The sequence below is a fragment of the Salmo salar genome, chromosome ssa07 (genome assembly GCF_905237065.1).
Source record: "Salmo salar chromosome ssa07, Ssal_v3.1, whole genome shotgun sequence".
NCBI lineage: Eukaryota > Metazoa > Chordata > Actinopteri > Salmoniformes > Salmonidae > Salmo > Salmo salar.
Genome location: NC_059448.1, coordinates 51202534 through 51264587, shown reverse-complemented (window position 1 = coordinate 51264587; position 62054 = coordinate 51202534). Strand labels below are relative to the sequence as shown.

Genomic DNA, 62054 nt, shown 5'->3' with positions numbered 1-62054 from the left:
CACTGCCAGAGCCCTGCAAAATGACCTCCAGCAGGCCACAAATGTGCATGTGTCTGCTCAAACGGTCAGAAACAGACTCCATGAGGGTGGTATGAGGGCCCGACGTCCACAGGTGGGGGTTGTGCTTACAGCCCAACACCGTGCAGGATGTTTGGCATTTGCCAGAGAACACCAAGGTTGGCAAATTCGCCACTGGCGCCCTGTGCTCTTCACAGATGAAAGCAGGTTCACACTGAGCACATGTGACAGACGTGACAGAGTCTGGAGACGCCGTGGAGAACGTTCTGCTGCCTGCAACATCCTCCAGCATGACCGGTTTGGCGGTGGGTCAGTCATGGTGTGGGGTTGCATTTCTTTGGGGGGGGCCGCACAGCCCTCCATGTGCTCGCCAGAGGTAGCCTGACTGCCATTAGGTACCGAGATGAGATCCTCAGACCCCTTGTGAGACCATATGCTGGTGCGGTTGGCCCTGGGTTCCTCCTAATGCAAGACAATGCTAGACCTCATGTGGCTGGAGTGTGTCAGCAGTTCCTGCAAGAGGAAGGCATTGATCCTATGGACTGGCCCGCCCGTTCCCCAGACCTGAATCCAATTGAGCATATCTGGGACATCATGTCTCGCTCCGTCCACCAACGCCACGTTGCACCACAGACTGTCCAGGAGTTGGCGGATGCTTTAGTCCAGGTCTGGGAGGAGATCCCTCAGGAGACCATCCGCCACCTCATCAGGAGCATGTCCAGGCGTTGTAGGGAGGTCATACAAGCACGTGGAGGCCACACACACTACGGAGCCTAATTTTGACTTGTTTTAAGGACATTACATCAAAGTTGGATCAGCCTGTAGTGTGGTTTTCCACTTTAATTTTGAGTGTGACTCCAAATCCAGACCATGGGTTAATAAATTGGATTTCCGTTGATTATTTTTGCGTGATTTTGTTGTCAGCACATTCAACTATGTAAAGAAAAAAGTATTTAATAAGATTATTTCATTCATTCAGATCTAGGATGTGTTATTTTAGTGTTCCCTTTATTTTTTTGGAGCAGTGTGTATATATATATATATATAGTATTTTGAGATTTGGCCAGTGATCCCCGGACCCCACTTTGAGAAATCTTGCCCTATAACACCTTCCTGGTTGCATCAGCTGGGACTCAATGTTCAGTGCACGTTTGGAGTCCGATATGATCTTTCTTGCCTGTCTCCTCAAAAATGTTATTGAGCGCTGAGGGACCTACTGAATGTAAATGTTACTAAGTCTCTCCTCTCTCTCTAGCCAAGTCAACTCATCAGAAACAACAGGTCTACATGAACTTGTAAAAATAAATCACAAGAGGAATTGGTACGAGTGGCTACAGTGTTCTCTTGTAGGCCAACTGCGTCATCTCGCGGTGTTGGGACAAGGGAGAAGCGCATAAATCGTTGCTGATGACATTACATCTATTAGGCAGGTTGTTTAGTTCTATGTAGTAATACTTTGCAGACTACTGTAGATGTGTTGCTATGGTGGGAGATACTTTTCTCACACTTGTAATACATTAATGACTTGTTATGCTACAGGGAATTTAGCCTATAGCTACTATAGCATTAACATTGAGTCATAGGCTGCTATAGGCTTAGCTTAATATTAGTATTTGCAAAGGCGTTATAGTGGCTTTTGTGAAGGATGTTTTGTAGCCTATATATGTATGGTCGTCACATGGATGCGGCATAGGGGCGAACAACCGTTCATATACCCACTGGCAGCAGATTTGAGGTAAATGACTCGTCAAACATGTGTCTCTCCGCCCCCAGCCATTCAAGTGCGACACTTGTCATTTGTCGCCTGAAGCGATAGGCAGTGCTGGTCTGTCATACGTGACCCGAACTCTGGGATTTGGGACTTTACTGTTATTTAGCCCACCACATCAAAATGACTTGGAGACTTTTGGTCCTCGGTGGGGCATGCTTGCTTCTTCTGGGTGTGGGGGGTCAGTGCAAAGAGCAACGAAACCGGAGAACAGTGTCTTTCCATCAGACTCAGCAAGGTGGGGACCAACGCCAAGTCCTCTCACGGCCAGAAAGGGATACCACAGATTCTCCAAGACCCACTTTCACCGCTTGTAAACTCCCTCTCACACCATTAGAACACCGGGTGTTGGATCAAAACACACACGAGGTGAGAGCTATGTCAGTGCTGTTTTTGACGTACTTTATCAATTACTATAGCATCAACACCGCAGTTTTACTTTTGCAATTGCATAAATAAATGCAAATGTATCATAATATGTCATCATGATGATTAATGCTTGCTTTATTCATGATTTTGTGTGTGATAGTTTTGAGGGTAGGGATACTTGGGTTGTCATAAGGTTCATCAGCTCTGAAGGTGTGATGTTATGGGTGTATGTGAGGAAAAATATAAAGTTGAGTTTCACTCGCTCTCTTTCTCAGTTCAAATCAATTTGCTTTATTGGCATGACGTGACAATGTGCCAAAGCTTTCTTTGGAGATTTACAATATTTACATAATAATAATCAATATTGTCAACTGGACAACAATAACAAAAATAACCAAGGGTAAAAATAATCATGCATTGAATAATAACAATAAGCATAGAGGACATGTGCAGGTTGGTTGGTCTGTCAGACACTGTCCCTCATCTTATGTCTATCTATCTATCTATCTATCTATCTATCTATCTATCTATCTATCTATCTATCTATCTATCTATCTATCTATCTATCTATCTATCTATCTATCTATCTATCTATCTATCTATCTATCTATCTATCTCTTTCTTTCTCTTTCTCTCTCCCTTCAGACAGGGTTTCATGGTGACGATGGCTCCAGTTTTACTGTCACATGGGTTGGAGACGGGACAGGAGTACGTATGGTTGTCATTTAATGGATGATGGATGTAGCATCATTGTTATCGTCACTCATTGGGTGCATCTGAAAGGGCTGCAGCTCATTACGCTGGAGTAGCTTCCTCCCCTCTTTTCCCCTCTTTCACCTGCGATAACCAGACAGTGAGGCAACGTGATAGATGCCTACAGGGAATTTGCTTTCGCCTATCCAGTTCTCTCACATCGATGCAGATGAAGGAAAGGAAAGGGGATGAGGAGAGAGGAAACCTTTTAAACCTTTGACAACAGTTTTTTAATTTGGTTGATTGATTGGTTAATTTATTGATTTGTTGATTGAGTGATTGATTGATTGAGTGATTGAGTGAAATGACGGGTGGATAAATGGGAATTGCTAACTGTGCATAAACTGGTAATAGTACAGTTATGGTGAAGTTTAGCCAAGTGTTAATTTGTGTCCCACCAGGTAATCTTGGTGTTGTCTACAATCAGTGCTCCTCTAGATTCCTTCTTCGAGGGCGGTTCTTCACGATTGTACCGCAGGTTAGTGGATGGTGGCAATATATCTGTCTGTCTGTTTGTGTCTCTAGATGAACTGAGCCAGTGTTCTGACATTTTGGCCTGTTATACTCCCCTCTCAGTGCAGACTATGGCAAGTCTTTCCATGATATTTCTCATCTCATCAACAACACCTTCATAAGGAAGGAATTTGGACTTCTAGCTGGACCAGGGAACTCTCAACAGGTAAGCTGCCTGATCACAAGTGTACATGCAGGAAAGCATTCTGGCTGATGACAGTATGTGTGTGTGTCTGCATGTCTGTGTGTATGTGTGTGTGTTTGTGACTGTCTGGCGTGCATGTGCAGACACATCAGTCGTCTTGGTTCTTGCTGTCCAATCAGCTTGAGCCACCACAGCTCAGTTTCAACACTCTCCTCCACATGCCACTGTGGTCACGCTGCTCAGAACACTGGTGTGAAGACTAGGCAGTGAGAACAACAAAACCACCAAACCCATTTCTCCTAAACAACCACATCAGGGTGGTATCCATTAGGGCACAACGTAGCAAAACAATTTGCAACGAAAAATGTTCAGCAACAAAAGCAAGCGTTTCTTATTGGACAAATTCAGGTCTGTTGCAGTTTGTTTTTGTCTGTTTGGCATCTAATGAATACACCCCAGGATGAGGCCTCATAGTTTTATGTTGGGGGAGGTGATTTATATGAAGACAATAGAGAAGACAAGGGGAGGAAGCCAGTTTAGACTATTGAGATGCACGTTAAGGCAACCTCCCATCACCGATGGTGCTTGTTCTGATTGACAGGTGATTCTGACTGCAGACACACCGGTTTTGGACAACCCCGGTGGCGTCATCTTTACCTCAACTGACGCCGGAGTGTCGTTTAAGTCTGTCCAGCTGCCTTTTCACCCGGCCCAGCCAATCACCTTCCACTTCTTGAATCCAGAGTACTTAGTGGTCATCAGCATAGATGTGAGTAAATAAACAAACATGCTCTTTATCTCTTTGTGATCACACTCACCTCACATATACGCACACATGGGCACACACACACACACACACACACACACACACACACACACACACACACACACACACACACACACACACATACATACATACATAAAGGTGCCATATGTAAAAATCACTCTGCCATTTCCTGGTAGAAAAAATTATAATAGTTTGCCTAATTTCAGTTTATGTGACAAAACAAGCAAGTCTAGTGTAGGTAATCAGTGTACCATCTAAACCGCTGTGAAATATATTTTCCATAACCAAAAATATTGTATTTTCAGCTGTTTGAAGCTGGTGTACAAAACCAAAAGTAAAAGACGCAAAAACGGAACTTAATAACAGGAAGCATAGAAATAGCACAGATAAAACAGATCTACTGCTTCTTAGACTTGCTTTCAATGAGAATTACAGATCTATAACTCACATTTCTATGGGAATTTGGTCGGGTCGCCCAAAAAGTTACATATTCCAGCATTAAATACACATTCTCCTATGCTTTTCTCACTTGCAGGGCGGCCTGTGGCTTTCTCTGGACTTTGGGGCTGTGTGGACAAAGGTTCACGAAGGAACACAATCTTTCACGTGGTGAGGACAAACGGGGCACACACACACACACATACACACACACCACAAAGCTCAGTTTGATCAGCCGTGCCCAGACAAAGAGAGGAGGTGTGTTGTGTTCAATTTAAATACTGACTTCAATTCATCAATGTAGTAAACACACAGAGCTCATAAAGCACACACGTCTACAGTCTGTTGTCTGTTGTTTGACTGAATTGGAATGTTTAGCCCAGGTCTGGTGGCAACTATAGTGTGTTTGGTAGGAGTGAGAAGCTCCTATTTGTTAAGTCACTAAAGGCAAATTTTCACTTAGTCATGCATTGATATCAATCAATGGGAGACTAAGGGAAAATTACTTGAGTGTAAGTTATAGGATTTGCCCCATGTAATAAAAAGTAACAAAATGTAATAAATATGATTATTTACTGGGTCTCTCTCTCTCTATGTCCTTATTTTGCCAGGGGCTCCGGCATCGCTCTCTTCTTCAGCTTCAGTCCCAAAGGAACAGGTGAGAGCAGATTCATTAGTACACACCGTAGCAAAACATTTTGAAACCAAAAAATGAGCGACAACTTTGTTTTCTTCTGTTTGTGCGCTGGTCTAGTAATGTGTTGTGTCATTAGTGGAGGCAGACAGAAGAGGAGAGCTGTTCCTAAAGAGGACAGAAGACCTGGGGAAGACGTTCACCACCGTGGCACACAGCATCTTCTCCTTCGGCTATGTAGGAGGCTTCCTCTTCACCTCAGTCATAGAGACACTGGTGAGACACACACACTGATGCAACCAAACACACACACACACACACACACACACACACACACGCAAGCAAGCGTACACATACATGCACACACACACACAAACACACACGAGTATCAACATATAAGCTGACATATACAATCATTTACACTCTGTGTTATTTCCACTTACGCTGCCTTTCATTGGTCCAGTCAGTCAACAGTCCTACACCACATTGTGGTTCTTGCTTGGTTAGATCTGTTCTGTGACTAAGTGATTCTCTCCCAGGGAGCCTTGGTTAGATCTGTGTTGTGACTAAGTGATTATCTCCCAGGAAGCCTTGGTTAGATCTGTTCTGCGCCTAAGTGATTCTCTCCCAGGGAGCCTTGGTTAGATCTGTTCTGTGACTAAGTGATTCTCTCCCAGGGAGCCTTGGTTAGATCTGTTCTGTGACTAAGTGATTCTCTCCCAGGAAGCCTTGGTTAGATCTGTTCTGTGACTAAGTGATTCTCTCCCAGGAAGCCTTGGTTAGATCTGTTCTGTGACTAAGTGATTCTCTCCTAGGGAGCCTTGGTTAGATCTGTGTTGTGACTAAGTGATTCTCTCCCAGGAAGCCTTGGTTAGATCTGTTCTGTGACTAAGTGATTCTCTCCCAGGAAGCCTTGGTTAGATCTGTTCTGTGACTAAGTGATTCTCTCCTAGGGAGCCTTGGTTAGATCTGTGTTGTGACTAAGTGATTCTCTCCCAGGGAGCCTTGGTTAGATCTGTGTGGTGACAGGGAGCCTTGGTTAGATCTGTTCTGTGACTAAGTGATTCTCTCCCAGGGAGCCTTGGTTAGATCTGTGTTGTGACTAATTGATTCTCTCCTAGGGAGCCTTGGTTAGATCTGTGTTGTGGCTAATTGATTCTCTCCTAGGGAGCCTTGGTTAGATCTGTGTTGTGGCTAATTGATTCTCTCCCAGGGAGCCTTGGTTAGATCTGTTCTGTGACTAAGTGATTCTCTCCCAGGGAGCCTTGGTTAGATCTGTGTTGTGGCTAATTGATTCTCTCCTAGGGAGCCTTGGTTAGATCTGTGTTGTGGCTAAGTGATTCTCTCCCAGGAAGCCTTGGTTAGATCTGTTCTGTGACTAAGTGATTCTCTCCCAGGGAGCCTTGGTTAGATCTGTGTTGTGGCTAAGTGATTCTCTCCCAGGAAGCCTTGGTTAGATCTGTTCTGTGACTAAGTGATTCTCTCCCAGGGAGCCTTGGTTAGATCTGTGTTGTGGCTAAGTGATTCTCTCCCAGGAAGCCTTGGTTAGATCTGTTCTATGACTAATTGATTCTCTCCTAGGGAGCCTTGGTTAGATCTGTGTTGTGGCTAAGTGATTCTCTCCCAGGGAGCCTTGGTTAGATCTGTTCTATGACTAATTGATTCTCTCCTAGGGAGCCTTGGTTAGATCTGTGTTGTGGCTAAGTGATTCTCTCCCAGGGAGCCTTGGTTAGATCTGTGTTGTGGCTAAGTGATTCTCTCCCAGGAAGCCTTGGTTAGATCTGTTCTGTGACTAATTGATTCTCTCCTAGGGAGCCCCACGTGTCATCTATGTCTCCTCAGACCAAGGGGACCACTTCAACAAGGCCCAGCTCCCCTCCGCCTCCACTGAGCAGGTAGGACAGGCTCTTGTCTGTGTCTGTCTGTCTGTCTGTCTGTCTGTCTGTCTGTCTGTCTGTCTGTCTGTCTGTCTGTCTGTCTGTCTGTCTGTCTGTCTGTCTGTCTGTCTGTCTGTCTGTCTGTCTGTCTGTCTGTCTGTCTGTCTGTCTGTCTGTCCATTATGTCCCTCTGTATCCCACTATGTCCCCTCAGCCCTCACTTCATTCTATTGTCCCCTGTCTATGGCTATTATAGTAACCGTATTACCTCCACACCGGTAATGAGTCATGAAGGCAGTCAAATTCCACGTGACTGTTTAGTCACGGTAATAAGGATCTCCAAGCTCTGATGCTGCTGATGGTCATTAGTAGCCTACCAAACTTGCTAACTGCCTGGTACTCAGCACTCTATTGTCCCTCTAATCACTCTGACATCAATGCAAATGTTAGCGAAAATCGGATCAAACTCTTCATGAGAGCCCATGAGCTCATGTTGCGCAACATTTCTATAGGCTATGCAATTGTGTGAGAAAACAGAGTTTTGATGGCCTATTAAAAAGAGGAGGGTCCCATCAGCTTTCTATAGGCTAGACCTACTATATTTATTAACTTTCCTAATATTAAGCACATTGCTTCTCTTTACAACAGGAGTATAGCCTACCTGGCTGGCATGAAAATGAACCATGGGAAAAGCATCCTCTATTTAAGTATTTCCCCATGCCTCGGTTCTGAGACAGGTGCATGATAATGGCCCATTCTAAATCAAACCTCATTTCAGACATATATTATTTAGTATGTAAAGACAACGTTAAATTAAGAATAGTCTGATGGATGACAATATTAGCCTACCACTTGTGAATTATATATTATCAGTTGTGAATGATGCCCAGTGTAAGAAACAATGCCTTTTTTTGGCGACTTTTTCAAATCATAGTCACACACCTCATGTAGCCTAGCCCATAGGCCTATATGTTTTGATAATGTTTGTATCACAACTAAAGTAGCCAAATAACTTCCTAAAATTAGGCATATTAATCCGCTCTATAACCGGTATAGAGCCAAACTGGTATATATACGCAGCTCGTGAGTTTCAAGTTTGGGAAAGATCATTTTCACCATAAAAATGCACCTTTATAATACAGCATTGTATGCATAATCACATGTACCGTCACTTTCAAGGACAGTTTTCCCGCTAATTGATTGCATTTTGGAACGTTTGCACTTATAGCCTACTGCCATGTGCGCATTCCTGTGCTTATAATGTGAAGAAATAGCTGAATAGTTTATCAACATTTGAAGCTAAACGTTCTGATCTGTTGCCTCCATTGCTTTTAAACATTTTTTTTTTTATGCGAGTGGCACGGGGACAAAGCCCAAAACAAACACGTATACAAAAACACAGGAATGTAACCCAAACGAAAGAGCGAGGTAAAACCTCTAATAAATACACAGGACGAGACCCGCAGTACACTACACAGGGCGAGATCCATAATAACCAATGCACAACAATACACGGGACGAGACCCGTAATAACAAGTGCACAATACACGCAGCACGAAAGCCAAAATAACAAAGAACAGGTACTCAGAGACCAATGGACATGGGAACAATAATCGACAAGACAATATTGAACAGAGGACACATATACAGTTGAAGTCGGAAGTTTACATACACCTTAGCCAAATACATTTAAACTCAGTTTTTCACAATTCCTGACATTTAATCATAGTAACAATTCCCTGTCTTAGGTCAGTTAGGATCATCACTTTATTTTAAGAATGTGAAATGTCAGAATAATTGTAGAGAGAATGATTTATTTCAGATTCAAATTCTTTCATCACATTCCCAGTGGGTCAGAAGTTTACATACACTCAATTAGTATTTGGTAGCATTGCCTTTAAATTGTTTAACTTTGGTCAAACATTTCGGGTAGCCTTCCACGAGCTTCCCACAATAAGTTGGGTGAATTTTGGCCCATTCCTCATGACAGAGCTGGTGTAACTGAGTCAGGTTTGTAGGCCTCCTTGCTCACACATGCTTTTTCAGTTCTGCCCACAAATTTTCTATAGGATTGAGGTCAGGGCTTTGTGATGGCCACTCCACTACCTTGACTTTGTTGTCCTTAAGCCATTTTGACACAACTTTAGAAGTCTGCTTAGGGTCATTGTTCATTTGGATGACCCATTTGCGACCACGCTTTAACTTCCTGACTGTTGTCTTGAGATGTTGCTTCAATATATCCACATAATTTCCCCCCCTCATGATTCCATCTTTTTTGTGAAGTTCACCAGTCCCTTCTGCAGCAAAGCACCCCCACAACATGATGCTGCCACCCCCGTGCTTCACGGTTGGGATGGTGTTCTTCGGCTTGCAAGCCTCCACCTTTTTCCTCCAAACATAACGATGGTCATTATGGCCAAGCAGTTCTATTTTTGTTTCATCAGACCAGAGGACATTTCTCCAAAAAGTACGATCTTTCTCCCCATGTGCAGTTGCAAACCGTAGTCTGGCTTTCTTGTGGCGGTTTTGGAGCAGTGGCGTCTTCCTTGCTGAGCGGCCTTTCAGGTTATGTCGATATAGGACTTGTTTTACTGTGGATATAGATACTTTTGTACCTGTTTCCTCCAGCATCTTCACAAGGTCCTTGGCTGTTGTTCTGGGATTGATTTGGACTTTTCGCACCAAAGTACATTCATCTCTAGGAGACAGAATGTGTCTCCTTCCTGAGCAGTATGACGGCTGTCACATCCTGACCATAGAGAGCTTGTATTTTTCTATGGTAGAGTAGGTCAGGGACGTGACTGGGGGGTTTGGTCTAGTTTACTTATTTCTATTTTGGTTCTAGTTTCTTTTATCTGTGTTGGGTTTTTTGTCTAGTTTAAATTTTCTATGTTGTGTTCTAGGTTCATTTTTCTATGTTGGGTTTTTTGTCTAGTTTACATTTTCTATGTTGTGTTCTAGGTTATTTTTTCTAGGTTGGGGTTTGCGTATGATTCCCAATTAGAGGCAGCGGGTCATCGTTGTCTCTAATTGGGGATCATATTTAAATTGTTGTTTTTCCAACTAGTGTTTGTGGGAGATTATTTTGAGTTAGTGTATGTTGCACCTCTTCGTCGTGGTTTGTTGTTTTTGTTTATTAGTTTATTGTATGTCTTGCCTAGTTTCACAGTTAAAGATGTGGAACGATACACACGCTGCGCTTTGGTCTCATTCATACGACGACTGTGACAGGCTGCGTGGTCCCATGGTGTTTATACTTGCGTACTATTGTTTGTACAGATGAACATGGTACCATCAGGCAATTGGAAATTACTCCCAAGGATGAACCAGACTTGTGGAGGTCTACAATTTTTTTTTTCTGAGGTCTTGGCTGATTTCTTTTGACTTTCCCATGATGTCAAGCAAAGAGTTTGAAGGGAGTCCTTGAAATACATCCACAGGTACACCTCCAATTGACTTAAATGATGTCAATTAGCCTATCAAAAGCTTCTAAAGCCATGACATCATTTTCTGGAATTTTACAAGCTGTTTAAAGGCACAGTCAACTTAGTGTATGTAAACTTCTGACCCACTGGAATTGTGATACAGTGAATTATATGTGAAATAATTTCTCTGTAAACAATTGTTGGAAAAATGACTTGTGTCATGCACAAGGTAGATGTCCTAACCGACTTGCCAAAACTATAGTTTGTTAACAAGAAATTTGTGGAGTGGTTGAAAAACGAGTTTTAATGACTCCAACCTAAGTGTATGTAAACTTCCGACTTCAACTGTATACAATTACTAATCAGGAGAATTGGAATCAGGTGTGCGTAATGAGACAGGCCGGTGACGTAGTCCTCCGGACCTGGTGCACGGAAGGGCAGCAGTACCGGGGGAATCCGTGACATATGGGGGATAGTAGATTGACATAGGCTATTGTTCTGCTGTTCGTTAGGCCCACTCATCTTATTGGCTGATGAAAAGTAGTGGACAGTTCTAACATCTTCAATATGGGCCTGGGAATTCGGAGTTGCGTCCCCCGATGTGTCTGTCTTCATTCACTTGTATCCTACTTCTTAGCTGAAATGCCTGTGAGAAGGACCCGATCACGTGACGGGCATTGGATATTAAAAATGTAGATATCTGAAAGAGCCATGTGAGTGAGAGGTGCTTCGGAGCACGGCAGCTGGGAGAAGGGAATTATAATTATTATATTCAGTCAAAGTGCACAACGGCCACTTTGGCTGCAAAGGCATGGATTTTTTTAGGGGGCATTACGGCCACACAAGGGGGATGCCGCTGGGAAATTTGAGGCCTGGTGAGAACTATCAAGTGCTTGTCAAATTGTGATTGAGAGACTGATGGAGTGTGTGTAGCTTGAACAAGAAACAAATAAGAGCTCATGCCTTTCATGCAACTATTTTTCAAATCAATATTAGAGTCACATCATACAGCCTTAGAATGTATAAAAATCTGAACATATAGCCCAACGTTTGTGTCACAACTAAAGTTGCATAAATAACTCTAAATTAACCATATAGGAGGACCAGTTTCTTTGTTAACCGCTCAACACAGAATAGTCTCAAGTGCGCGCTTCCTTTGAAATCGTTTGGAGAAAAGATCCCTTCTATTTTATGAATCTATGTTTGATTGTATTCTTCATACTATAAAATAATACAAATAATAACGTTCATTAACCGTGAGACTGGCAGTTATTTGCTTGACAATCACTGGCTGACAAAATTTAATGAACGCCACAATCCTACCCTTGTCCATCTCTCCTGTTCCTCTGTACTGTTGTCTTCCTGTCCCTGTCTTCCCCTGTCTCTCTTTTCCCCCTGTCCCTCTGTCTCTGTCCCTCTGTCTCTATCCCTCTATCTGTACCTCTGTCATAAATTAATTTTAAAATATCTCAGAATTCCAGATCAGGGTGACAGCATTTTGACAAGTACACGGTAAAGAATCTGTCACAACAATTGACAAGACATAGTACAGATTAAAAACCACATTGTGACAAAGTAACTACAAGATATAGTAACTGTCACCAAGGTTCTGGTCTAGAAGCTCTTGAAAGAGGAAGTAGGGGTTTGAAAGACGTTTGCTCATATCAGGAGGAGACCGTTTGGCAACTTTCCATTACAACACATAACGTAATGACAGATGCCCACACCTGATCTTGCCACTGACAAAGACACACACACATGCCATCCCCTGCTCTCCTCTCTCTCCCTCAACTCCCTCCCAAACTGTATCTTGCTGACGAGACAGAAACAAAGATTCTCTCACGATGATTAAAGGCTTAGAAATGGGAGAACACACACACACACACACTAATTGGGGGAGGCATTACAATAACGCAAACAGTTGCACACAGGTCTTGATGATTCATTTTCTCACCTGTATACGTGTGTGTGTGTGTTTCCAGTTCTACTCGGTTCTGGATGGGGATGAGGATATGATCTTCATGCATGTGGACAATCCAGGAGGTACTGTAGGGGAAAGGAGTGAACGTCATCGCAACTCACTCAAACACACATATCTTACAGACACTCTGTCACACACACACACACTCTAGTCTCTGTTTCTATCTCACTTTCTCTCCCTCTCTCTATTTCACACATTCTAACTCACACACTCACACATGCTTTTCAAGTACAGACAAAGGACATATGAGCCACATGGATCCGTCTTTAGATTAAACATTAAAGTTTACTCATGTATTTTACTCAGTACCGATCATGTCTGAAATTGTACATCTATCTCATCTAGATCTATGGCTGTCTAAGCCTGCTAAGCCTTATGTCTGTCTCAGTCCTACTAATCCTGGTATGTCTGTCTCAGTCCTACTAACCCTGGTATGTCTGTCTCAGTCTACTAACCCTGATATGTCTGTCTCAGTTCTACTAATCCTGATATGTCTGTCTCAGTCCTACTAACCCTGATATGTCTGTCTCAGTCCTACTAATCCTGGTATGTCTGTCTCAGTTCTACTAACTCTAACCCTGGTATGTCTGTCTCAGTTCTACTAACCCTGAGATGTCTGTCTCAGTCCTACTAACCCTGGTATGTCTGTCTCAGTCCTACTAACCCTGATATGTCTGTCTCAGTCCTACTAACCCTGATATGTCTGTCTCAGTTCTACTAACCCTGGTATGTCTGTCTCAGTCCTACTAACCCTGGTATGTCTGTCTCAGTTCTACTAACCCTGATATGTCTGTCTCAGTTCTACTATCCCTGATATGTCTGTCTCAGTCCTACTAACCCTGATATGTCTGTCTCAGTCCTACTAACCCTGATATGTCTGTCTCAGTTCTACTATCCCTGATATGTCTGTCTCAGTCCTACTAACCCTGATATGTCTGTCTCAGTCCTACTAACCCTGGTATGTCTGTCTCAGTCCTACTAACCCTGATATGTCTGTCTCAGTCCTACTAATCCTGATATGTCTGTCTCAGTCCTACTAACTCTAACCCTGATATGTCTGTCTCAGTTCTACTAACCCTGATATGTCTGTCTCAGTCCTACTAACCCTGATATGTCTGTCTCAGTCCTACTAACCCTGATATGTCTGTCTCAGTCCTACTAACCCTGATATGTCTGTCTCAGTCCTACTAACCCTGGTATGTCTGTCTCAGTCCTACTAACCCTGGTATGTCTGTCTCAGTCCTACTAACCCTGGTATGTCTGTCTCAGTTCTACTAACCCTGATATGTCTGTCTCAGTCCTACTAACCCTGATATGTCTGTCTCAGTCCTACTAACCCTGATATGTCTGTCTCAGTCCTACTAACCCTGGTATGTCTGTCTCAGTTCTACTAACCCTGGTATGTCTGTCTCAGTCCTACTAACTCTAACCCTGATATGTCTGTCTCAGTCCTACTAACCCTGATATGTCTGTCTCAGTTCTACTAACTCTAACCCTGATATGTCTGTCTCAGTCCTACTAATCCTGATATGTCTGTCTCAGTGCTACTAATCCTGGTATGTCTGTCTCAGTTCTACTAACCCTGATATGTCTGTCTCAGTTCTACTAATCCTGATATGTCTGTCTCTGTCCTACTAACCCTGATATGTCTGTCTCAGTCCTACTAACCCTGATATGTCTGTCTCAGTGCTACTAACCCTGATATGTCTGTCTCAGTGCTACTAACCCTGATATGTCTGTCTCAGTTCTACTATGCCTGATATGTCTGTCTCAGTGCTACTAACCCTGATATGTCTGTCTCAGTTCTACTATGCCTGATATGTCTGTCTCAGTTCTACTAACCCTGGTATGTCTGTCTCAGTTCTACTATCCCTGATATGTCTGTCTCAGTCCTACTAACCCTGATATGTCTGTCTCAGTTCTACTAACCCTGGTATGTCTGTCTCAGTCCTACTAACCCTGGTATGTCTGTCTCAGTCCTACTAACCCTGGTATGTCTGTCTCAGTCCTACTAACCCTGGTATGTCTGTCTCAGTCCTACTAACCCTGGTATGTCTGTCTCAGTCCTACTAACTCTAACCCTGATATGTCTGTCTCAGTCCTACTAACCCTGATATGTCTGTCTCAGTTCTACTAACTCTAACCCTGATATGTCTGTCTCAGTCCTACTAACCCTGATATGTCTGTCTCAGTCCTACTAACCCTGATATGTCTGTCTCAGTCCTACTAACTTTAACCCTGATATGTCTGTCTCAGTTCTACTAACCCTGATATGTCTGTCTCAGTCCTACTAACCCTTATATGTCTGTCTCAGTTCTACTAACCCTGATATGTCTGTCTCAGTCGTACTAACCCTGATATGTCTGTCTCAGTCCTACTAACCCTGATATGTCTGTCTCAGTCCTACTAACCCTGATATGTCTGTCTCAGTTCTACTAACCCTGATATGTCTGTCTCAGTCCTACTAACCCTGGTATGTCTGTCTCAGTCCTACTAACCCTGGTATGTCTGTCTCAGTTCTACTAACCCTGATATGTCTGTCTCAGTCGTACTAACCCTGATATGTCTGTCTCAGTCGTACTAACCCTGATATGTCTGTCTCAGTCCTACTAACCCTGATATGTCTGTCTCAGTCCTACTAACCCTGATATGTCTGTCTCAGTTCTACTAACCCTGATATGTCTGTCTCAGTCCTACTAACCCTGAGATGTCTGTCTCAGTTCTACTAATCCTGATATGTCTGTCTCAGTCCTACTAACTCTAACCCTGATATGTCTGTCTCAGTCCTACTAACTCTAACCCTGATATGTCTGTCTCAGTCCTACTAACCCTGATATGTCTGTCTCAGTCCTACTAACCCTGATATGTCTGTCTCAGTTCTACTAATCCTGATATGTCTGTCTCAGTTCTACTAACTCTAACCCTGATATGTCTGTCTCAGTGCTACTAACCCTGATATATCTGTCTCAGTCCTACTAACCCTGATATGTCTGTCTCAGTCGTACTAACCCTGATATGTCTGTCTCAGTCCTACTAACCCTGATATGTCTGTCTCAGTCCTACTAACCCTGATATGTCTGTCTCAGTTCTACTAACCCTGATATGTCTGTCTCAGTCCTACTAACCCTGGTATGTCTGTCTCAGTCCTACTAACCCTGGTATGTCTGTCACAGTTCTACTAACCCTGATATGTCTGTCTCAGTCGTACTAACCCTGATATGTCTGTCTCAGTCCTACTAACCCTGATATGTCTGTCTCAGTCCTACTAACCCTGATATGTCTGTCTCAGTTCTACTAACCCTGATATGTCTGTCTCAGTTCTACTAATCCTGATATGTCTGTCTCAGTCCTACTAACTCTAACCCTGATATGTCTGTCTCAGTCCTACTAACTCTAACCCTGATATGTCTGTCTCAGTCCTACTAACTCTAACCCTGGTATGTCTGTCTCAGTCCTACTAACCCTGATATGTCTGTCTCAGTTCTACTAATCCTGATATGTCTGTCTCAGTTCTACTAACTCTAACCCTGATATGTCTGTCTCAGTGCTACTAACCCTGGTATGTCTGTCTCAGTCCTACTAACCCTGATATATCTGTCTCAGTCCTACTAACCCTGATATTTCTGTCTCAGTTCTACTAACCCTGATATGTCTGTCTCAGTTCTACTATCCCTGATATGTCTGTCTCTCTCCTACTAACCCTGGTATGTCTGTCTCAGTTCTACTATCCCTGATATGTCTGTCTCAGTTCTACTAACCCTGATATGTCTGTCTGAGACCTACTAACCCTGGTATGTCTGTCTCAGTTCTGCTAACCCTGATATGTCTGTCTCAGTTCTACTAATCCTGATATGTCTGTCTCAGTGCTACTAACCCTGATATGTCTGTCTCAGTTCTACTATGCCTGATATGTCTGTCTCAGTTCTACTAACCCTGGTATGTCTGTCTCAGTTCTACTAACCCTGGTATGTCTGTCTCAGTCCTACTAACCCTGATATGTCTGTCTCAGTTCTACTAACTCTAACCCTGATATGTCTGTCTCATTCCTACTAACCCTGGTATGTCTGTCTCAGTCCTACTAACCCTGATATGTCTGTGTCAGTTCTACTAACCCTGGTATGTCTGTCTCAGTCCTACTAACCCTGATATGTCTGTCTCAGTCCTACTAACCCTGATATGTCTGTCTCAGTCCTACTAACCCTGATATGTCTGTCTCAGTCCTACTAACCCTGGTATGTCTGTCTCAGTCCTACTAACCCTGAGATGTCTGTCTCAGTCCAACTAACTCTAACCCTGATATGTCTGTCTCAGTCCTACTAACCCTGATATGTCTGTCTCAGTTCTACTAACCCTGATATGTCTGTCTCAGTCCTACTAACCCTGATATGTCTGTCTCAGTCCTACTAACCCTGATATGTCTGTCTCAGTCCTACTAACCCTGATATGTCTGTCTCAGTCCTACTAACCCTGATATGTCTGTCTCAGTCCTACTAATCCTGATATGTCTGTCTCAGTTCTACTAACTCTAACCCTTATATGTCTGTCTCAGTCCTACTAACCCTGATATGTCTGTCTCAGTCCTACTAATCCTGATATGTCTGTCTCAGTCCTACTAATCCTGATATGTCTGTCTCAGTTCTACTAACCCTGATATGTCTGTCTCAGTCCTACTAACTCTAACCCTGATATGTCTGTCTCAGTCCTACTAACCCTGATATGTCTGTCTCAGTCCTACTAACCCTGATATGTCTGTCTCAGTCCTACTAACCCTGGTATGTCTGTCTCAGTCCTACTAATCCTGATATGTCTGTCTCAGTGCTACTAACCCTGGTATGTCTGTCTCAGTCCTACTAACCCTGATATGTCTGTCTCAGTTCTACTAACTAACCCTGATATGTCTGTCTCAGTCCTACTAACCCTGGTATGTCTGTCTCAGTCCTACTAACCCTGGTATGTCTGTCTCAGTCCTACTAACCCTGGTATGTCTGTCTCAGTCCTACTAACCCTGATATGTCTGTCTCAGTTCTACTAACCCTGATATGTCTGTCTCAGTTCTACTAACCCTGGTATGTCTGTCTCAGTTCTACTAACTCTAACCCCGATATGTCTGTCTCAGTCCTACTAATCCTGATATGTCTGTCTCAGTGCTACTAATCCTGGTATGTCTGTCTCAGTTCTACTAACCCTGATATGTCTGTCTCAGTTCTACTAATCCTGATATGTCTGTCTCTGTCCTACTAACCCTGATATGTCTGTCTCAGTCCTACTAACCCTGATATGTCTGTCTCAGTGCTACTAACCCTGATATGTCTGTCTCAGTGCTACTAACCCTGATATGTCTGTCTCAGTTCTACTATGCCTGATATGTCTGTCTCAGTGCTACTAACCCTGATATGTCTGTCTCTGTTCTACTATGCCTGATATGTCTGTCTCAGTTCTACTAACCCTGGTATGTCTGTCTCAGTTCTACTATCCCTGATATGTCTGTCTCAGTCCTACTAACCCTGATATGTCTGTCTCAGTTCTACTAACCCTGGTATGTCTGTCTCAGTCCTACTAACCCTGGTATGTCTGTCTCAGTCCTACTAACCCTGGTATGTCTGTCTCAGTCCTACTAACCCTGATATGTCTGTCTCAGTTCTACTAACCCTGATATGTCTGTCTCAGTTCTACTAACCCTGGTATGTCTGTCTCAGTCCTACTAACCCTGATATGTCTGTCTCAGTTCTACTAACTCTAACCCTGATATGTCTGTCTCAGTCCTACTAACTCTAACCCTGATATGTCTGTCTCAGTTCTACTAACTCTAACCCTGATATGTCTGTCTCAGTCCTACTAATCCTGATATGTCTGTCTCAGTTCTACTAACTCTAACCCTGATATGTCTGTCTCAGTCCTACTAACCCTGATATGTCTGTCTCAGTCCTACTAACCCTGATATGTCTGTCTCAGTCCTACTAACTCTAACCCTGATATGTCTGTCTCAGTTCTACTAACCCTGATATGTCTGTCTCAGTCCTACTAACCCTGATATGTCTGTCTCAGTTCTACTAACCCTGATATGTCTGTCTCAGTCGTACTAACCCTGATATGTCTGTCTCAGTCGTACTAACCCTGATATGTCTGTCTCAGTCCTACTAACCCTGATATGTCTGTCTCAGTCCTACTAACCCTGATATGTCTGTCTCAGTTCTACTAACCCTGATATGTCTGTCTCAGTCCTACTAACCCTGGTATGTCTGTCTCAGTCCTACTAACCCTGGTATGTCTGTCTCAGTTCTACTAACCCTGAGATGTCTGTCTCAGTCCTACTAACTCTAACCCTGATATGTCTGTCTCAGTCCTACTAACTCTAACCCTGATATGTCTGTCTCAGTCCTACTAACCCTGGTATGTCTGTCTCAGTCCTACTAACCCTGATATGTCTGTGTCAGTTCTACTAACCCTGGTATGTCTGTCTCAGTCCTACTAACCCTGATATGTCTGTCTCAGTCCTACTAACCCTGATATGTCTGTCTCAGTTCTACTAACCCTGATATGTCTGTCTCAGTCCTACTAACCCTGGTATGTCTGTCTCAGTCCTACTAACCCTGAGATGTCTGTCTCAGTCCAACTAACTCTAACCCTGATATGTCTGTCTCAGTCCTACTAACCCTGATATGTCTGTCTCAGTCCTACTAACCCTGATATGTCTGTCTCAGTCCTACTAATCCTGATATGTCTGTCTCAGTTCTACTAATCCTGATATGTCTGTCTCAGTTCTACTAACTCTAACCCTTATATGTCTGTCTCAGTCCTACTAACCCTGATATGTCTGTCTCAGTCCTACTAACCCTGGTATGTCTGTCTCAGTCCTACTAACCCTGATATGTCTGTCTCAGTCCTACTAACCCTGGTATGTCTGTCTCAGTCCTACTAACCCTGATATGTCTGTCTCAGTCCTACTAACCCTGGTATGTCTGTCTCAGTCCTACTAACCCTGGTATGTCTGTCTCAGTCCTACTAACCCTGATATGTCTGTCTCAGTCCTACTAATCCTGATATGTCTGTCTCAGTTCTACTAACCCTGGTATGTCTGTCTCAGTCCTACTAATCCTGATATGTCTGTCTCAGTCCTACTAATCCTGATATGTCTGTCTCAGTCCTACTAACCCTGATATGTCTGTCTCAGTCCTACTAACTCTAACCCTGATATGTCTGTCTCAGTCCTACTAACCCTGGTATGTCTGTCTCAGTCCTACTAACCTAACCCTGATATGTCTGTCTCAGTCCTACTAACTCTAACCCTGATATGTCTGTCTCAGTCCTACTAACCCTGGTATGTCTGTCTCAGTCCTACTAACCCTGATATGTCTGTCTCAGTCCTACTAACCCTGATATGTCTGTCTCAGTCCTACTAACCCTGATATGTCTGTCTCAGTCCTACTAACCCCGATATGTCTGTCTCAGTGCTACTAACCCTGGTATGTCTGTCTCAGTCCTACTAACCCTGGTATGTCTGTCTCAGTCGTACTAACCCTGATATGTCTGTCTCAGTGCTACTAACCTAACCCTGGTATGTCTGTCTCAGTCCTACTAACCCTGATATGTCTGTCTCAGTTCTACTAACTAACCCTGATATGTCTGTCTCAGTCCTACTAATCCTGATATGTCTGTCTCAGTGCTACTAACCCTGGTATGTCTGTCTCAGTCCTACTAACCCTGATATGTCTGTCTCAGTCCTACTAACCCTGATATGTCTGTCTCAGTTCTACTAACTCTAACCCTGATATGTCTGTCTCAGTCCTACTAATCCCGATATGTCTGTCTCAGTGCTACTAACCCTGGTATGTCTGTCTCAGTGCTACTAACCCTGGTATGTCTGTCTCAGTCCTACTAACCCTGATATGTCTGTCTCAGTCCTACTAACCCTGATATGTCTGTCTCAGTCCTACTAACCCTGATATGTCTGTCTCAGTCCTACTAACCCTGATATGTCTGTCTCAGTCCTACTAACCCTGATATGTCTGTCTCAGTTCTACTAACTCTAACCCTGATATGTCTGTCTCAGTGCTACTAACTCTAACCCTGATATGTCTGTCTCAGTGCTACTAACCCTGGTATGTCTGTCTCAGTCCTACTAACCCTGGTATGTCTGTCTCAGTTCTACTATCTCTGGTATGTCTGTCTCAGTGCTACTAACCCTGATATGTCTGTCTCAGTTCTACTATCCCTGATATGTCTGTCTCAGTTCTGCTACCCTGCTTGCTGCAATGGAAAAGCTTGAGTTTGTTAGAGAGAAAGAGGAAAGGCTGGTTTCACAAGTTCTCAGTATTGCTGACAAGTCATCCGATCATACAGGCTGTGTGTGTGTGTCTTCTGTGTCAGTGCATACAGTAGGTGTCTATGGGTGGAGGTCCGAGGTGTTTGTTCCATTCAGCTGAATGGAGAAGATAAGAAGGAGGGGTTTTATCTGAGTGGGGGAAGGTTAGAGGTAGACAGACACATTGACAGGCTAGAATACCAGCTGACACAGCTCTGGGCATCAGGGTACACACACAAACACACACACACACACACGGTACAAAGGGATTTTAAGGCCAGAAGGTCATATGCATACTATTTACCACTAAGTGCTGACGTAAGTTGTTTCTACATCTTTGATGTCAGGAGGGTTCTTCACACCATTTATTGATGTTTACGGCCCCTTATCGCTATGCCGACTCATAGAGGGCTGTGTCAGCACAGTTGGGTTTGTTCCCAAGCTTACAGAAGACACTGTATTTCTTCCGTCCGTGTGTGTGTTGTCTCATGGGGTCGGGATAGAGTGATGATAAATGACTATTCCTTCTATATTATAATGTTTGATTCTGTTGACTTTCTATTCTATTGTACCATACTCTACTGTCTTCTATTCTCCAGAGGAAAGCTACTTTGGGACGGTGTACACGTCAGATGACCGGGGCATCCTGTACTCTAAGTCTCTAGAGCGCCACCTGTTTGGTGGGGAAGGGAAGAGCGACTTCACCAACGTCACCTCCATGAGAGGAGTGTACCTCACCAATGTACTGGAGGAGGGTACGCAACTACGCATCAACACAATCTGGGTCGTATTCTTTAGGAACATAAACAGTCCGAAACGGGGAGGGACTCTTATAATCTACACCTGGCACAGCCAGAAGAGTTCTGGCCACCCCTCAGAGCCTGGTTTTTCTCTAGGTTTCTTCCTAGGTTCTAGCCTTTCTAAGGAGTTTTTCCTAGCCACCGTGCTTCTACATCTGCATTGTTTGCTCTTTGGGATTTTAGGCCGGGTTTCTGTTTAAGATCTTAGTGACAACTGCCGATGTTAAAAGGGCTTTATAAATAAATTTGATTGATACCTGAACTTGTCCAATATAAAATGCTTGTACTTTGTAGGGGGGGGGGGGTTCAACTTACTGATTTGAAGTGTGAATTCATGTATTTTTTAGTGGCAAAAATATGACAATTACTAATCCAAGCTAAAACTTATTTTTTTCCTGGGTATTGTTTTTGACAGACGGCCGCATTCGGACAGTCATTTCATTTAACCGAGGGGGAGAGTGGAAACTCCTCAACAAGCCCCAGAATGTTGAGTGTGGTGAGGATTCAAGAAATGATGTGAGAGCTAACTTCATTCCCTCCTCTGACAATTAAGTATGTTGATGCTTATTATATGATTGTGAACACTGGATTCTTGTGTGTGTGTGTGTGTGTGTTTGTGTTTGTGACAGTGTAACTTGCACATCCACGGTGAGCACAGTCGCTACAACGGCATCACTCCCATGCTGCCTCTCTCTGACCCCACTGCCGTTGGCCTTGTCATCGCCCACGGTAACCAAACTGTCAATCATACATATCAAAGACATGTTGCATTGTGATACTTCTGTATTACCGTAGTGTACAGGATGTTGTGCACTACATGTTGCATTGTGATACTTCTGTATTACCGTAGTGTACATGATGTTGTGCACTACATTTAGCATTGTAGGCAATCTTGAATGGACTACACAGGAAATTCTTCCCCCCCTAATAATTCGGTCATCACTACAAAATAGCTGATCCCATATATAGTGCACTATATATGCCCGGTCCCAATTCGTTCCCTCACCATTTAATGTTTGCAGATCAGTAATGTGGGATCAGTATGGTGAAAGCTTCTCCACTACACTGGTTATCTCTATCCAGACCCTTCAGGTCAGACAACATTGGAGGGTTAGGGCTAAACGGATGGGTAGGGAGAAATTTGGGACCGGATGACTGACAGATAGAACATGTTTTCGGACACATCCCCCACCCTCTAGCTGTCCCAGAATGTGTGTGACCTTTCTATGACCTCTGCGCTTTGACCGGTCAGGCAGTGTGGGGGACTCCATCTCGTCAACACGGCCTGACGTGTACGTGTCAGAGGATGGGGGGTACAAGTGGAGGGGTTCCCTGAGGGGGCCTCATCACTACAGCATCCTGGACGCTGGGGGGCTCGTCGTGGCTGTGGAGGCCCACCCCATGGATGGCCAAATCAACACCATCAAGTACTGAACACCACACACACACACACACACACACACACACACACACACACACACACACACACACACACACACACACACACACAGTCGGTGGCATGTAGAAAGATTGGGTGTAAGGAGATGCATTTTATTTGCACCCCCACCCATGGCATGCAAGCGACATCCTCTGAGTGTTTTGTGTGTGTGTGTGTGTGTGACTATGGAGTGTGGTGTGTCTATCCGCTCTTCTCTCCCTATGAAGTTGTGGCTATGAATGTGTCTATAAGCAGTCCACTATCCGGTAACTCTGTATGTGTGTTTTAATTCTGTTTACTTCATGCGTGTGTGTATGCGTGTGTGTGTGCTTGCACGTTCACATTGAGATGTTTATACAGGGTCGTATTCATTAGGCACCAAACGAAAGAAAACAACCTTAACTTTGTCCAATAAGAAAGGCTCGTTTTAGTCTTCCGTTTCAAAGCGTTTTGTGACTCTGTGCACTAATGAAAACAACCCTGTATGTCATTGTGCATCACCCCAGGTTCTCCACAGATGAGGGCCAGTGTTGGAAGGTGTACAATTTTACAGAGCAGCCCATCTTCTTCGCTGGCCTGACATCCGAGCCGGGCACCAAGACCATGAACATCAGCGTGTGGGGCTACCGGCCCGAGGACGACCACCAGCCCATGTGGGTGGTGGTCACCATTGACTTCCAGAGTCTCCTCACCAGAGAGTGTGGGTGAATCTCAATTGTATTTTCTTGATTCTTTGTGACCTGTGTCTACTCGTCTCCTTGTCAAAACTTAGTGGAGGAGAATGTCTGAGGGGAGGAACCTTGGATTTTCTCCTCCAATGCTTTTTGAGAAGGAGGTGAGGAGAGTGGTCACGAGGAATCAAGGAAAGATGATTGAGATTCCCCCTGTGAGTCATTTGTTGTCAAATGTAATATCCCCAAGGATCATAATCATTAAACCAACAACAGACATTTCACAAGGAATGAATCAGTAGCTAGCTTTCTATTGTGAGAATACCCAAAGAGTGTCGTCAAATATGTGGTTTCCATATGTTTGATGTGTTTGATACCATTCCATTGATTCCATTCCAGCTATTACAATGAGTTCGCCCTCCTATAGATCCTCCCACCAGCCACCTTTGGCGTGCACCCCTGTGGGTCACTAGGAACGGAATTGAGCATACTGATATCGATAAATATATACTAAAATTGGCATGTCTCAATAGTCTCTATTGGTTAACGTTGGTTTCCTATAGGTGGTAACCAGGACTATGTACAGTGGTTGGCCCATGCCACAGAGGGTGGGGACTTGGCCACAGAGGGGTGTGTCTTGGGCTACAAGGAGATCTTCAGGAGGCTGAGGAAGCTGTCCGTCTGCAGGAATGGACGGGACTACATGGTGAGCAGGCAGAAAAGCCCCTGCCCCTGCACCAGAGAGGACTACCTATGGTAAGAAACACTGTCAGGGGTCCAGTCTAAACTGACAAGGCTATGCAGTTATGGTCCGCGAGGGCCGTAACACTATTGGGTCGTATTCAGTAGTAACCAGAAGAAAACAAACTGAAACAGAAAGGGACTACCTGAACTTAGGAAACACTCGTTTTCATTGTCTGTTGAAAAAAAAAAAATGCTTTGTTGTGCCCTAATAAATTCAACCCTGGTTTTCATTCTCTCCCTCTAGTCAGGGATACATTCAGATACAGGAAACCAGAAGTTGAGTGTTGTCCATTTAAAGGCACAATCTGTTACTTCATTTCTAGTCAAAAAAGCGTTTTTTTTTCTCGAATTGTGCTTTGAGGCAAAGGCGGAGTCAACGCAGACCCAAACATAACATTGCCAGCAAGGCATATGCTGTGTCTGGTTGAAATGGCCTAACGTTTCTCTCCTTTCCAACAGTGACTATGGTTACTATCGTCATGAGAACAGCTCAGAGTGTCTGAGACAACTGGACACTGCAGACCACGCCCTGGAGGTGTGTCTAAATGGAGAGGAGGAGGAGCTTAGGACGTCAGGGTAATTATGACACACACATTTGTTTTATTATCCTTGTGGGGACCAAACAATTGATTCCCATTGAAAATCCTATTTTTCCTGACCCTAACCCTTAATCTAACACTAACCTTAACTCCTAACCCTAATTGTATCCCTAACCCTAAACTTAACCCCTAAGCCTAAAATAACCTTTTTCCTTGTGGGGACCGGCGAAATGTGGTCCCCACAAAGATAGTCAAACTACACACACCTACACACACACACAGTTCACCGTGTGATCTCCATGTGTAGGTACCGTAAGATTCCCAGTGATAAGTGTGAGGGAGGTTTCACTCCCCTGCGCAGAAAGGAAACAGTCAGCAAGCATTGTGGGAACTCCAGTCAGCCCCCCACTGCCAGCCCATATTCTGAAACCCCGGTGAGTGTGACCTGTGCGTGTGCGTGTGCATCTGCGAGTTCTTGTGTGGGTCTCCTTTGAGTATGTGTGTGCTTGGGTTATTGCTCACAGTGTGAAAGGTGTGACTTACCTGGGCATAGTGTAACTGTGTTCTTCATTCTCGGGAGACACACATTGTGAGCTGGGTTTTGTTCCAGCCCAGTACTAACACACCTGATTCAATCAATCAATGGCTTGATAACTGGTTGATGAGTTGAATCAGTTGTGTCAGCGGTGTGCTCGAACAAAAGCCTACACACCCTCTGGGTACTTCCTCATCAGAAAATACAGCCCCACATATTAGATGATGCGATGTGTCACATGATAAAGCTTTATAGCGTTTAGAATATTATGACTAGAAATATGATAATGCTATGTCTGTATTTCAGAGAGAGAAGATGCTGTTGATCGTAGTTTGTGTTGGATTAGGGATTGTCATTCTGGTGGCTGTTGCCGCTGCTGTCTATACTGTAAGGAGAATGATCTATGGAAATAGGTGAGCCACATACACATTTATGCGCACGAGCATGCAAGTACACACGCATACAAACAAACACACACACACACTGCTCAGGTACAAGTGCACATTAAAATGCCTGCTTCCATTCTGGTCCTAAATATTGACATGCCTTGTGGCTCTGCTCCGCCCCCTACAGGGCGCCAACGTATCGCTTCTCTGTCCTGCAGCTTCAGGATGATGACCGCTCCATTGCCGCCGACCCAGAGAGTGTCGCCAGTAGCAACGGAACATCAGTCTTCCAAGTGGATTCAGATGATGTGAGTGTTATTAGCTTTAGCATGGTGGCTAAAGGCACCCAGGATTTTTAGGACATTTTGTGTGCATAGCAAAAGGCAAAATATGTGTGAACTTGTGCATTTAAGGGCAACGTTATAGTCATGTTGGCCCGTCAATTGTTTTAAATGAACAATGATCCATTTTCAAGACGTAATGTGGAAAATATTGATTATTTCCCTCTTTTGTCCCCCTCGTTTTGTAGGATCTTATTGAATGAACAACATGAGATTAAATATCTTGACGATGATCTCCAGAGCTTGGCCATTTGGATGTATGGCATTCCACTTGTTGTATTACGTACCTGTTGCATCTCAATGGAAAGATGTCTAGGGTTTGTAAGGAACAAATTGTGGATGTCATGTAGATGGTATGCAGATGTCCCGAGCTATTTATTGAGCGAAGAACACTTCCCACTGGGCACACACTGGTTGAACCAACGAAGAATAGACGTTGAATTGAGTTTACTTCAAGTTTCACTGCTCTGTTTTTAAGTATTTCATGAATTAACAGTGTCTCTGTCTGATGATATTATTTATGTATGGAACACTTTCTTCAACTTGCACAATTTTGTATGGCGCTTGCAACGCAATTGATAGTGGGTTCGATTCCCGGGACCACCCGTGTGTAAAATGTATGCACGCATGACTGTAAGTCAATTTGGATAAAAGCGTCTGCTAAATGGCCTATATTTTTTGTATTATTATAACCACTGTTCACTAGTCTGTATTTTGATGAGGCCCTGAATAATGTGCATTCCTAACAAATCAATACAGTAATGTTAGAATAGCAATGTAATGGAAATAAAGTGCCTGATTACCTCAATTATTCTGTATTTACTCTGCAGGAACAATCAACTGTTATCTGTTATTCACTGTGAATTTATTCCTGATGTCTCTATTTCTTTAACTCTGCATTGTTGGAAAAGGCCCCGTGAGTAAGAATTTCACTGTTAGTCTACACCCGTTGTTTATGAAACATGTGACAAATAACATATGATTGATTTGACATGTAGAGTGGATCCACAGCAAGTAGAGATTACTATCAACTTGTTTTCTATTTGAATAGATTATCTTCTGTTAGTCAGCACCTCACCTAAACGGTCTATGTTCTTTAATTGTTTTACTTCCTAGAAGGATTTTTTGTTGCCTTATTACTTACCTGTACAATGTGCCATATGGGCTAGGGCTCCAACCGATGGGTTCCACTTGTTCTTTCTGGACAGGACCACCCACAAATGAAATCCCTGTTTGAATTCTTTAAAAGTGCATCATTCCTTCCTCGTTGATTATAAATAATTGGAAAGGTGAAAGCCATGTGATGGTGCCCTTGCATGTACTTGCCCAATCTTGTAATAATAATCAATGGTTGCTGGATGCAGGAGGAAGGATGCACTTTTCATTCAACTACTCTCCCCACACGAGGGCGCTGTGCAGCATATCCTCTCCCGAAAGGTCTTTGCCAAGTCTTGTGTCTATGCTTTGCCTCTCCTTTGGAGCTGATGTGACTTGGAGTGTGTCATGAACAACAGCACTAGCAACAAAATTGAAATTAATACTAGCGTCTTAGCTCTTATTACAGAACTTTAAATGTCGGAAATCCCCTCACTATTCAGCCTATTGTATGTATTGGACATTCATATTGCAATGTACAGCCTTACCTATGGATCTTGGGTCCATGAAATTAGGTATCAGCCTATTCAGTGACACCAACAGATTACAATTTACACATATTAGCTTTGTTGCTCTAACTGCGGGACTTTAAGTGAGGAGTATTTTTCTCTGCTCATGTAGGAGTAATAAAGGCCTAGTTCACTAATTTTGTAAAATAAAAATATACTATTATAACTTTTTATTTCGATTTATCAGGGGCTTCCCGCGGTTATAGAACTCGCACTGCAGAACAGTAGGTGGAAACAGAGCTAGATAAGAGGAACAGATGGCCGTGTTCAGGTTGTAAATGGCAGCGAGTAGCGTGGATGAAAAGGAGGAAATTGAGAAAAGGTTGGAATGGCAACAGCTGTGCTGGAATGAGAACACTATGGGTGTCAGTTCTGATTATATAGATTGGGAGAATGAGGGTCAAGGACTTAAATGGTCTGTATTGGAGACGCACAGGAAGAAGAGAGATCGTGATACAGAAAGCATAAAGATGGCCAAGGTTGGAAGCAAGAGTCATAATGTGTCAGAGTGGAAAGTGGTGATGGTGTTTGAGACCACAGGGCCTCATTTACACCCTATCCGACTAACCAACGCCTTGGAGAAAGAGATGGGTGAAGTCAAACTATCCCGGTTCATTGGAAAGGTAAATTGCTAATATTTTGTGGTATAAAAGCCATACCCCTGGGATTTATGCTAGGTTGAGGGGAGTTATCACTGGGGCCCCAATATCTATGTCCATAGTTGATATTAAAGAAAATGTGAAGGGAGGCAGCGTGATTGAGGACAAAAGTTTGCTCAGTAGGAAAGAGGGTCAAAGAAGTGAACGTTTATCAGTGCTGTTGAGCTTTGAGAAGGTTTTGCCTAGAACAGTACAGATAGCGTTCCCTTATTTCAATGTTGTTGACATGCTGAATAATTCTAATGGTGGATTGTTTCAGCAGGTTATAGATAAAGTTGAATGGACTCGGGGGCTTGGGATGGGTTTCAGCAGGCATTTATTAGTTTTTTTATTTTGTATTTTAGGTAGACCGTGATTCATCGCATCCTTCAGGACAGTACGTAGCAGTATGCACCTTAAACGTGTGTTTGCGGACCGCCATGATTTCAAGATGAAGAGAACGGCCTCACACTCCAGTACAGTAGGTGGCGGTGAAGAATCATGTCTGGTCGTTCTTTATGTTTAGTAGATGATTGAAGTACCACAAGAGTAAATAGCGATTTTCTGAAACAGGGGAGAACAGTGTCATCGTACAGGCAAGGCTTGTACCCGTGGCGTTTCTCAGGTAAAGTTGCCAGCTATCTTGCTAACGTTCTCAGTTTTTCTTTTTAGCTCATGCCAATTAAATCGACTTGCTGCTGGGGCAATCAGGTTTATCTAACTATTTTGACTAGGGTTGGCTAGCTAGCTACTGTTAACGGAATCTAACTAAATTTTGAATCGCTATAACTAGCTAGTTATGGCTAAATCTAACCATACCTTAACGTTACTTATTTGGGGACGGTAAATTATTCGGGAAAATGTATGTCTAGTTTGCACAGTTAGCTCGCTACACATGGTAGCCAAAAACTTAGAACACATAACTAATTGTGTATCCAACAGATCTGACCCGATTGTTTAAGGCACCGGGATCGGACAGGCTTCCTATGTAGATTAAAACTGAAATGTATAACTTCCGGTGTAGATTGAGACAGGAGCCAGCGTGAGATGAGGTTTGGAAAGCGTAGCTAACAACCTCAATCCGAATTGTTCCAAAATGGCTGCTGTCCTGCTAACTCACATGAGGACAACATAGCAGTCATTCAGTCTTCTTGGTATGACAATTTGGACTACAAGGCATTTCCCATCCCTGTATTGAGGTATGTTTTCCGAACCATATCTCGCTCTGGCTCCAACCGTAGTGCAGCTGAGCAGTCGGGTCGGATCTGCTGGCTAACTAATTGTACTTACTAGGACGTTTTCATTCAGCTGCCCTGAATGTGGCTGTGTGTTTTTCCTTGCAGTTGAGACCTAGGCAACCAGGTGAGGGGAGTTCTTTACTAATTAGTGACCTTAATGGAATGAGTTTGACACGTGCCCTGAGAGACTAACAGTGAAATGCTTACTTACAGCCCTTCCCAACATTGCAGAGAGAAAGAAATGAGAAATAACAAAAGTAATAATAAATAAACAATTAGTAACAATAACGGAGGTAGATATGTACATATAACTAGGAATAAAATGACTCGGCAACAGGATAGATAATAAAGAATAGCAGCAGCGTATGTGATGAGTCAGTCGGAGCAAAAAGGGTAAATGCAGATTGTCCAGGTAGCTATTTGGTTAACTACTTAGCAGTGGCTTGGGGTTAGAAACTGTTCAGGTCCTGCTGGTTCCAGACTTGGTGCATCGGTACTGCTTGCCGTGTAGTAGCAGAGAGAACAGTATGACTTGGGTGGCTGGAGTCTTTGACACCGCCTGGTATAGAGGTCCTGGATGGCAGGGAGCTTGGCCCCAGTGGTGTACTGGGACGTACGCACTACCCTCTGTAGTGCCTTACGGTCGGATGCCAAGCAGTTGCCATACCAAGCGGTGATGCAACCAGTCAAGATGCTCTCAACGGTGCAGCTGTATGACATTTTGGGGATCTGAGGACCCATACCAAATCTTTTCAGCCTCCTGAAGGGGAAGAGGCGTTATGCCCTCTTCACCACTGTGTTGGTGTGTGGACCATGATAGATCCTTAGTGGAGTGGACACAGAGGAACTTGAAGCTCTCGACCTGCTCCACTACAGCCCTGTGGATGTGAATGGTGATGTGCTCGGCCCTCCGTTTCCTGTAGTCCATGATCAGCTTCTTTGTCTTGCTGACATTTGATTGAGAAGTTGTTGTCCACAGATAGAATAGATGTATAACACATAGGTCTAGGAAAAATGTGCTATAGTTAAAGGGCATACCTATAACACCAAAAAACATTTAATTTAATCAAATATTTTCAGTCTTCCTCAAATGAACGGGAAGATGATGCAATCTTTGCAAGAGGAATGAAATCTAATTTCATTGGTCCTCAACTCGTGGCTCAGTCATTTCGTTCAGGGTAAGTGGAGTTAGCAGGGAGTTAGCCTTCCCTGGAGCATGTTTAGTTCTGAAGACATTTACCTGGCTGAAAGGTGAGACGTATGACTGGTTGACCAAAATTGTCTCTTCGTAGGAACCCCCTCTAGCTATGGATGTATTCCTGGCAATATTTATTTAGCCATCCCATTATGAACTACCGGTCTTCCTTGTTCTCAGTTAGATGCCAAAGTGAGTGAGTCATGTTTTAAACCCAGGAGGGAAGGCTAATGTCCAAGTAGGAGTGTGACATGTTCATACCCAACCAGCCAAAGTTAACTAGCTAGTCAACCTTACTGTCGAACCACAGTCACTCCCTCTGTATCTCTCTCCACACTGGAGAATACTGACATGTTTGTCTTTCAACACAGGCATACATTGTGTTCTACTGACTGCAGATTCTTGGGACCAACATGAGAGCTGGAGGTAGGTTTTGCTATAATAGGTACCTGTATTTCTGACAATTAGCATAACTTTTATCACATTTACTTGGGTCAGTGTGACAATTGTTTCTTGGCTATTCTGTCTACAAACCATATTCTTAATCACAGTACAACATAGCTATGCCTATAGCCTACTTGTTTAGTTTATTAGGAACCCCATTAGCTGCTGCTCATGTAGCAGTTACTCTTCCTGGGGTCCACACAACATGTACAAATACATGACAAAATACAGAACGGTAATAGACAAGAACAACATAAGATATTACATTTAATATAGAAATAAGAGGTGTGTATGAAAGACTCCAATAAACAGCAAATACTATTTACACACTTCATATATACGTTCTTATGTACAATACAGTTAAATGAGATGTTCAGAAAGAGGAGAGGTGCTGTGATACAATATGTTTTTAAATGTAAACGTAAGTAACCTCTGGCAGAGCATTCCACGATGACATGTTTCTATACATAACTAAGCGACACATTAAATCTGTTTTTGGTTTGGGTACCGTGAAGAAACCCATAGTGGTGTGTCTGGGGTATGCATGTATGCATGTTTGAAGTGTATGCAAATGGTTAGGCATTTTCAAAAAAACACATTTTTCTTAGACTAGAAGTAGTCAGTTTCTCCTTAACCATGAAAGACTATCATGTTGTGTGTGTGCAGTTAAAGGCAAGGCGTTTATTTTCAGCCAGCTGCAGCTTTGCTAGGTCTTTCTTTGCTGCTCCTGACCATATTACCGGACAGTAATCAAAATGGGACAAGATCAAAGCCTGGTACAGTTGATCTTACCACAACATACATACTGTACCGCTCACCATCTTCACAACAACTTTGTATATGACTTGACAATGATAACTGACCATCCAATGTTACTCCTAGGACTTCAGCTTCTTCAATGTGTAGCGGTATTGTTAGAGAGGGATACAGATTTTGTCCTGGCGCCAGGCAGGTATTAACCCTGCCGAAAGAAGAGAGTAGGATGGAGTAGCACTACCAGACAGACACACAGCAGGAGACTGCCTAGACTATTGTAGCCTGTGTGCCAGATAGCCAGTGGAGAGAAAAGATAAGACACACCATCTAAAACACGTTACATCACAGGGGTAACCCCACCAAAAATACCTCATACTAGAATAATGGCAGAGCAATTCAAAGGCCACTTCATACAAACAATTGACGACAAAGAACCCAGTCATAAACCTTAGAGAACTTGCAATATTCTGTATTACGTCCCAGTGGAGGAGTGAGGGGGGGGTATAAATGGGTTTGTGGGGTGTGTTCATAGACAAAGGCTTTGAAATGTCAAAATATTCTCTGCTAAATGTCAATAGTCCCCCACAAAATGAATACAGTTCAAGCAATAATAAACAAACTCTCACTTTAACCTCACCATTCTGTATACATCTGGCCCGTCTTTGGACACTTTGTTAACTAACCTCCAAACGAGCTTCAATGCCATACAACACTCCTTCCGTGGCCTCCAACTGCTTTTAAACGCTAGTAAAACCAAATGCATGCTTTTCAACTGTTCGCTGCCCGCAACCGCACGCCCTACTAGCATCACTACCCTGGACGGTTCTGACCTAGAATATGTGGACAACTATAAATGCCTAGGTGTCTGGTTAGACTGAACTCTCCTTCCAGACTCATATTAAACATCTCCAATCACAAATCAAATCTAGAATCGTTTTTCTATTTCACAACAAAGCTTCCTTCACTCACGCCGCCAAACTTACCCTAGTAAAACTGACTATCCTACCGATCCTTGACTTCGGCGATGTCACCTACAAAATAGCTTCCAACACTCTACTCAGCAAACTGGATGCAGTCTATCACGGTGCCATCCGTTTTGTTACCAAATCACCTTATACCACCCACCACTGCGACCTGGATGCTCTAGACGGCTGGCCCTTGCTAGCTCCAGGTCATAGTCGGCTGGCTCCAGGTCATCTATAAGTCTATGCTAGGTAAAGCTCCGCCTTATCTCAGTTCACTGGTCACGATAACAACACCCACCCGTAGCACACGTTCCAGCAGGTATATCTCTCTGGTCATCCCCAAAGTCAACACCTCCTTTGGCCGCCTTTCCTTCCAGTTCTCTGCTGCCAGTGACTGGAACGAATTGTAAAAATCGCTGAAGCTGGAGACTTATATTTCCCTCATTAACTTTAAACATCAGCTATCTGAGCAGCTAACCGATCGCTGCAGCTGTACATGGCTCATCTGTAAATAGCCCTTCCAATATACCTACCTCATCCCCATACTGTTTTTATTTACTTTTCTGCTCTTTTGCACACCAGTATCTCTACTTGCACATCATCATCTGCTCATTTATCACTCCAGTGTTAATCTGCTAAATTGTAATTACTTCGCTTCTATGGCCTATTTATTGCCTACCTCCTCATGCCATTTGCACACACTGTATATAGACTTTATTTTTTTTCTATTGTGTTATTGACTGTACGCTTGTTTATTCCATGTGTAACTCTTGTTTGTGTCGCACTGCTTTGCTTTATCTTGGTCAGGTTGCAGTTGTAGATGAGAACTTGTTCTCAACTAGCTTACCTGGTTAAATAAAGGTGAATTAAAAAATAAACTAAAATGTCAACCCAAATACATCCGGCAGGGCAATAATAGTCCAGCGACACTGAACATCAAAGGGAGCGCAGAGGGGGGAAAAATAAGTTTGCTGGAGCGATAGAGGGAAAATTAGTGAGGGTGGGGTTAGCTGTTGACTTCAGGCTTGCGGTTGCACTGTCTGTCAGTCTGATACACCTGATGGTTTGTTTGTCAAAGCTTCAACACTGTTGCTACTAATCCATTCGATCAATGACAGGAGCGGTCCCCAAAGATTCCAAACACGACCTCGGGCGTTAACACCGGCGATCAACTTCAACACTTTACAAACTAATCACGCTGAAAATAAACAAGACTTCTGCAAAGAGTTAAACACACTGTCAAAACTGCCGCGCCGACCGAGAGCCTCCATACAGAGCCGGAAGAGCTGTCTTTATTATCTCCCTCCTGACTGCTGCTGTGCTCTTAAAGGGGCAGCCCACGGTGAAGGCTCCGTGCAGGATTTCACTACAAATGTTCACAACCTTTATGCACATCTACAGTGTAGGTCTAAGAGAATGCTTTGAACCAAATACAATGCTTTTTGGTTTCAAATGAATTTTACACCAGATTATTGTAATTTCTCATTCTGACACTGACTGTAAGTCCTTGCTAAGAGTCTCTGTGAGCTCATTGGCTGTAGATGGTGATGTGTGCAATCAGCATACATAGTCATTCTAATTTCTTCTAAGATAAGTGGCAAATCATCTGTAAAAATAGAGAAGAGTGACGGCCCAAGGAAACTGTCCTGAGGGATACCACTGTACATATCTGATGTTGGAGAAGCTTCCGTTGAAGAACACTCTGGGTTCTGTTGGATAAGTAACTCTCCAACCGTGTGATGGCAGGTGACGTAAAGCCATTCCGAGTGAGTTTTTTTTCTTTCAATAACAAATGATGATCAGTAACATCAAAGGCTTCACTGAAACCTAACAATACAGCTCCAACTATCATCTAATCAATTTATTTTAGCCAGTCATGAGTCAGTGCAGTACAAGTTGAGTGCCTTTCCCTATATGCATGCTGAAAGTCATTAGTTAACTTTGTTCTTTATAAAATAGCATTGCATTTGCTCAAACGCAGTTCTCCATCAGTTCATTAAAAACAGGCAGCACACTGGCTGGGTGGATGTTAGAGCCAGCAAAGGGTGCTTTACTCTTTTTAGGAGGTGGAATTACTTTAGCTTTCTTCCACACCTGTGGACACAATCCTGGTTAAAGACATGGCAATACAGTCTTACCATTCTCAGTAGTTTGTCTATACTTGGTGGCTTATGATTGATGGATGGTAACTGTCTTTCCACCTATTCCACACTAACTTGACCAAATTCAAAACGGCATTCCTGCTCTTTCATTATTAGATCTTCAATACACATATGATGGTTCAGTGTTTTAACTGACTGTTTGTCCTCTTTACCGGTGAAATAGTCATTGAAATGAATTGGCTATATCAGAAGGTTTTGCTATAAATGGCCCATCAACATCAATGAACGATGTAGATTTAATTGGGTTTTCTGTCCATAATATAACTTAAGGTGATCCAAAGTATTTTCCCTTTGTTTTTTTTAGTGTAATTTCTTGTTTTAGTAGTATGTATATATGTGTGTATGTATATATATGTGTATATGTATATGTATATATGTATATATGTATGTATTTTGTCACAAATGTCTCAATTGACAGTATGTCAACCAACCAGCTGAGCAGCCTGAATTGTTTGTCACCTTTTTCTTCATTTCTTTGAACCATATAATTTTTCAGTTCATCGACCCAGGGCGCTCTAACAGTTCTCAGTTTCTTAACAGGTGCACGCTTGTCAACAATCGGCAAGAATAATTTTACAAATACTCAGAGTGCTGTATCTGGTTTCTCCTCCTTATACACATCAGGCCAACAAATGTTTTTCATCTTAAACAAGAGTCCTGAGAACATTTTTGTATTACCTGTTATAAATAACTTTAGACCCTGCATTTGGTACCTTTGGCTTTTCTTGTTATTGCCACAATGTTATGGTCACTGTAGCCAATGGGAACTGACATTGCTTTGGAGCAAAGCTCTGCAGCAGTGGTGAAGATCTGATCAACACAAGTGGATGTCACAGATCCAACACTATTGATTTACACTCTAGTTGGTTGAGTGATAACCTGGGTCATGTTACAGGCATTAGTCACAGTAAAAAGCTTCCTCTTGAGAGGACAACTAGATATCCAGTCAATGTTCAGGTCACCAAGAAAATGAATTTCTCTGTTAGCATCAGACCTTACCTGGCATCACACATATTATACATGGTGTTTAAATAGTGTTACATTTTCTCTCCTCTCTCGCTCCATCCATTGATCTCTATTCGTTCTCTTTCTTTGGTCTATCTAATTTCCTTCAGGCATCTTGAAGTTGGCTGCATTGGTTTCGGTCTTTTTCCTGGCAGTTTTCCTTGCCTTCCAGCTGCTGGAAATGAATATGGACTTCAGTTTGGGGAATGTTTTTGGTGAGTTTGGTTACAGGGGTTTTCCAGTGTTGTAACTGTGCATATCAATCTATTGCCTGATCTTGCATGGAATTCCAAAGAGGAATCACTTCGTTTCAAAGGCTATTATTTTGAATACATCTCTTAATAGATAGGATTAATAATCTTCACCGTGGATTCAAGATTTAGGCCTTCAGAAGAACCTTGGTTGTGTCTGCATACGACACCCCTTAGCCTCTGGCTAAAGCTAAATTCACACAGTGTTGTCGATTGGTTCCTTGTTCTGATCTACAGGTTATTCATCAAAGTAGCCTATTTTGTATTTGTAACCAAATATAATCTCTGCGACTGTACAAACAGTAAACCAAACAACAAGATTCCACCCCCAGAAAATATTTAGTTTATTAGTAATAACCAGTTATTCCAGGCTATTGTGAAGTGGTAGAACCTGCTTTAGCCAACTAGCTAGCCATGCGCTTTTTTTTTTTTTAGCTGATATCTGAATGAGTACACAAGCAGGATATCGAACTCGGATAATGTTTTAGGTTGCACCGGCAAGTAGAGTATTTGCTAGGGCATGTTTTTTTAGAATGATAAATCTGATTTCACATGGAGATGTGGGATGCTAAAAGGCCTGGCTAGCTTGCTATGTTTTAAGCCAGGCTAAAGACAGACAGATTTTGTGCAAAGCTCAATGTTTTAACTTTCTTAAATAAGGAACTCATGAGCTCACGGGCTAATGTCATAAAGACATCTGAGTCTAACTTGTCTGTTTCTGTCCCTCCACAACAGGGTCTATGCCTGTAGAGGAAGGCCGTAAGTGTACTTCAATCACTTCTCCTGTTACATCACTTTAACCTAATTCCTGATTCCCTCAATCAATCAAGTTACATTTCTTATTTCAGGGCTGATCTTCTCTTAACAAACCATGGAAACACCTTACCATGTAGGCTTAAGTGTTAGGAGCTCAGTAGTTAATCTGTGTGTTGTGTAGTTACCACCTGGCCTTTATTGGGAATGTTTTGGTTCTTTAGCTGTTGAGTTCTTTGTAAATAGTCTGGTTTGTTCTGTAGGTGTGTGAGTTATATTGTGCCCCCGGTGAGAGAGATTCAAGCTGTGTGTGTAATAGTAGACTGTGTTTGCAGGGCCTAGGTATGTATGTGTTTGCTGATATTGGGTGTGTGTTTGATGGGGGGGTGGTAAAGTGTGTTGGTATTGTATACTATGTTTGGAATTCCATTCACAGCTACCAGACTGGACCGCTATAAGTGTGGCCTCTCCAAGCCATGTCCTGAGGGACACTTCTCCTTTAAGATGGCCAGCGGAGCAGCCAGTGTTGTGGGTCCCAAAATCTGCCTGGAGGACAACATGTAAGAGACATGATAGACCTATATTAACAGTACAACCCACATCCCTCTCAACCTATATTAACAGTACAACCCACACAAAAAATAACCTTGCACTTTACTTTTCCTACTAGCACTGACTTTGCTGATAACTACATTTTATTTAGAAAGAATGTACAGCACTTACTATGACTGTTCTGTGGTTGTCTCACCTAGCTATCTTAAGATGAATGCGCTATAACTGTAAGTCGCTGTGGATAAGAGCATCTGCTAAATGACTACAATGTAAACATCTATTGTCAGGTAGATATCTAGAGTGCAAGGCTGACACAATAGGATATTCTACAACACAATTATCCACGTCTGTTCTACAGGATGCATTTCTATTCTTATAGATTCCTAGACAGACTCGCGTAGACCGGTATGAACTGTCTTGTAACTGAGGTGGAGATTAAATTTAAACATGCCTGAAGCAACCTGTTGACTGTTAACCCTGTATTTAATTAACTGTTGATTCTTGTGGCATTCTGCATCCGTGTTATTGAAATCCAATTCCTCAGGCATTGCTTCAAGGGAATCAAGTCTGGTTAGGAATGTCTTTTATTTTTGTGTCGACGCTATACGACCAGGATGCGACAAGTCTCAGTACAGTGGTGAAGAAAGCCACACGACCAGGAGGCTCACAATCACATAATGCTTTAATTTGTCCTTTCAGATTGATGAGTGGCGTCAAGAACAACGTGGGCAGAGGAATTAACATCGCCCTGGTTAACGGTAAACCAGCCTTGTCACTGCTACATACCATAGACAAACAGTACTTCTCCTTGTAGTCTAATCGGTTGTTTTACATAATTACATCTGTGAGTAATATGACAATTGAATATGAAATATGTTGTGAAACATTTACTTTGTTCAGGGATTGGCAGCTCGAGTCCTTCGAGGATGTGTAGATGGCTGTTAGTGCTGGGCTGGAACAGAAGCCTGCATACAACATGGCCCTTCTGGACTGTAGTTGCCCATCCCTGCCTTGCTTAACTACTTCAATACTAACCCGTCCATACCGCTGTTCATATACACTGAGCGGACAAAACATTAAGAACACCTTTTTAACATTGAGTTGCACCATCCTCTTTTGTCCTTAGAACAGCTTCAATTTGTCGACGCATTAACTATAAGGTATCAAAAGCGTTCCACAGGGATGTTGACTCCAATGTGTCCCACAGTTGTCAAGTTGGCTTGACGTTATTTGGGTAGTGGACCGTTCTTGATACACACCGGAAACTTGGTGTGAAAACCCAACAGTGTTGCAGTTCTTGACACAAATCGGTGCGCCTGGCACCTACTACCGTACCCCGTTCAAAGGCACTTAAATATTTTTCTCTTGCCAATTCACCTTCTAAATGGCAAACATACACAATCCATGTCTCAAGGCTTAAAAATCCTTATTTGACCTGTCTTCTCCCGTTCATCTACACTGATTGAAGTAGTATAGTGACATCAATAAGGGATCATAGCTTTCACCTGGTCAGTCTGTCATTGAAAGAGCAGGTGTTCTTAATGTTTTATACACTCAGTGTAAACAGTACTTTCCATTGTCATTGAATGTACTATAAATCACTATTCATGATAGGCGTTAGCCTGTGAGCATACATTGGCTTGTCGTGAACAAGTTGTTTGTTCTCCACAGGAAAGACAGGGGACCTCATCAAGACAGACTACTTTGACATGTGGGCGGGAGGTGAGGCCTTAGTTTCAGTTAGAGTTTCTGTGTCATGGTGTGTCTTGACTTGGCAGCTGGGCAGCTGGACTAGGCAAACCAGTCTTGTACCTGTGTATTTGTTGTGTGTGCAGATGTCAACACGCTCATCACATTCCTGAAGACTATTGAAGAAGGAACAGTAGTGATGATGGCCACGTTTGACGATTCGGCCTCCAAGTAGGTGTTCCTAACTGAAGAAAGATGCACGTTCAGCATTTAACTTCTCCATGAACTCTTAGATGAACATTTTAAGCTTAGGCAAATACTTCAGGTCAGTGTCTTGATCAATCTGTTTCGTTCCTCCAGGGACTTAATTGAACACTTGTAGAGTTGACAAATGACTATCACTTAAATACACCCATTAACTGACTGCGGGGGAATGTAAATGAATTTCACCCTAACTGCTGATATTAAAGGAGTAGTCACCAATTACTGATGTATAACAATGGTGACTAAGAGAAAAGGTTCAAGCAAAGGAAAGAGTGGTAGGTAGAGACATTTAACTATGGGCTAGGTGGGACGCTAGCGTGCCACCCGTGGTGCACTCCATCAACAGCAGGTGCATTTCAAGAGCGGCAAATTTGAATCCAAATAAATGTCAAAATTCAAATTTTTCAAACATACAACTATTTTACACCCTTTGAAAGATAAACATCTCCTTAATCTAACCACGTTTTACGATTTCAAAAAGGTTTTACGGCGAAAGCATAAATTTAGAGTATGTTAGGACAGTACATTTACAAGAGTTGTGTGTAATGTTTTGTCAAGTCAAAGACAGGGTCACCAAAACCATAAAACCAGCTAAAATGATGCACTAACCTTTTACAATCTCCATCAGATGACACTCCTAGGACATTATGTTAGACAATGCATGCATTTGTAGTTCTATCAAGTTCATATTTATATCCAAAAACAGCGTTTTACTATGGCATTGATGTTGAGGAAATCGTTTCCCTCCAATAACCGGCAGTCAAGTCAGCGTCACAAATTAAATAATTAAAATTAGAAAACATTGGTAAAATATTATATTGTCATTTAAAGAATTATAGATTTACATCTCTTGAACGCAATCAACTTGCCAGATTTAAAAATAACCTTACTGGGAAATCACACTTTGCAATAATCTGAGCACTGCGCCCAGAAAAATACGGCGTTGCGATACAGACTAGACGTCATGTTGGGGAGATCTAAAATCGAAAATACTATGTAAATAATCCATTACCTTTGATTCTCTTCATCAGATGTCACTTCCAGGTATCACAGGTCCATAACGAATGTAGTTTTGTTCAAAAAAGCTCATCATTTATGTCCAAAAATCTCCGTCTTGTTAGCACATGATCTAAGCCAGCCGGACTTCTCGTCATGAACGAGGGGAAAAAATATATTTACGTTCGTTCAAACATGTCAAACGTTGTATAGCATAAATCATTAGGGCCTTTTTTAACCAGAACATGAATAATATTCAAGGTGGACGAATGCATACTCTTTTATAACGTATTGGAACGAGGGTACCCAACATGAACTCGCGCGCCAGGTGTCTAATGGGACATCATCGTTCCATGGCTCTTGTTCGGTCAGATCTCCCTCCAGAAGACTCAAAACACTTTGTAAAGGCTGGTGACATCTAGTGGAAGCAATAGGAAGTGCCAAAATATTCCTCAGCACCTGTGTTTTTCAATGGGATAGGTTTAAAGTCAATACAACACATCAGGTATCCACTTCCTGTCAGAAAATGTCTCAGGGTTTTGCCTGCCAAATGAGTTCTGTTATACTCACAGACACCATTCAAACAGTTTTAGAAACTTTAGAGTGTTTTCTATCCATATATAATAAGTATATGCATATTCTAGTTACTGGGTAGGATTAGTAACCAGATTAAATCGGGTACATTTTTTTTATCCAGACGTGCAAATGCTGCCCCCTAGCCCTAACAGGTAGTGTCTAGTCTACAGACTCTTAATGACATTCTAGCTGTGTATTCACTAGCAAACGGACTGAAACGGGGAGGGACTACCTGAACTTGTCTAAGACATTTTTAATTTATTTTTGTTGTGAAACATTTCGCTACGGTGCGCACAAATGAATACGACCCTGCTTTGCGGTCCACAGGCTGAACGACGAGTCCAAGAAGATGATTGGTGAACTTGGCAGTTCCAGCATCAGCACATTAGACTTCAGGGACAACTGGATCTTTGTGGGAGGCAAAGGGATTAAGACCAAGAGTCCCTTTGAGCAGGTAACTTCAACCCCCCCCCCTTTAAATCTTTATCCTCCTTAACCTGGGTTGTTCAAATTTTTTCTTTCTGGTCTGTTCACGTGGGACTTTTTCACCTCTCCCCGTTGAAATATCAAGGCTTCAGTGGAACACAACCGATGGAACTTTGTCTATAGAAATAACATTTATCATGATACAGACTCAGTTTCCAGCCCTGTCATAAAGAGTTGCGCGCGCTGTTCTGCCTCATCAATGGCAGTGTTTATATTTTTAGTCAATACAACGACAACCAGATGCAGTTCATACAAGTTATCGTCTACAACCCTCAAACTCAACTCTGGACCTCCAAGCCAGTCCCACTGCATTTTTTTTTCATTGTTCCCCTCTAATCAGGGACTGATTTAGACTCGGGACACTGTGTGTGTCTGTGTGCAGTTAATTATCAGGTAGAACATAACCAGCAGACTCCAGACCTTGTAGGGTAAGAGTTGAGCACCCCTGGTCTACAACGTCACAGATGTCATCGGAGGGTTGATTTCCTAGCGAGGCAAGGTGAAATATCCCAAATGGAGCTAGATAAAGCCAGAATAATAATCTACTTGTTGAGCATAGCTATAGTCATCAGCCTAGTGTTCATGGTCATCACTCACTGTTCAGTTTGTCACGGTCCCGACATCAGTGTATAACTATCCTGCAACAGGGCAATTTGACGAGTGAATCACTCGAACGTGACGTTTCTTTGTAAACAACAAAATTGCTCTATAAGATATGTAAAACACAGCCGCTCCATGATTTTAGTTTTCTTTCTTTACAGTTCTGAACTATTGATTTCATTATCTGAGTTTCACCAGAGAAGACAATTTTGAGAATACTCTCTTTTTACATTTCCAACTGACCCTGGAACATGTCGTCCCTGAGTGAACAGGCACTCCTTCAATATTGACTCTCCATCCTCCCTTATGTGTTCTTGGGACATTGTTTGTGATCGCTGTGCCGGTACACACACACACACACACACAGCCTTATCAGACAAGAGGGGCCATGCATGGTGCTTCCCAAATGGCACCCTATTCCCTTTGTAGTGCACAAAACACTTGCACTATATAGGGAATAGGCTGCCATTTGGGATGCTACCATTGGGTCTAATCCAAAACCTCTTGTCTCTGCCTCTACAGCACATAAAGAACAACGCCGACACCAACAAGTACGAGGGCTGGCCCGAGGTGCTGGAGATGGAAGGCTGCATACCCCAAAGACAGGAGTGATCTTTTCACTTGAACCCTCGACCGGCCATCTCCTGTTCCCTTCATAGCCGACCCCTTCGCCTTTGGTTGCATCTCCCATTCTCTTAAAATAGTGTACTTGCACACTTTCCTATGATGGCTCTAACAATGGTGGAACCTCCCTCCACCCAATGCTAACACCAACGCAACCTTTGTATTTTAGAGACTGTCCCTCTGCGTTGCAGCTGTCAATGTTTGCAGCAATCGGTGTTTGACGTCAGGGAGCATCCTTGTATCTTCCTGTGTTTTTGTGTCAAAGTATTGTCTATTTATAGGAAGAGGAATGGAAGGGTAGCTGGTTTGGCAGAAATCCCTGTTATTGGTTATTCAGCAGAATGTACCAAGATCACTGAAATTTGTAAATAGAACTACAAAAAAAGTAGCAAACTTTTGAACATCCGTATTGTAATATAAAATCTTGGAAAGCTATATGGCTTAAGATCCTTGTTACTTAAGAGTGAATTTATATTATAGCTTTTTATCTTTAGTGATTGGTCTTTTTTTAATTGTTAGTTTTTGTGTGGGTTGGGTGTGGAATGAATGAGGAAGCATAGAGCTAAATTGTGTTAGTGGGGATTTTGTCTTGTGTGCATCTTCCTTGGATAGAATGGGAATGGTTGGTTTTGGATGGGGGTCATGTACGTATGTGTTTCAGTAAAAATCTAACGATATTTTTAGGGAAATATTTAGCTGGTTTTGCTGATTTTGATAACAAATCACTTGGGATTTTATTGGCACCTTGACAGCCTTGGAAAAACCATTCAAGAAATAGATTGATACATTACAAAGATGACTAGGTTTAGATTTCCGTGGCTAGATCTTACTTTCCCCAGTATCTCTGGTTTACTTTAAAGACTACTAACTCTCTGCATCACATCTCTTCCACTTGGCTCTCCTAAAGCTTTGATTACCTCATTGTGACTGACTTTTTTTTGTTCTTTATATAATGCAAAAACTGCCTAGGCTGAAGTTTTAGCTGATTTACTGCTGGCTTTTGCAACATGCATCATGTCCCCACTGGATCTTGTTCAATGAGCGGTCTCAGTACCACTGTTCATTAGCCGTGGTCATATTAGCTACAATTCAACCCAGCTGTCATTTTGTCACACTTGGAATGGAGTAAGCTACACACTGACGTGCAATAGTCAGTTGGAATATATATATAAATATATATATATATATGGGACTCCCAATATAAAAATAATACATTTGACCTTTTATTTAACTAAGCAAGTCAGTTAAGAACAAATTCTTATTTACAATGAAGGCCTACACCAGCCAAACCCGGACGACGCTGGGCCAATTGTGCGCCGCCCTATGGGACTCCCAATCACGACCAGGTGTGATACCCTGGTTCCATTCCAGGCTGTATCTGTAGTGACTCCTCAAGCACTGAGAATCAGTGCCTTAGACCGCTGCACCACTCAGGAACCCATAGATTGATTCAGTGGATTAATTCCTGTTCTGTTTGCATTTAGGGCAGTACATGTAACCTAACACAATGTGATTGTGGAGGCTATTCTGAAACCTGTTCCCCATCCACTTCTCTATGGAGTCATTGTAATGAAGGATTTTCCCTTTTGTTGTGACATTGGCAAGATATTTTAACACAATGAATGACATCCTCCACATTGCCTTTTAAAAAAAGATCTGTGTTCTGTTCTTTGGTTTCATTTGAGGACCTTGAGTGAAGTGAAAAGCCCAAATCGATACCCCATCAATGCCATTCCTAAAACAAGTGTGTTCTTCCTGCTCTTAAAGGAATTCATCCCACCAATGTGCCTTGTCTGACTTACAAATCCATAGACAGTCTATGTAATAATCCCTATTTCTGCATCTCTACTAAACTACTGATTCCTTAATCATACATGTTGTTGCAAGGGGAACAATTCTGATAATTGTGACTAATTTTGTTGCAATGTCTTACATCTGTCGTGAAACATTTCAAACAACTTACCATTCATGAGTATGGTTAATAAAGTTCAACCTGTCTTCATTGTACGTGTGACATTTATTTAGACAGAAGTCCTGAATTTGGAAAGTATTTCTCTCACAATGCCTTTAACATCTTAAATCCTTTGTTGGCAGGTGAAGTTGACTTGCTTTTAGGGAGGGGAAAAAATAGTACATTTGGCTTCTTCACCTGTGGGGTTGTATGAGGGGGTGCCGAGGCATATTTCTGTGTAATAAAGCCCTTTTGGGAGGAAAAACTCATTTTGATTGGCTGTGCCTGGCTCCAGTGCCCTTGCCCAGTCATGTGAAATCCATAGATTAGGGCCTAATGAATTTATTTCAATTGACTGAATTCCTTATGAACTTTAACTCAGTAACATCTTTGAAATTGATACATGTTGCGTTTTATATTTTTGTTCAGTATAGTCATCTGCATCAATCTGGGTTGTTTTCAGGAGGTTACATCATACTCAATGTTGCAGATGGAAATGGCATGAATAGATATAGCTCTTTGTTTTGTTACTGTGACACTCTGTTCTACATAGCCTAATGTTTCTGAACTAAGAACATTCCACAAGGTTGTGCTGGGACTCTATTATATAATAACCAAATACCATATTCTCTTTGCAAAAGGTCAGAAATAATTTACCACCTGGTTTTTAATAAGAATTATAAACTGGGTGGTTTGAGCCCTGAATGCTGATTGGATGACAGCTGTGATATATCAGACCGTCTACCACGGGTATGACAAAACATTTATTTTTACTGCTCTAATTACGTTGGTAAGCAGTTTATAACAGCAATAAGGCACCTCATGAGTTGGTGGTATATGGCCCATATACCACTGCTAAGGGCTGTATCCAGGCACTCCGTGTTGTGTCGTGTTTAGAACAGCCCTTAGCTGATATTGGCCAGATACCACACGCTTTTGGGGCTTATTGCTTAAATATATGACTGACTGTGGCTATTGTTGGCATGTATTTTGAATGCACACTTGTACACAATGCACATCACATCTACACATCTACACATCTGTGTGTTTTCCACGCCAACAACGCTCTAATCAGATCACTTGCAGGTCACGCACGTGATGTTACTGACCTTGCGCCCAACCCCCGTAAAAAAGTTTGTTTTCAAGTGTCATGTTGACAAGCAAAAAACATTGTAACGAGTAAATAATTAAAACAAATTTGACAGTGAAAACAATGTACAAAGCAGAAGAATCACTGGTAAGAAGCAAAATAAATTTCTACTGTAGGCATATGCCATTATCTTGACAGTTTGGCGAATGCTTTGTCTATGGAGCCAGATAGCTGCCAAATGGTTGAACATATGTATTGTTAGGATCGTAAGAAAAGCCATTCATGAAACGTAAAAGTAAGATTTCATCTGTGAACAAACAAACAGCATGTTACGATTACGGACTAACATTTTAGGCATGAACGAATCTTGTTTAGCAATTCTGATATACAATAATACCTTTCAGAGTTTTGGCAGTTTCATCTCACCAACAAAAAAAAGTACACCAAACGGCCTTTGAGGAGTGATACGTGAACAAGCATATGCAGTATAAAAAAACAGGGAAACCAGAAAGAGAGATCTTGCACATTTTCAAGTTAAAAGTCTCCATTCTCTTACTCCTCAGTTGAGTTTACTTCACATTTAGGTAGCTAATGTCATGGATGTGTTTGTCAGGGCAAGTCCAGATAGCACTATCTGTATTATGTCTGCAACAGTGAAGTTTCAGTCTGCTAGGTATCTACAGCATGGGGACTCCAAATATTATTTTATAGAATATTTAGAAATGTATTTCATCAATCAAAATCTTGTCAAATTATTTTAAATTCATATTAACCCCTCCTACACTATGATTTGACATGATTTATATGAACCGGGTCATGAACATATGGATTTTGAAATTAACAAGGGAGAGGTTAAACCTAGGCTAAATCTGGCATCAGCTTATTCCCACACTTTACAATAACTCTGTTGCAGTGGTCTTAGGTAGTCTCTGTATAGGCTATCACCTCCATCGTGACACTGCTGCCCAATTCAAGAGGTTGTGATTTCCATGTAGCACCATGCGCCTTCGGAAAAGCACCGCTCAGCCTCAGAAGATGCCCTTCTGGAGCCATGCAGCCATAGTCATTGTAATGTAGGCCTATTTGTCTACTAGCTAAATAAAAGGCAGAGCATGCATGATGCTTGCAACTCATCATTCCAACGTATTTGAACATTTAATTCATCCTTCAGTCAGTATGTCAACCATTTAGTCATTTGTCTGAGTTGCAATAGGAACTAAATCAAAGAGAATAGAACAGACTCGCTGAACACTAGATGGTTTAATTTTATTTTTGGCAGTGAAACAAGGTTACTCAAGTGAGAAAAAAAACTCACCCAAATGTATAGCCCCGTTGGAAAATATAAATGGACTGTTTCAAAATGTGAGAAGAAAAATAAAATGTTTAAAAAAAAAATGTGAATCACATTTTTATTTGGCATACCCCCGATGGCATTCCAGTTTGGGAATACCTGCATTACATGATCACTACAGTAGCCCCACACGGCTATAAATAAATTATGAGATTATATGGCCATTAAATAACACGTCATAGCTTGGCATATTTAGATTGGGGAATAGGCCTAAATCATATTAACTTTCTATTTTGCAGCTCAGGAGGTTATTCTAGACAAGGCTCTTCTGTGTCTTTAAAGTCATTTGCTGAAGGCCCAAGCCTATACTACGCCAGCTACTAGTATAACGTCGTTATCGAATGCCGTTCTACAACAAGCTCTAAACTTTTATTTAGGAAATTAAACCGGAAATTGCAAAGGAACTCTAAAGTCTGGGCTAGAGTTGCTTGATTGACTAGCTACGTTCGACTAGCTACGTTCAGGTCATGTCCTTTGTGGATGTCACATCCCTGATGAAAGTTTGTACATATAAAAAAGATCTGTAAGCGAGTAAAGTGAGACGTAAAGTAAGAATTGATTTTCATAGTTGTAACATTTACAGAACTAATTTAACGTTACTGCATGGCTTTTCTTACTATCCTAACAATTTACCTATGGGTTTTCTTATGATTCTAACTATACGTAAGTTCAACCTTGTGGCAGCTATCTGGCTCCATATTATGTTTTTCTCCCAATGTTTGTCGCTGGTCAATCATAATAAAGCGTTGTTGCAAATAGGCATGTTTAATATTACACGCAGAAGTAACAAACCGCAACCACTGTGTAACAAAACTTAGTTGGTTGTTCAAGGTCGACATTGTTCAAGGTCGACATATTTCCAGATTGTTGCTCCCACTTGAAAAGCAAGGAACAAATACTTGGCTTCTCTTCGACATTTTGACATGTTAAGGGCCTGTGACTCACTTAGTGCTGAGCGATTAGTGCTTTTTGAGGTCGTTTCGGTTTCGGTTGAATTATTAAAATCACGGTTTTCGATTATTTGGGTTGAATGCTGTGACACTGAGTCAAACAATTAATAAAAGTCCCATGATGGCAGTGAGTTTTGACCGCCCATTACAGCTTATCACTTATTAACAATAATTATTCACATTACTTTAATCAAATATTTCAGTTGTGTATATTACATTTGTTTTATTTGATGACTTATTTAATTCCAAGTCATCTCATCTCCATAGAACTGCTGCATATGCTGTCTGACAATAACTATTTTGTAGTTATTCAAAGTAAATAAGGCATACTTTTATGACTGCTGAATACCAACTATAAACCACATAGATCATGTATTTTCAGGTAGAGATACCTCGCGAAGCAACAGCTGCTCTATATATCCCCAATCGCACATTCTTCTGCTTCTTCCGTAGCAGGCATAAAAGAAACCCAGACCAGACAATGGAAAATCGTAATTGTAGTTAATTGCCACGTTTTATGCGCTAAACCATTTAGAATATTGGCCTGTTGGAAACTACAACTCCCTACTACATCGCACAGTTCAGACTGGATCTGATTTGTCTCTTATTAGTTGTTTAAAAAACGTGTCTCTCAGACCTTACAACTCGTTCAGGCAGTATTGTAAGACAGGGGGCGCCATTGACCTATTAATGGTCTGCCTGTAAACTACTTTCCTTGAGGCTCTGCTGTTGAGGTTGCCAGCAGGCATCATCTGTTGTTGGAGGCACATGTCTAGTTTTATGCTGACGGGATACGTTTATTTGTGTATATGACTAGGCCTATGAGTGCCGCTGAGTGTGCGTCCTATTTAAGTGTATGATGCCATTTGCCACCAGTATGTTGTACACTGCCTATTGTAAACATGTAAGAGATGTACAGTTGAAAACGGGAGTTTACTTACACTTAGGTTGGAGTCATTAAAACTCGTTTTTCAACCACTCTACAAATTTCTTGTTAACAAACTATAGTTTTGGCAAGTCGGTTAGGGCATCTACTTTGTGCATGACAGAAGTAATTTTTCCAACAATTGTTTACAGACAAGTATCTATATCCACAGTAAAACGAGTCCTATATCGACATAACCTGAAAGGCCACTCAGCAAGGAAGAAGCCACTGCTCCAAAACCGGCGTAATAAAGCCAGACTACGGTTTGCAAAAGCGTGTGGGAGCAAGGAGGCCTACAAACCTGACTCAGTTACACCAGCTCTGTCAAGAGGAATGGGCCCCAAAAAATATATATATATATTGTGGGAAGCTTGAGGAAGGCTACCCGAAATGTTTGACCCAAGTTAAACAAATTAAAGGCAATGCTACCAAATACTTATTGAGTGTATGTAAACCTCTGACCCACAGGGAATGTGATGAAATAAATAAAAGCTGAAATAAATATTCTCTCTACTATTATTCTGACATTTCACGTTCTTAAAATAAAGTGGTTATCCTAACTGACCTAAGAAAGGGAATTTTAACTAGGATTAAATGTCACGAATTGTGAAAAACTGAGTTTAAATGTATTTGGCTAAGGTGTATGTAAACTTCCGACTTCAACTGTATTTGCATGTCTTAAACAGCAGTGGATTCATGTAGCATGGTACCAGTATCGGGACACTACGATACCAGATTTCCCTAGGCAAAAAAGAAAAAAGGAAGCAAATTAAATTTTATGGTCCTTTAAAACCTACTTTTGTGAAACATTGTGTCCTGTAGCTTTTAAAATAAACTTGACTCCTGATCACAACATAAGGCAGTTTTTTCCAACTCCATTCTCTCCCCAAACTCTTAATACCACTCCTGTTTCTTTTACGCCACCCCTTCCACCTCTATCTACCCCGTGACCCTTCTGCCATTTCCCCCTCTCCCCCTCTCCCTCAAACGTGACACCCTCCAAAGCCCCTGATTCAGCCAGCTGTGTTTACGCTCCCTGTGTTTCTCTGGGAGATTCTGCTGACTTCTGCACAGCCACAGCTTATTCTCTCAGCCCCACACCAGATCATTGAGTGACCATGTGTATATACGTTCACATATGTGCATTGTGTCACTGTCAGGCAAGCACATGCACGCTCTGCACTGCAACCGTAGCCTATAGGCTACACACAGGTCTATGTGTTATAGTGTTTGAAGTAGGCTAGTAGATAACTGCATGTTTTGCTGTTTTCCCCACTCAATGGGAAACCATATGTGTTGTGTTTTGATCCTGGTTAGGCCCGACATCATTCCCGTAAGTTCCTTTAGTTGTTTTTCTGAGAAACCCAGGGTTTTCACAGAGTTACACTAATTTCCCGCTAATCATTTCAGAGTGCTGCCCTCTTGACACATGGAAATTGCTGACCTCTCTCTCTCTCCCCACACAACACACACACGTAAACACACACAAACAGAGGCCTCTACTCTTATGCACAGAAGAAAGATCTCATTGACTTCTGACATTTTGGTCTCCCAGGTGACTTTACCTTAGATGTAAACAACAGGGTCAGGAAGTTGAAGCGGCTCAGGGTCTGCTGAAAATAGTCCAATCCATCCCCCATCTCAGCATCTGTAGTTCTACTAGTAGAAACTGCCCCACTTCCTCTTTCGGTGCTCCCCCCTGCCTCACCAAGAAGAGGAACTGCAAGGGGAGATGGTCAGTGGTTAGACTGGAGAGAGTGCAGCAGTACATCATGTATTTGTATTAGAACAGGGTCCGTCAATTAGATTTAACCGCCGATGGTTGGGGGGCCAGAACATAAATACAAATCATTTGTAGACTGCAAATTGACCACAAGAAGCCAACACAGATATAATATTTGACTAAAATATAATAATTTAAAACCTTGATTACATTTGTATACCATAACATGTCTCTATGCGTGGGAATATTGGGAACAGATTTCCAAAATCACTTGGAGCTGATTTCCTTGGGTTTTTTAGTCTTTTATATCCAACAATGAATATCAAAAAATATAAATAATAATTGCTCAGAAAACTTGAGGGGCCCAAAAAACCACTCACAGGCTGCCAGTTGGTGAACCCTGTTTTAGAGGCTTGTGTCCACTGCCCTGTACTTAATAATTCCTGGAAACGACATATGTGTGCGTTTAGAGCAGGACGATATGTCCAAAAAAATCCATATTGTGATAAATTGCCTGAATTCATGCGATACCGATAAATAGAACTATACGTTAAATTATAACAATGTGCACTGCCGTTTTATTTTATTTTATTATCCTTTAAAGTACTACTACTAGTTTGATGGCTGTAGCCATCATTTGTCCCATTAACCCATATTAGCAAACTTATTTCATTTCAAACTTCACATTTCTATAGTATAGTCTACTTATCATAATGAACGATATCAGCAAAATGCCTGCGATAAGTGATCGGTATGGTAGGTGTCAATAATTTTTGGTATATCTTCCCAGCTCTAGTGTGTGTGTGTGCGTGTGTGTGTATGTGTGTGTGTGTGTGCGTGCGTGCGTGCGTGTGTGGAGAACAAAATGGGGCCTTCAGACAAGGGTGTTACATTTAGTACCCCATTGACCTCCCCTTTGGCTACAAGGTATTTTTACATTCATTATGGAACTCCTTGGCAGCCACTTTCCAATACTCTTGGATGACCTCCTTTCCTCTCGCTCTCTTTTCCTTCATGACAGCTAACAGATGAAAGGCTTGATGGATTCTCACCAGATGAATGTCACCTATCCAATGTTTTCAGAGCAGTGACAGAGTGAGTGGAGATTAAATAACAACCCTATTTGGGCATAGTGAATATCTGCCCATTTGCAAGTGAGTTAAAGATGCGCTCTCAAACTTTTGTATAATTTCAGCCAGTAGTTTTGAAAGTGGTGCTCACGATCAAATTCTGTACTACATCATCCATTTTGTATATATGTTACATCCTGCAAAAAACATTATGACATTTTTTGGTGCAATTTGTATGATATGTTACGAATCCATTTGATGCTATACGTTATGAATTTGTTCTGCTTAAGATCCTGGTCTGCATCTTTAAATATAGACTCTAGTGATCGAGAGGGATTCATAAGAGTTACTGATGACTGATGTATTTTGGAGGACAGAGTGGATGAGTTTCATTAGTCTTTGCTCTGATCTATGTGGCATGACAGAGGCAAGACAATCATTTGTCCCATTTGTTTACTTCTGAGACCATAATGGCGTTACTGTCTTGAATAAGTTGTGAGAGCAGAAGTGGGAAGCAGTGTCTGGGAAGCAGTTTGGTCTTTTCCCATAAATAGAACTGCGTCGGCCCTCGCCTCCCAAGCCACGTGTAACAAACACAATACCCATAAATACCCATGGAGAAAACAGAAACCACGCTGAACGGTTTTCTTTCACATCGTCTCTTGTCATCACCTAGTTTTTTTGGTCCCCATGTGCAACACAGGTTGGATTACGCTCCAGATCGATCTCCCTAGTGGCGGTTCTGCATTTGGGCCCCATCCAGCAACATTTCCTCAGCGTTGTGCCAACATTTCTACTAGTGTATTGTTCCATGTCATGTGTCGGGTGGTCTGCCTTTGGTGTCCATATGGGGAGGTTGAGTGAAGTACGTGTCTTGGAGGAGACATTGGTTTATTTGGATTGCTGGACTCAGCCCATTCTATTTAGTTCTAGGAGCAGAAACTCAGCCAAAAACATATTTCATGGAAACACAGACCCCATGAAATGGTGTCACTTGCTGACATATTCTCAGTGGGTCCTTAGCTCTACAAACAATCAGATTCGTTTTCCTGATCTTTTAAATTCCATTTTCCAGTGTATGTTTTGGTTGGTCCCAAGAGTTACAAAAGGTTTTAAGCCTATTTTCAGGGAGGAGGCTCCAGACTGGCTATTATTAGTTGTGAACTCACTTCCTGGAACTACTGGCTATAGCGTATAGTACAGTATGTGGACTTGTAAAGGAGTGCGTAACTGGCTGCAGGGAAGTCAGGAGCAGGAGAGCAGAAATGGGTAGCAAACGGAGCCCTTTATTGAGGCGAACAAAACACGGCACTCAGAAAACTAAACACACACGGGTTACAATAACCCGGAGCAAACCAGCCTGGAGTACACATACATTTATATATAACAATTCCACACACAGACATGGGGGGAAACAGAGGGTTATATGCAAGACGAGTAATGAGGGAATGCAAACCAGGTGTGCGGGAAAACAAGACAAAACAAATGGAAAATAAAAGGTGGATCGGCGATGGCTAGAAGACCGGTGACGTCGACCGCCGAACGCCGCCCGAACAAGGAGAGGGACCAACCTCGGCGGAAGTTGTGACAGGACTCCACTTGGTAGCAACACACAGTGGTATGAAACCTGGAGTCCATCTGTGTCTGCTATGATGTCTTCATCAGGAAGCTAGGCTCACTCTTTCCTGTGCTACACTCCAGGGTCCTAATCATTTAAGTGCACCACAACAAAAAAGTTCACATAGAGAGCCTGCTTCCCAGTTTCGGCCTGTTTGCTTCCATTTCGTGCCTAGTGAATAAGAACCTGGTATTTAGACTAGCCTTATTCAGAGTGATGCATGCCAAGTTGTTATTGTCTGGAGCCCTCATCCTTCTTTTCTTTTTGTGACAGTACACAGATCTCTTCTAATCAAAGATTTTCAATCCAGGAAGTTGAGGTAGCGCAATCTGAGGCCAGTCAACTTCTTCGGGATCGGTGTCCCTTCCACGGGACGGTTGAGCTAACGTAGGCTAATGCGATTATCAAGAGGTTGTAACTAACAAGAACATTTCCCAGGACATAGACATATCTGATATTGTCAGAAAGCTTACATTCTTGTTAATCTAACTGCACTGTTCAATTTACAGTAGCTATTACAGTGAAATAATACCATGCTATTGTTTGAGGAGAGCGCACAATTTTGAACATGAAAAGTTATTTATAAACAAATTAGGCACATTTGGGCAGTCTTGAGTCAAAATGTTGAACAGCAATGCAATGGTTCATTGGATCAGTCTAAAACATTGCGCATACCCTGCTGCTATCTAGTGGCTAAAATCTAAATTGCACATGGGCTGGAATAATACATTATGGCCTTTCTCTTGCATTTCAAAGATGATGTTACAAAAAATATAAAAGAATGGTTGTTTTTTTCTTTATATTATCTTTTACCAGATCTATTGTGTTGTATTCTCCTACATTCCTTTCACATTTCCACAAACTTCAAAGAATCTGCATATCCTTGCTTCACGGCCTGAGTGACACACACAATTAGATTTGGGAATGTCATTTTAGGCGAAAATTTAAAAAAAGGTGCATAATAACATATGAATTGAGACCTGGCCAGCCATAGCAAATCCCTGACAACTATACTAGGGGTATCTAAAGTGTAGACTAGTTGATGGCATTTCACAGCCCCCTTCAGCACAAAAGTACCCCTGTCTTCTGTCCCTTATTTTGGTTTCCATAAAAAGGCCAGGTGTGTGAGTTTAACCTGTGCCTATACCCTCTTGTAACCCACCTCCATGTCTCCCCCTCAGACACACACACACTCAACCCTCCTGAGGGTCTCTTGTCTTGTAGTGCCAGATGAGTTACCTATGGCTTTCGGTAAAAATAACCCCCAGCGCTTCCCAGCCACGGGCCCCTTAAATATCAACCGACTTGCGGTTCGAGTTGATTTAATCTCATTGGCTTGTGTTTGCGTTCACATGCATGTACACTCGTACACACACTGCCTAAACATATTCATCCTGAGAATTATATTTTAATTAGAACTAGGTCGACTTGAGACGGAATGAAGCATTTCAAAGCTTTTTAGATTTGAACAAGATTAACTAGGAAATGTATCAAACAATCAGTCTTTGACTTTAGGCCTATTTTGTAAAACAGGACAGTGGAACAAGGGAATGTAGCCCAACTTGTATTATGGTCTGTGTATATAGAAAATATCTGACTAATCTCAAGTCACTCTGTGTGTGTGTGTATTTGCGGCGCCCTGCTCCATTTCTGCCGTGTCCCACCCAGTTGTTGTTGACGTTTGGCTGTGTTGAGAGCAGAGGTCCCTCAACTCCGTGAGCGTGCTGTTTTTCATCTTTATCTGAGATCTAGCTCTCTCCTCAGGCCTCCAACAGGAACACTGAAACACCAGGAACACTGAAACCCCCCCAGTAAACACAAGATCAGTAAAAGTGTGTGTTGAGAGATTGACAGGGGTGGGGAGCAGAAGTTTAAATGGCTGATAGACTGAATGGAAACACAGTGTGTTTTGCCTTGGCGTTACTTAGGTGACATTGGAACCACCACTCTAAGTGGTACCACATGGTGGTGTGTGTGTTCATACGTGCATTCATGTGTTTTCATCTATTGCCCAGGACCTGCACCCAGTATCAAATAGCATATGCTACAGGAAGTAGCATATATGGAGATAGAGCGCTGTTTGGATAAAGCTGTCCAAATAGGAATGCCAGTTCAATTTGTGATACTTGCCAATTCAATCCATTATATACAGCATTTCATTAACAGAACACACAAGTCAGATGATGATTCCACACTGCTTTAGAAACTATTCAAGTCTTTTGAATAGAGAACATAATTGCCAACCGCACATCTTGTCAACGCAAACAGCCAAATAGTCTCAAAGACAAAAGAAAATCCAGTCTCCATTCGTTGGACATTGTGTGTATCTGTGTGACAGAAAATCAGCTCATTCAGAGTCTCTGTTCACAGTACCACCACACTGCCCCAATATCAAGCCTGTCATTTTCTCAGCCATTGTTAAACCCCCATGGTTGGTTGAGCCTAATCTCCCTCTCTCTCTCTCTCTCTCTCTGTCTCTCTCCCTGTCTCTCTGTCTCTCTGTCTCTCTGCGTGTGTGATCTGCTGCAGTGCAGGGATAATTGTAGCTTACTGGAAATTATGCTTTGAAAAAACACCTCTTGAGGAAGAAAACGGGCCGTAAAAGAAATGTCCTCCCTCACTTCATGCATGATGCACAGCTACAGTACTGTCTTTACTGTGTGGGATAAACAGCTACAGTACTGTCTTTACTGTGTGGTGAACAGCTACAGTACTGTCTTTACTGTGTGGTGAACAGCTACAGTACTGTCTTTACTGTGTGGGATAAACAGCTACAGTACTGTCTTTACTGTGTGGGATAAACAGCTACAGTACTGTCTTTACTGTGTGGGATAAACAGCTACAGTACTGTCTTTACTGTGTGGGATAAACAGCTACAGTACTGTCTTTACTGTGTGGTGAACAGCTACAGTACTGTCTTTACTGTGTGGTGAACAGCTACAGTACTGTCTTTACTGTGTGGTAAACAGCTACAGTACTGTCTTTACTGTGTGGTAAACAGCTACAGTACTGTCTTTACTGTGTGGTAAACAGCTACAGTACTGTCTTTACTGTGTGGGATAAATAGCTACAGTACTGTCTTTACTGTGTGGTGAACAGCTACAGTACTGTCTTTACTGTGTGGTGAACAGCTACAGTACTGTCTTTACTGTGCGAGATAAACAGCTACAGTACTGTCTTTACTGTGTGGTGAACAGCTACAGTACTGTCTTTACTGTGTGGTGAACAGCTACAGTACTGTCTTTACTGTGTGAGATGAACAGCTACAGTACTGTCTTTACTGTGTGGTGAACAGCTACAGTACTGTCTTTACTGTGTGGTAAACAGCTACAGTACTGTCTTTACTGTGTGGTAAACAGCTACAGTACTGTCTTTACTGTGTGGTAAACAGCTACAGTACTGTCTTTACTGTGTGAGATAAACAGCTACAGTACTGTCTTTACTGTGTGGTAAACAGCTACAGTACTGTCTTTACTGTGTGGTAAACAGCTACAGTACTGTCTTTACTGTGTGGTAAACAGCTACAGTACTGTCTTTACTGTGTGGATAAACAGCTACAGTACTGTCTTTACTGTGTGGTGAACAGCTACAGTACTGTCTTTACTGTGTGGAATAAACAGCTAGAGTACTGTCTTTACTGTGTGAGATAAACAGCTACAGTACTGTCTTTACTGTGTGGTAAACAGCTACAGTACTGTCTTTACTGTTTGGGATAAAAAGCTACAGTATTGTATTTACTGTGTGGTGAACAGATACAGTACTGTCTTTACTGTGTGTGATAAACAGATACAGTACGGTCTTTACTGTGTGAGATAAACAGATACAGTACTGTCTTTACTGTGTGGGATAAACAGCTACAGTACTGTCTTGACTGTGTGGTAAACAGCTACAGTACTGTTTTTACTGTGAGGTAAACAGCTACGGTACTGTCTTTACTGTGTGGTGAACAGCTACATTACTGTCTTTACTGTGTGGTGAACAGCTACAGTACTGTCTTTACTGTGTGGTGAACAGCTACAGTACTGTCTTTACTGTGTGAGATAAACAGCTACAGTACTGTCTTTACTGTGTGGGATAAACAGCTACAGTACTGTCTTTACTGTGTGGGATAAACAGCTACAGTACTGTCTTTACTGTGTGGTAAACAGCTACAGTACTGTCTTTACTGTGTGGTGAACAGCTACAGTACTGTCTTTACTGTGTGGTAAACAGCTACAGTACTGTCTTTACTGTGTGGTAAACAGCTACAGTACTGTCTTTACTGTGTGGTAAACAGCTACAGTACTGTCTTTACTGTGTGGTAAACAGCTACAGTATTGTCTTTACTGTGTGGTAAACAGCTACAGTACTGTCTTTACTGTGTGGGATAAATACCTACATTACTGTCTTTACTGTGTGGTGAACAGCTACAGTACTGTCTTTACTGTGTGAGATAAACAGCTACAGTACTGTCTTTACTGTGTGGTGAACAGCTACAGTACTGTCTTTACTGTGTGGTAAACAGCTACAGTACTGTCTTTACTGTGTGAGGTAAACAGCTACAGTACTGTCTTTACTGTGTGGGATAAACAGCTACAGTACTGTCTTTACTGTGTGAGATAAACAGCTACAGTACTGTCTTTACTGTGTGGTAAACAGCTACAGCTCTGTCTTTACTGTTTGGGATAAAAAGCTACAGTATTGTCTTTACTGTGTGGTGAACAGCTACAGTACTGTCTTTACTGTGTGGGATAAACAGATACAGTACTGTCTTTACTGTGTGGGATAAACAGATACAGTACTGTCTTTACTGTGTGAGATAAACAGCTACAGTACTGTCTTTACTTTGTGGTAAACAGCTACAGTACTGTCTTTACTGTGTGGTAAACAGCTACAGTACTGTCTTTACTGTTTGGGATAAAAAGCTACAGTATTGTCTTTACTGTGTGGTGAACAGCTACAGTACTGTCTTTACTGTGTGGTAAACAGCTACAGTACTGTCTTTACTGTGAGGTGAACAGCTACGGTACTGTCTTTACTGTGTGGTGAACAGCTACATTACTGTCTTTACTGTGTGGTAAACAGCTACAGTACTGTCTTTACTGTGTGGTGAACAGCTACAGTACTGTCTTTACTGTGTGAGATAAACAGCTACAGTACTGTCTTTACTGTGTGGGATAAACAGCTACAGTACTGTCTTTACTGTGTGGGATGAACAGCTACAGTACTGTCTTTACTGTGTGGGATAAACAGCTACAGTACTGTCTTTACTGTGTGGGATAAACAGCTACAGTACTGTCTTTACTGTGTGGTAAACAGCTACAGTACTGTCTTTACTGTGTGGTAAACAGCTACAGTACTGTCTTTACTGTGTGGTAAACAGCTACAGTACTGTCTTTACTGTGTGGTGAACAGCTACAGTACTGTCTTTACTGTGTGGTAAACAGCTACAGTACTGTCTTTACTGTGTGGTAAACAGCTACAGTACTGTCTTTACTGTGTGAGATAAACAGCTACAGTACTGTCTTTACTGTGTGGTAAACAGCTACAGTACTGTCTTTACTGTGTGGTAAACAGCTACAGTACTGTCTTTACTGTGTGGTAAACAGCTACAGTACTGTCTTTACTGTGTGGGATAAATAGCTACAGTACTGTCTTTACTGTGTGGTGAACAGCTACAGTACTGTCTTTACTGTGTGGTAAACAGCTACAGTACTGTCTTTACTGTGTGAGATAAACAGCTACAGTACTGTCTTTACTGTGTGGTGAACAGCTACAGTACTGTCTTTACTGTGTGGTAAACAGCTACAGTACTGTCTTTACTGTGCGAGGTAAACAGCTACAGTACTGTCTTTACTGTGTGGGATAAACAGCTACAGTACTGTCTTTACTGTGTGAGATAAACAGCTTCAGTACTGTCTTTACTGTGTGGTAAACAGCTACAGTACTGTCTTTACTGTTTGGGATAAAAAGCTACAGTATTGTCTTTACTGTGTGGTGAACAGCTACAGTACTGTCTTTACTGTGTGTGATAAACAGATACAGTACGGTCTTTACTGTGTGAGATAAACAGATACAGTACTGTCTTTACTGTGTGGGATAAACAGCTACAGTACTGTCTTTACTGTGTGGTAAACAGCTACAGTACTGTCTTCACTGTGTGAGGTAAACAGCTACGGTACTGTCTTTACTGTGTGGTGAACAGCTACATTACTGTCTTTACTGTGTGGTGAACAGCTACAGTACTGTCTTTACTGTGTGGTAAACAGCTACAGTACTGTCTTTACTGTGTGGTAAACAGCTACAGTACTGTCTTTACTGTGTGAGATAAACAGCTACAGTACTGTCTTTACTGTGTGGTAAACAGCTACAGTACTGTCTTTACTGTGTGGTAAACAGCTACAGTACTGTCTTTACTGTGTGGTAAACAGCTACAGTACTGTCTTTACTGTGTGGGATAAATAGCTACAGTACTGTCTTTACTGTGTGGTGAACAGCTACAGTACTGTCTTTACTGTGTGGTAAACAGCTACAGTACTGTCTTTACTGTGTGAGATAAACAGCTACAGTACTGTCTTTACTGTGTGGTGAACAGCTACAGTACTGTCTTTACTGTGTGGTAAACAGCTACAGTACTGTCTTTACTGTGCGAGGTAAACAGCTACAGTACTGTCTTTACTGTGTGGGATAAACAGCTACAGTACTGTCTTTACTGTGTGGGATAAACAGCTACAGTACTGTCTTTACTGTGTGGTAAACAGCTACAGTACTGTCTTTACTGTGTGGGATAAAAAGCTACAGTAGTGTCTTTACTGTGTGGTGAACAGCTACAGTACTGTCTTTACTGTGTGTGATAAACAGATACAGTACGGTCTTTACTGTGTGAGATAAACAGATACAGTACTGTCTTTACTGTGTGGGATAAACAGCTACAGTACTGTCTTGACTGTGTGGTAAACAGCTACAGTACTGTTTTTACTGTGAGGTAAACAGCTACGGTACTGTCTTTACTGTGTGGTGAACAGCTACAGTACTGTCTTTACTGTGTGGTGAACAGCTACAGTACTGTCTTTACTGTGTGGGATAAACAGCTACAGTACTGTCTTTACTGTGTGGGATAAACAGCTACAGTACTGTCTTTACTGTGTGGTGAACAGCTACAGTACTGTCTTTACTGTGTGTTAAACAGCTACAGTATTGTCTTTACTGTGTGGTAAACAGCTACAGTACTGTCTTTACTGTGTGGGATAAACAGCTACAGTACTGTCTTTACTGTGTGGTGAACAGCTACAGTACTGTCTTTACTGTGTGGTAAACAGCTACAGTACTGTCTTTACTGTGCGAGGTAAACAGCTACAGTACTGTCTTTACTGTGTGGGATAAACAGCTACAGTACTGTCTTTACTGTGTGAGATAAACAGCTACAGTACTGTCTTTACTGTGTGGTAAACAGCTACAGTACTGTCTTTACTGTTTGGGATAAAAAGCTACAGTACTGTCTTTACTGTGTGGTGAACAGCTACAGTACTGTCTTTACTGTGTGGTGAACAGCTACAGTACTGTCTTTACTGTGTGAGATAAACAGCTACAGTACTGTCTTTACTGTGTGGTGAACAGCTACAGTACTGTCTTTACTGTGTGGTAAACAGCTACAGTACTGTCTTTACTATGTGATTTAAACAGCTACAGTACTGTCTTTACTGTGTGGGATAAACAGCTACAGTACTGTCTTTACTGTGTGAGATAAACAGCTACAGTACTGTCTTTACTGTGTGGTAAACAGCTACAGTACTGTCTTTACTGTGTGGTAAACAGCTACAGCTCTGTCTTTACTGTTTGGGATAAAAAGCTACAGTATTGTCTTTACTGTGTGGTGAACAGCTACAGTACTGTCTTTACTGTGTGGGATAAACAGATACAGTACTGTCTTTACTGTGTGAGATAAACAGATACAGTACTGTCTTTACTGTGTGAGATAAACAGATACAGTACTGTCTTTACTGTGTGAGATAAACAGATACAGTACTGTCTTTACTGTGTGGGATAAACAGCTACAGTACTGTCTTGACTGTGTG

General features: G+C 42.1%; 2 protein-coding genes across 5 annotated transcripts; both read left to right on the top strand.

The window, feature by feature from the left end:
- Positions 1-1463: 1463 nt before the first annotated feature.
- Positions 1464-27272, top strand: LOC106609576 (sortilin). Of its 2 annotated transcripts, none has more exons than XM_014208525.2 (21): positions 1464-2155; positions 2801-2863; positions 3310-3386; positions 3485-3587; positions 4168-4335; positions 4889-4962; positions 5403-5449; positions 5565-5701; positions 7237-7320; positions 12710-12770; positions 21610-21765; positions 22226-22326; positions 22440-22539; positions 23063-23237; positions 23755-23948; positions 24483-24675; positions 25123-25239; positions 25510-25636; positions 26044-26150; positions 26342-26431; positions 26653-27272. In XM_014208525.2, the coding sequence occupies exons 1-21, from the start codon at positions 1910-1912 to the stop codon at positions 26939-26941; spliced, it is 2709 nt and encodes a 902-aa protein (XP_014064000.1). In that variant the 5' UTR covers positions 1464-1909; the 3' UTR covers positions 26942-27272. The 2 variants fall into 2 exon arrangements, with proteins under 2 accessions (XP_014064000.1, XP_045578179.1); XM_045722223.1 differs by having other exon boundaries at positions 1466-2155; positions 26311-26431.
- Positions 27273-29140: 1868 nt separating this feature from the next.
- Positions 29141-45320, top strand: LOC106609579 (protein FAM3C). 3 transcript variants are annotated; one of them, XM_014208535.2, is made up of 10 exons: positions 29141-29391; positions 31571-31625; positions 36642-36746; positions 37518-37541; positions 37972-38095; positions 38787-38845; positions 39759-39809; positions 39923-40007; positions 41940-42066; positions 43221-45320. In XM_014208535.2, exons 2-10 carry the CDS (start codon positions 31613-31615, stop codon positions 43308-43310), a joined length of 678 nt encoding a protein of 225 aa, XP_014064010.1. In that variant the 5' UTR covers positions 29141-29391; positions 31571-31612; the 3' UTR covers positions 43311-45320. The 3 variants fall into 3 exon arrangements, with proteins under 3 accessions (XP_014064010.1, XP_014064011.1, XP_014064012.1); XM_014208536.2 differs by lacking the exon at positions 29141-29391 and adding an exon at positions 29795-29965; XM_014208537.2 differs by lacking the exon at positions 29141-29391 and adding an exon at positions 29807-30128.
- The last annotated feature ends 16734 nt before the right edge of the window (positions 45321-62054 follow it).

Excerpts from the sequence above, each read along its gene's own strand:
- LOC106609576 (XM_014208525.2), top strand. The coding sequence starts at position 1,910 with ATGACTTGGAGACTTTTGGTCCTCGGTGGGGCATGCTTGCTTCTTCTG. Across the intron at positions 21,766-22,225 it reads CACCAATGTACTGGAGGAGG|ACGGCCGCATTCGGACAGTC; the intron begins GTACGCAACTAC and ends TGTTTTTGACAG. Across the intron at positions 26,432-26,652 it reads TCCAAGTGGATTCAGATGAT|GATCTTATTGAATGAACAAC; the intron begins GTGAGTGTTATT and ends CTCGTTTTGTAG.
- LOC106609579 (XM_014208535.2), top strand. Across the intron at positions 38,096-38,786 it reads ATCTGCCTGGAGGACAACAT|ATTGATGAGTGGCGTCAAGA; the intron begins GTAAGAGACATG and ends TTGTCCTTTCAG. Across the intron at positions 39,810-39,922 it reads CTTTGACATGTGGGCGGGAG|ATGTCAACACGCTCATCACA; the intron begins GTGAGGCCTTAG and ends TTGTGTGTGCAG.